This window comes from Leptinotarsa decemlineata, unplaced genomic scaffold (genome assembly GCF_025532065.1).
Source record: "Leptinotarsa decemlineata unplaced genomic scaffold, Ldec_3_MD MMD2_P_RNA_scaffold_14, whole genome shotgun sequence".
Classification (NCBI taxonomy): domain Eukaryota; kingdom Metazoa; phylum Arthropoda; class Insecta; order Coleoptera; family Chrysomelidae; genus Leptinotarsa; species Leptinotarsa decemlineata.
This window is the reverse complement of record NW_027412528.1, coordinates 9,395,273-9,467,361: the sequence shown is the minus strand read 5'-3', so window position 1 is coordinate 9,467,361 and position 72,089 is coordinate 9,395,273. Positions and strand designations below refer to the sequence as shown.

The following is a 72,089-nucleotide window of genomic DNA, read 5'->3' as shown; positions in this document are numbered from 1 at the left end:
TGTTAAAATTACATTATATTCTACCAAAAATATGAAAAACATTGAGTTTTCCTCAATTGTTCATTAACCACTATCACAATTATTTCTAAATTTGAGTTCTAAAATCATTTTCATCATTCGAGATAACGATCGTATGTGTTGCGCTAGCAAAAATGTATGTGATAATGGTCACTACATCATGTAGAGAAGAGATTTTTTTTTAGTTCTTCAGAAGCCTCCAGAGTTCTTTAGAAACCCTCATAATTCATCAGAAGTCTTCAAATTTCCTCAAAGGTCTGCAGATAGTTATAAATAATAGTATTTTTGCAGTCGGATTAGGTTTACATTGGTACCACAGTGGACTCTTCGAACTAAGAAGGCGGAATAGTATTCATCACACCGGACAGTAAAGTATCACTGTGTGTAGATTATGACTATGCTAATGTTCCGAAATGTGTTGACGGTAAGTGGATACTAGGAAGTGAGAATATCCGCTTCCATAATGAACATATGAACATAAGGACTTTTGGTCCTTTGGAATTACTATTTTCTAAAAGCCCCCCAAAAAAATTACACACCTATAGATCATTAGATGTACAAACATATATTGGAAAACACACAGCCGTACACCGTGACACTGTAGGTCATTTGAGAGGACAAACCAATAAGAAGAAATTCAATGAAATTATCAAAACCTTTTTTTTTAATAAGGCCAAGCGAAACGTAAAGATTCATCAAGGTGAGTCTAAAAACCTGTTCACCATCGCGTAAAAAGATATTGGAGAAACAGCCTGGAGTATTCAACATTTTGGGTGGGAGGATCCCCGAAAATTTTGGTTGGGTTGCGGTTTTTTTTCACCATCAAGTTAGTAATGTTTCATGTTGTTGGTTATATTGAGAAAACTCGTCAGTAAACAATCAGTTTTTGTGGAGTCAGCATTAATATTTCAACTGCAGAAAAGTGTTATGGCTAAATTATACAAGATGGTGGGAGAAGTCTATTAAAGACGGTATCCCGAGAATAAAAGTCTCACACCGTGAGATGATATTTGCAGACGTTATAGCTGAATAAAATGAATTTGGAAGTATAATCTTTCATTTATATTATGTATGTCTTCTCGGTTCAAATCGAAAAAATATCGATCCCACGAAAGAATGTTGGATAATTGTGACAATTCTGGTGGAATTGAAAAATATACGTGATAATTCTGTTATTTCGTCATCTACATTTTCTCAGGTTTGTATCGAAAAATATCGATCCTACGGAAAAGGTAATGGATATCAAAATAGTAGGAAATTATACAACTTTGTTCATAACAGCTTTTTTTTTCTTTTTCGTGAAGTCAAATATGAATGTGATAATACAATGATAAGATTTCACATCTTCCTCTCTCAAATATATCGATCCTACGAAAAATTTATGAAAAAACCAAAATTGTTGAGAATTCAATTTTATTCAACTTTTATTATAGCTATTTTTCGTGTAAAATCGAAAATAATGAGTATTCAGGTATGAGCGATCAGGGGTGTATATTGAAAAAATAAGATCCCAGTTATTTAGTAGCTAAATCTGTTTTCCGTAAACCCCCCATATGAACAACAGCTGTGAAAATCCGGTTTTTGAAATCCTATTAATACCTCCATAACAATCCTGTAAAGATTCATTGAAAAACTGTCTTTCATATGGAATACAGAAAGCTCCGAAAACAGCTATCCAATGTCATTTTGTGGTTTCCCATCTATTTTTGAATATTGATATAGTTTAGAAGGTATAGTGCACGAAAATCACTGTTTTCGCAGCTATTCGAGAACGTATACAGTATATGGAGTGAAATAATTGTGTTATTACGAGAGGAAACAGACTAACACATGCAAATTGTTTGAATAGGAATACATCAACTCGTCTGGTGAGTTTTTCAATTTTAAAATTTGTTGCCCATATCACTTCAAATATATACTATCAAGTGTATTGAATGTGATTAAGTATCATCTCAGAACCTGACTTCATTGAATGGTTTTTCTAGTGTTGGTGATGTGTGTCGTTGTGAAGAAACACTAATATATTTCCTGATTCACTGTTCCTATATATAAGATTAAAAGATAAATACTATTCTGATAATTCCTATATTGATTTCAATTTAAGAGCCACCAATTGGCGTAACACCCAAGTCAGCTTGGTTTCACTTATGTTTCGTTTGCGTTCATGCAGTTATTTTCATTAAATATTTTTTCTGGTTATTCACATTTCGTCCTGACGGTACTGACGATACTCAATAGGTTGAAGCAGCTGTGTACCGGTGGCTCTTATATATATATATATATATATATATATATATATATATATATATATATATATATATATATATATATGTGTGTATTTTTTCTTCTTTCAATAGTGAGAGAGAGAGAGAGAGAAAGTAAATTTTGTAAAAATAATAATAAGAACACTCATAGAAACATTTTATTTATTATTTAAAAATATAAAAATACACATACTTTATAATGATTATCGAACATTTGCCCTGGCATCCCAGTGGATTGTCTATAGTGCTGAGTTCCATTAATTGACTATACGATAAATGCTCAGGTTCATCGTCACTTTCGCTATCTACTACGAAAATGACCGGTGTTTGGTGCTCCATTTGTAGGGAGAGGAGGACTGTTCTGACTGACTCCCAAGGCTCAGGAATAATTTCTGCCTGTGAAACTAACTCAGACTCCACCCTATTTTAGAAATTATCCATATTGAGAATTATCGATGTTTCGAAACCGCTTGGGCTTACATCCTCAATAGGATAACCCGTTTGGAAGTGGGCCTGTAGTTCTTCCTTCATAGATTCCAGAGATCTATTCCTAACTCTCCCTACAGCAATCGCGACCCTACTTTCCGAACATGCCTCTACTCTCGCAGAACATTTTTCTCATAGAGAATGCTCGTTGATACACTGAAGGATTTTTCTAGAGTTTTTGAAAAACTCCTCACAGCATATCGTACATGTCAGGAAGCTCAACACAATGGACAACATGGACTTTTTGTTTTGTTGATCCCTGAAACAGATGATAAATTCAAAAATAATAGACAATATCGCTCAAATAATAATAATAGTAATACAAAGAACACCCTCTATGTGTACGATAGTTTCATTAGAGATTGAAGAAATCATAGACAGGTGAAAATGGTTATAAAAAATTATTTAAGTGAGAAAGTATAAATATCATATTCATTCTCTACCACATTTTGAAACTTCTCGAAATGGAACGAATTCTAAAAATACATCATAGTAATCGAAAAAGTAAAAAAAAATGTATCGTTTTTTTTCTTCGGGGTTGCATTGAAATTGACTGTTCAATGTGTCTGTATCAATTGAAACATTATGAGTGGTTTCTATAAAGATTTTAAAAAACATAAATTCATAATTTCTTTTAAGTAATGAATCGTTCGATTGATGAACTATTTATTTTGTACAAATTCATGTTGGATATAGAATAAAAAAATAACTTTGTCTAGTTTCTACTAAGTTTATTTATTTGTTACGACCGGTTTCGGTTATAACATGAGTCTTTAGAAGAGTATTAGTGCTTGTAATATTGGTAACGTGTGAATCCAGGTACCTATATCAGATACCTGTTCACACTATTTAAAGACTCATGTTGACACGAGTTTCAATCTTCCTCTCGAAGATGATCACTTGGTGATATATATATATATATATATATATATATATATATATATATATATATATATATATATATATATATCTTATATATATATTTAATATTGAAATATATATTATATATATATTTCAGTATTAAATTCTACAAAAAGGATTTGAAGCTTTATATTTTCTATTAATTATCAGCGAGCGCTTTCCACAGTTGGTAGTACTGTCATCATCTGGCACTCCTCAAACTGCAGTTTGAGGAGTACATATATATATATATATATATATATATATATATATATGTAGTTATTTGAAAATGGCCTTATAAGCTGAAACCAGTCGTAACAAATAAATAAACTCAGTAGAAACTAGACAAAAGTATTTTCTTTTATTCTATATTCTAAAGTAATGAATGATCAATAAAGGAAAAATAGTTTGAACAGCTAGATTGTTTTGAAATAACTAGTTTTAAGATTAAATGTACTACGAAAACAGAAATTATCGGAAAAAATGTAAATTATCCATTTAACAGGAAACTACATTATAATATTTGAAGAAAAACTTGAAACAAACTTAAAAAATTGTACTTACATTATTTTAAATATAGGATTATTTTTTTCGGGAGTGAGCGAGATCAGTGAGTTCTGTAATAAATGAAATAATATGAGTGATTTCTATCAAGTTTCAAAATCATAAATTCACAAATGAATGATCAATAACAAAAAAATACACCGTGATAATGTGGAAAAAAGCCAAATATAATAATGAATTATGCGGTACTTGCCAAGGTATGTAACCCTCCTTTCTTGAAAACTTAACACTAAATTTAGTATGGTTTTTTTTATTTATCTTTCAGCTGTTAATTACTGAAAAATGTTCCCACTTTCACTGATTAAAAAAAAATTTTACTGAAGACGCCTCTGGCCAGAGGCGAAACGTTTAATTGAAGTCTTTCTTTTCGTATATTTTAATTTAACATGCGCCCTATAACCCAAGAAAATTAATCAAAAATACAAACAAGGGCTCAATAAATTACACCTTAATATATATATTTATATATATATATATATTAAGTCGTGAAGACTATAATAATAAATTCAAAGACAATCCCTGCATTCGTAAAATTTTTATTAGGGGTTGAAATGATACGAGAGAGTAGGTAATCATCACTCCACCAGACACACACACACACAAATTACCTGTACCGCCGATTCTTATATTCACAGGTTGTCTTTTTTCCAAATATACGAGTAAGGAACAAAACAATTTTGTTTTCAAATAATATTCCTACTTTTGATGATAACTGTAGAAGTGATTTACTTATGTTATTATTGATATTGGTTCTCGGCAACTGACACCCCCGAAAACGCTTAATTCAAATAGTTTTATTGAAACAATTCCAGTAAACTGTAATAAAATCTAAATCTAATTGAACTGTCACTCGAAACGTCGTTTATGTGACTTCGATGAGTAACAAAGAATAATAAAAGCCATTGGGAAACCATTAGGAAAGTCATTGAGAGCGATAAAAAAAAGAAATTTCTACAAAAATATGGAATGCATGTATTTATATCTATACATTGTAATGTACCCGGCTAATAACCCTCTGTGGTCAATGCGGTTCTGCTTGGACGAAAAAAAAATTAATAAAACAAATGTATTGATATTTGATGCATGTGAATAAACTGATGCACTGAAGACTATACACAGTGCTAGGCATTTTCTTTTTCCAAATATTCATATTGTTTAGTGCTAAATGAGAGCTAAATGAGTTAGTAGTAGAATCAAGTAAGAGCTGCTATATCACAAAACTGACAACTATGTATCATCCACATAGATATGATATTTACATTTTATGGGGTGCATGAAAAGGGGAAGTACTAACGTAGATGGTGATTAGTAGCGCTTCCAGAATACTTTACCGAGAAACAACCTGACTATTCCAAAGCATTTGTTGAAAACCCTATAAAATTTTAGATACGGGTTATTACGGTATCATCAAGTGACTTCAAATATGTTATCAGAAATGGTATGAAATGCTCATAAACAAATTTAGACTGATATGTTCTTAGACTGATATATTGTGAATATATTTTCAATATCAATGTGCGTCCTTATGTATTGGGACAGGAGTTTTTCCAAAGAAAGTGATTTAAAAAACATAAATTCCAACAGTAAATAGTGTTCTTTACCAAAGAATATTCACATAATAGTTTCTGTTACATTTGGAAGTTAAAAATTACCGTTATTCTGTATCGGCCTAGAAGATGAAGTGCTAAAAAAACATCCATAGGTTTGAACTCAAGGCACGACGCACACTATTCGTCAGAGATTTTATAATATTACAGTCCAATTGATCTTTCATGAACTCATCAGAATTCCAACGGTCAAAAGTCATCACAATCAACATGAGGCACTTTATTTCCCTCTTGAAAGTATAGGTAAAAGTTTCTATGGCTTTGAGCAACACTTTGATGCACTGCCTACGTTTCGGATTATGTTTGAGAGGAAGATTCATAGTCACACAGAGACTCTCGACTTAAGTTTGACATTCACATGTTAATTCTGTAACAATAAAAATCGTTGAAGGAACAGCAATATATTCAGGCGGGGTTCTGCGAAATATTAATTTCGGGAAACCATTATCGATACATATAATAGAAATGGAACTGATCGCTATTTGCCTTTAGAAAACTTCAAATGAAAATTATGATTGGGTATCGATTTACGCAATGAACTTTAAGAAACGTTTGTTTTTCTGCGCGTTTGCGTGGGCTAACCTAAAAAACAGCTCCCCCATTTTTGGTGCAGTTCACACTATTGTATTGTAGAACAGCGCGATGACCGAATTTTGGAAAATAATAGGGTTCATAACCTGGAAATTGGCGAATATGAGTTTTTCAATATGTTTCATTGAATGAATATAATGGCGTTTTTCAAACAATTTTGGTTATACCGGGAGTTAGTATCAACTTTTTTATTTTAAATATAATACTCTGTATATTTTCACATTTTTGAATACCTGGCATAATTCCAATATGAGTAAATGCAATACATATTCATGCAATACATATTATTTATTCTCATTTTGATTTTTTTAATTTCTCAATAACACAATCCTGCAGTAATACATAGTTTTTGATATACGTATACAAGCTTTCTGTCTGTGTATCACGCCATGTTTACATGAAGCGTGATATTTTTCAAGTAAAATATTACCTTTTCAACATCTTCCTAATTGCACCGCCCTCCATAAAATTTTCAAAAACAACAAGAATTAAATAAATTGATGGATGTAGCCGTTACTACGTGGTAGGAAATAATAATGAAGAAAGGAGAAATGAAACTTTCTATGTTTTTACCACTTTTATAAAAGTGATAAAAAACATAGAAAGTTTCAATTCTCTTTTCTTCATCAACAAGAATGGATGTGATAACTCTTTTGAAAGAATTTTCATCCATCTATTTATTTTGTAAAAAACATTAGACGTATTTGAACGTTCAAAATGAAGCTATTTATCATTACGACAAAATTTTTTGAAAGCTTGTGCTATTTGACATTTCAACAAAATTTTTCATTTCCTTGGTAAATAACAATTGTCCCAGATTACGACAACCCTAACTTAATTGATAAAACCAGTTGATAGAGTGGTAGAACTAGACCAATTATGGTGAAGTTGGCAGAAAAATATCTTAAAACACCGTCCAGTTGATGGGTGAATATATGCGAATATCTGAAAAAATTCAAAACTGAAGTCCACCTGAGCGGTGTCTCTGATAATACTGTGTCTAACATAACATTTTTATCTATGTTCCTCCGCGAGAAGGACGAAGCCAATCAATCAGGCCAAAGAAATGCACTTAAAGAAAAAAATATTTTTGTTGAAGTACATTCCATCGAAAACAATCAAGGCATTTTCGTAAAAAATTAATATTCACTCATTGATTTCAGTTTCTTTGAATATCGCCTCTTTAAACTGGGTAATGATATCAAAATGTTCTTGTAATTCTCCTGAAACGTGAAGAATCAAATTATTCATTGAGTATGCTCATGAAACACAATTTTCTATATTCCAATTCATTTAAAAATAGGATTCTGAAATATTTACTCTCCAAATACTACCCTAATCAAATGAAATAAAATTTGAATAAATTCAAGTAGCCAATATGTTGAATGATGTATAAAAAAATCAATATCATAGAATGGAATGTCATATACCTTATGTATTACTATTAAAATTTTCTAATATACGTTTGTTTGAAAGAATTTTTTTTTTTTAATTTCAACATCTCCTGGAACGAAGGCAAATGCAAGCATTTCTACAAAAGATACCGTTAAACACAGTAGATGAATGTATCTTTTTTTTCAAATTATTCCTTTATGAAACACAATCGCAACAATGTTGTATGTCTTTCAATATAGAAAAACGCAGTCTATAATGCGGTGTAGCAAATAATTGCTATATTTATTTATTTATGAAGCAAAATTTGAGAGGAACACATGAGGTTCAGAGTCAAATTTTGAACAGTTATTATCAAAACAGCAAAAGAAATAACTACCCTTATTGAAGTGGCATATTGACTTATCATCTTTAAGTGATTCGTGAATTTATTTGATTGTGTCTGAGAATATTAATCATTTTCTTTTGTTTTCTATGTATTACCATACTCAAATAAAATTATATACAAATAAAACCTACAGCAATAATCAAAGCAAAGTGTAGAATAGAAATAAGACAAGAGATTTTTTCTGGGAATTTTACGTCTTATATATACCACGCTACAAGATATTTTTATTTGGCCAATTCTTTAAAGTGTCTGCAGACAGCAGCTTCTTTCTTTAGATAGTCGGGCTTGTCATTTTCTGACAAGATTGTAAGTGATTAACAAAAATCGAATCTTCCATTTAAGTATTTTTTTGTTTCTAGAAAACAATGTCGTTCGTGGGAGAATAATAATTTTTTTAGAAACGTCTGTGATAACTGCTAATCTTAATGTTCCATAAACTTCTGCAATAAAGTATCAAATTAGATTTCTTTCAAAATAAAATTGTTACTTTAAATAAAAATATTATCCCCGTAATGAATTATGCAATGCATGATCTTCACTAACCTCAACTAATGTCGGTTAAAAGAGGTACGGGTAAAGAATCAAGTTATGTTATGCTTCATTATTGAAAAAATCAATGACATTAAAAAAATGTATAGTTTTCTTTCAACAGCGCAATGCTTGTTTCGTAAAAATTTTCAATGGATAACACGCTAATGTATATGAAATATATCTAGAGCCAGATTGAGAATATAGTGATTTTTCTAATAATTAATAACTAGAAAACTACATCAACTCAAATTTTCGGCAATTTATCACTAGAATTCCAATACTTGATCGAAATTTGCTTCATAATTCAAAAAAGGTAAATTAAACGGGTACTTACATGATAATAATCGATGGCACAATTTTCTATGATGCTTAACGAAATGTAGATTCCATTATTCTGTTTTCTTTCCAACGCCTTCTATACGTATTTCAAGCAATTCATCACTTTAAACTCAAAAAGTTCGTACTAGGACCACATTATATGGCTTAGAATGGCCGTTATTAATTTGAAAAGGTTTGCATCATTATGTGTCCTTCTTATTGTATTGAGTATTGAGAAGAAGAAATCTTATGAGCTCCATTCTATTTAGACAATGTTTGAGCGTGTCATGTGAAACTACCTAGACTTCGTGCGAAACAAACTCGTATTCGACCTATTGTCTTCAAAGTTTTCAAATACTCAATTGAAAAATGTAAATGTAAGAAGAATATCAATTCGGGGTTATACCATTAGATACGGCTATGAAAAAAATTGAGAATGTAAATAATTCAATATAATACTGATTTTTTTGGCCGAACTAAACTTTCCTTGCCTCGAATATTATCGGAGTTTTTTCCCAACACCAAATCGTTATTTTTACACCTCGACACGTTTTATCTTCCTCTTGAAGATGATCACTTGGTGATCGAAACACGTGTCGAGGTGTAAAAATAACGATTTGGTGTTGGGAAAAAACTCCAGTAATATTCATCAATTCAGCAAAGGTTCCAAACAGTACATCATAAGTTTCTTTGCCTCCTCTGAAGAAAGGCAATCAATATAACCTCTCATTAGAGCATAGGCTATATTGATGGCCTTTCATTAGAAGATAGGGTATTGTTACCTTCTACTATCTGAAACATAAAAATTGCAATAGAGAACTTTGTGGAAAAGGTCAACTTTTCAGTTCACCTCAAGTTACTGCATAAATAATTTTTTTCTCACAAAAAACGCCTATTCATCAGTAACTTGTCGTATTCATCAATTGTGCCTATTGAAGAAAACTTAGAAATTATACAGATACTTATTTTACGTTTCGGCGGCCAAAATCTGCCTCCCTCGTCAGAATATGAAAAAATATAAGTATTTCGGCAGTTTTAAATAGATCGTACTTGGAAACCTTAAAAAAATTGGGTAGTTAAAATAACAGACTAATATCTGACAAAATGTTGTAGTAAATATGTCTGTCAAAAAGAATTTTTTGACAGACATAGCAATTCTAAATTGTCAACACTCAAAAAAATTGAACAATTAACCTGAACACCTTACCTTCATATGAGAAATCTTTTTCATTCATGGAAATATCAATATATATTTTATATATAAAGAGGCTATTCCAAATTGAAATATATTATATTTCGAAAACTATACGATATGATTACCTGCGATTCAGATTAGTCATAATTATGACATCATATCTCTATGTGATAAAAACTGAACTGGCTGATGTAGTTTGGTACAATACGATTGAAATAGATGGCGATTCAAAATATATCTTTCAAATAAGACATGAATATATTTTAGTAGCTTCTCTCTCGGTGCATGTCAAATGACTCTCTTTCATTTGCAAATAAGTAAAATACTTTTTAAAATCCTTTGAATACTTTTAGAGTTTACTCTCTATAGGTGAATTAACGTGTTCTCTTCGGAATATAAGGTGAGACAGATTAAATTTTTCTTCTTTATACGTATTTGAGCTGAATTCATGAACATAAATTTTTCAAATATATTTATTAGGGTGTCCCTTATAAGGGCTTTTTTTTTTGTTTTTCAGATATCGAAACGCATACCTCTTAGGTTTTTTTATTTTTCATAATCATACTTAACTTAAATATGAAATTTGAGCTTCCTAGGCGCATTTCAACCCGTGCCGACTACCCTCCAAAGTTTTTGAAAATAGTAAGTTTTTTATACGAATTACTATGTTACTCAATTATAATAAAGACGTATAAATAGTAACTAAATTCAAGTTAATTAAAAACCAGTATTTACAAATTGCAAATATATAATTAATAAAAAAACAGTCATTAATCAGCTAGGGAACTTTCTTTTCAAGGTTGCTTTCTTACAGTCCGCGTACATTTTCATGTGTTCTTGCACACAACGTAGCAAAAACTGCTTTTGTTCTTTATTCGCCTTTATTAAGCCGTGAAAGTCCTGCATAAGTTTCACAGGTCTTTCAGCAGTGTCGTTCACATCTTTAAGGTTGTAAATTTCATTTTAAGATGCCAGGAATACAGCATGTTCGTCCCAAGTGGACACATTTTCATTAAGGAAGCTGCTATCGATTTTTAATCGCATAAAAATATTCTTGCTCTTGCAGGACACGAAGCCGTGAAAGTCCTGCATAAGTTTCACAGGTCTTTCAGCAGTGTCGTTCACATCTTTATGGCTGTAAACTTCATTTTTAGATGCCAGGAACACAGCATTTTCATCCCAAGTCGAGACATTTTCATTAAGGAAGCTGCTATCGATTTTTAATCGCGTAAAAATATTCTTGCTCTTGCAGGACACGAAGTCTTTCAATGATTTTTCTGTAACAATAAAAAATTAATAAGTGATGCATGAAAATATAAGTTAGATAAAAATATAGGAATAGAAAAGAAAAACTCACTAAACAATGAAGTATCAATCTCATCCAGTATTGGGAACAGTCGAAAAACTCACTTCAATACCTACCGTTGTTTTTTATCTATGTACATGTTCATATTTGCACTATACTGAATTGTATTTAAAACATTTGTAGCTTTAAATGTATATTTCTTTTTAACTTTAGGCATGTTCTACACCTGTTTAGGTATTATTTATTGTACACATGAACGAATAAAGAATATCTTTCTATCTATTGTGTTGCACTTTATTATTGTCTACTGAACTGGACTTTTCCCGGTGATAATGAATAAATTCTGACTTAAAACTAATAATTTCATCTTCAAACTCATAACTTTATAAATCAAATCATATTTATTTCAAAACAAATCAAAAAGTTACCAGTTCATTTCAAAATAAATACATGAAATTGAAAATAAATAATTGTAATTGATCAAAGTATGTAAACTTTCATAGCCGGAGAGAACTGTCAAAGCTATTTTCCGGGATTTTTGGACGTGGTCTGCAGATTTTTATGCCTGACGGTTCGTCTACTAGTGTAGTAGACGACGATAAGGTAACAGTAAAATGTTGAATTTCTGGAATTATGTTCCAACTGAAATAATGTAAATCAATCAAAAAACTGTTTGGATTTTGATATAAATTTATAAAGTCTTAGAAAGTGTCTGAAAGATAGGCAGCTGTTCAATATATTTTTTCTTTTCTCCATCGGTCGGTCGGTAGCCAAGCGGTTCGGCGTGTGTGCTTTGTTGACTCACTCGAATTGACTGCCGTGTTGGTCGGTGGTTCAAGCCCTAGTCTGAACGATCGATCTTCACTTGTTACCGTCCAACCCGTGTTAGGAATCACACGTTAAAAGGTAAGACCTCATTAATCCTTAGCTCGCACAAGTTTCTACTTCTGAGGGTTGTCGTTCGTAGGGGTGCGACAGCTGGTTAACGGAAAAACAGATTTGAAACAAAATTTTTAAACAGATCATGTAATTATTTGGATATTAAAATTTTAAATAAATTGAGAGGGGTATATTTTTAGGAGAGATTCAGTTTTGGGAAAGAAAGGTTTTGGCTTTCTACTTCTCCATCTTTATACGAAAATATGTAAATCATCGAAAGAAAGGAAGCAATCAATTCAAAAAAAAAGTTCTATACAAAGATGTGTAGATCATGCAGAGAAGACACAACTGATTGAGAAGTAGAAAGCCAAAAACTTTCTTTCCCAAAATTTTATACTAATGATGAATTAAGTTACTACTATCACTACTATCATTGCAGTATGGAGTTGGAAAAATCATGTGAATCATCGTTGCAGTCAACTGCTACTGAATGAAAGAAATTATTGATGAAGCTGCAGGATTCTGGGCTTAAACTATGTTGAGAAAACTAGAAGCTGATGTCATTGAAGGTACTGTATTCGGATGATTCAAAAACTACACAGCTATTCTCTTTCTGTGGTGTTCCACAAGGTAGTGTTTTGAGACCATTATGGTTTGTGTTGCATATAAATGGCAAGCAACTCTTTCATTCCTGTGACTTTAGAAACCTGTTTGCAGACAATACATATAATGTAATCTATTTCGAATAGTAATTTGAATGGTTCTGTGCATAAAATGAACAACTCATTAGCAACCATTCGTTCATATCTTGATAACTATAAACCTTAACTCGAGATAAGTTCAACTAAAGCTATTATCCACATTTTATAAGATATAGATAATTGATGTAGCATAGATTTACTATATTGAAAGCTATTATTATGTTCGAAGTTTATTTGAAAGTTCCACTTGAAGCAGATGTGAATTGATAAACTGTATTTATTTGCTGGAATATAAACAGATACATACTTTCTTCTGGGACGAAACCAAGTAAAATTTTCGAAATTTGTCAACATAACTGATATTGCCAATGAATGATAACAAAAACACTAGTTATTTGACGATATCGTTTGAAACGTGCTTCTAAAGAAAGAATAATTTGGTGAAATAGAAGTTTTTTACATTTCACAAGGTTTCATCACCAGAAGTGAGTTTTTCAAACAGTCAGTTTTTTGACAGTTTCAACTTTTGTGTGGTTGTATCTCCGAAAGTAGATCCGACAAAAATAAGTATGAATTTTTCAAAAAATAGTGAAAGAAAGGAAATTTATCCAAAACTCACTCCAAATGAGTTTCAAAACAACTCAACATACTTACTAGCGCATTGAGATGTTTTGTTGATAATTTTCTTGTTCACAAGAGTCTGGTTCATAAATTTCTTGTTCCCAAATTTCTTTTTCATAAGTTTTTTTTTCTTTTTCACACATTTTTTTTCTCTTCATGTTTGCTTGAAATTAACAGAAGATGCAGTGGATTTTAATTTTAAATTGTTTTGTATCATGAAAATCCTACATTTTATACATTATCAAAGCGTATCAAACTGTCTTTTTAGAATGATCTGGTTCTTCCAAACTTTTTATGCCTTCAAACTATAGTCATATTTGAAATTGGTTGACAATGTTCCATGGTGAATTTCATTGGTTCAGACTCTTATTGTCTAATATGACTGTACTATGATTCGAAATCTATGAAAGGACAAATGAAATTAGAATGAATAGCTAAACTATCAATTATATTACGCAATAAAACGAGAAATGAAAATATAATAAAATGAATAATATATTTGATATTAGTTCGATAATTAGATAATGGAAGTCCAAACCAATGAAATTCCCCATGAAACATTGTCAACCAATTTAGAAGGAACAAGCAAAATTTAAACATAGACTACGACATAATACATGCAAAAAATAAAAGACAAAAATCAAATGTATCACACACACAATCAAATTTTTTTAAAAATAATTTAGCACTGATGAATGGTCATTAATGAACAATTGAAACAGTAGAGGTCCCAAATCAGAGCCTTGTGGGACTCCTGAAGTTATAGGGAACTTCAGAGATATATTTTTATTGTGTTTAACCATAAAAAATCTATTTCGTGGAGTCTTTGAAGACCACTAGATACTCGTTAGGACAACAAGAGGATTGAATACTCTTCATGAGCAAAACAATAGCAAAATCAGTACCCCTGATCGCTTTGGATTGAATGATTCCGTACAGCCCATCTCGTCTTGTGTTTGTAAATCTTTTGCTGGAAAAATCCTCACTTGTTTACTTTGTAGTAAATGTTCAAGAGGTAGCGAAAACTTATGTGAATTTCTGGAACATCATCTAGCGTTTCCTAATATGACTAATAACCGGTCCGTGCAAAGCTTATTGTTAAATCATCTCAAAATGGAATTTTTAACAGGTGGTGTTCGACTGTATTGCCAAACTAACTGATTGTTATAAGAAAACAAGTATAGCTGAGGCACCAGTCAATCTAATAATAACACTGATGATCTTCAAACAAGACTCAACCCTCTGACGGAAGCAAGAAACTCTTTCGAAGGTTCGAAATAGATGAACATTTCAATCTAGCAGACCACTATTATAATATTCATGCAGTCATTGTTCACTGTGGTTCTGGCGTTGAATTTGATCATTATTAGGCCTTGGTCAAAGACGAAACGGGTTGGTTAAAGTTTGACGATAGTCGTGTCATAAAGTGTTCTAAATATGTATTGAATCTACAGGAGCCTCTGGAGACACCCTACATTTTGTTTCATGACAGAGAGGACATTGGCAGATCAAAATATTCAGATGATGTGGTGCTGCAGGTTTTTCCGGGTTTTATTGTTGTTTATATTTTTATTGTTGTTTTATAATTTCATAATTATATTTTGTAGATAATTTGATAATAACTGTAATGTCCCTTCTATTATTCCATACTCCTATTTTTCCATATAAAAAAAAATATGAATAATTGAATGGGAAAACACGAGTAGAATAATCAATATTACTAGTAGTCTGGGCCACAAGATCCTTTTTTTGGAACTTCTCTCCAAGGACACAGAAAATTATGATCCAGGGCTCATTCGATTCGGAATGAACTCTAGCAACCTTTTGAAAAATTTCAAGAGGGCTCGGAAAAATTGTAAAAGCTATGAAATTTAGTAAAAAAAGGGGTAAATTTGAAAAAAGTTCCTTAAAGGGGAAGAAATTTCTAAAAAAAAGTACCACCTCTCGGAACTCTATTACCAATATTTATAATTTTGATTCATAGGCGAAAATGGCGCTAAAAGCAGGCGATGCGCGTCCTGCACGCGCTGAACGATACGGACCTTTGAACAATAAAAATTATTTCAACCCATTAAATATCATTATTAAGGAAAAAAATCAAATACCTTCTAGACACTTGAATAAACGAAAATCCATGAAAAAAATTCCCGTGATTATTTTATTAGATATACTTCAGTAGCCAGGCGGTTCGACGTGGGTGCTTTGTTCACTCACTCGAATTAACTGTCGTGTTGGTCGGTGGTTCAAGCCCTAGTCAGAACGATCGATTTTCACTTGCTATAATCCAACCCGTGTTAGGAATCACACGTTAAAGGGTAAAACCTCGTTAATCCTTAGGTCGCACAAGTTTCGACTTCTGAGGGTTGTCGTTCGCTGGTTAACGGAAAAACAGGTTTTGAACAGATTTTTTTAATCAACTAATTTTATAAATTTTAAATTTACATAAAAACCTTGATAATTTTCAAACTAAAAACCTCAAATTTTTTTCACTTCTTGGAGCTTTTCCTGAAAGTCTTCAAAAAAGATTTCCGTTAGAAAAATTGAAAAATTGTTATTTTCCACTTTGTTATTAAAAAGTGAAAAATTAAATTAAAGCAATGAATTTTTTTATTCAAATTTATCCGTATTCTTATTTTTTAAAGTTACATGAAAATGATTTTTAATAATTTTCAGCTCTATTTGTTTAAAACATTGTTTTAAACAAATTTAATGTTTTTAATATATTTGAAATTTTTCTGGAGGGATTTCTATGAGTGGTAAATATTATGATTTTCAAAAACAAAATCGTTTCTTAAAAAAAAGTTTTATTTCTTGAAAACGCATTAGATGATTAACAAATTTTTTTGTTACAAATATGAATATTGAGGAACGAAATCATAATTTCTATTTCTCTTTGCTATTCTGAAAAAAATAATTTTTCAATTTATATTTTCTTTATTTCTTTAATGAACAATTTGTTTTGAACAAATTAATGTTTACGATATATTTTTTTAAATACTACCAAAAAAACAAAAACAGCCATGTGTTACTTTTTGTTTAAAAATTTTTTCTCTACCTTGAAGGTATAAGTTTGATACCTTCAAGCTATAAGTTTGAAAATGTCCTCATAGGACGAAACTGCAGTAACGTTAATTACAAATAATAGTGATAAAAAACATAGAAAGCTTCAATTCATTTTTATTGATACACAAAAAGTGGCACACGGTTGTATTTATTTATTTTGTATTATTTAAAAAAATATATCGTAAAAATTATTTTGCTTAAAACAAATTGTTTATTAAAGAAATAAAGAAATATCAGAATAACAAAGCGAAATAGAAATTATGATTTAAATAAAAATCATTCCTTAATATTCATATTCAGTAGCAGAATAAATTGTTAATCAACAAATGCGTTTTTAAGCAATACATTTTTTTAAGAAACGATTTTGTTTTTGAAAATCATAATATTCATCACTGATAAAATTACAAAAAAAATTTCAAATATCTAATAAACAATACATTTGTTTGTAACAATATTTTAAATAAACAGTAAAAATTATGAAAAATCATTTTTATGTAACTTTAAATAATAAGACAACGAATAAATTTCAAGTTACCGAAACGATTGTGGATACTAATAATCGAAACGTCGTGAAATAACTTGGTTTGGAATCCTTTAATTTTTAATTTTCATGTCTTGTTGATAATTTTTTATTTTTATCTCCTGTTAATGGCTTAATTCTTTGATTTTTTGGTTGTTGCTTGTATTTTATTCCATTGTAATTCAATTTTTTTTGCTTAATATGACTGTTTTTTTCAGCTAACTTTTTGAATATTTTTACAGATTCTTTCAGGGATTTCAAATCAATTTATATTATATCAGACAATGGAAGTCCGAACTAATATAATGCACCACGAAACATTGTCAACCACCTTCAAACAAACAGTAAAAATATCCAAAAAAGGTCGATGAAAAACTCCTACACAAAAATGACTTTCGTTGAATAGTATCAAATGCTTTACATAAATAAATCTGAAGATAACATTATTTTCCCAATTTCAGTTTGAATTTTTGAAATGACACCTATCTGCTGCCTTTGTATTATCTCTAGACCTGCGAAAATCATACTGATCACTATATAAAGTATTATTATTTTCCAAATAATCAGTTATTCCTTTATGCATCAATCGTTCCAAAATTTTGTAAAAACTGTTACCGAGACTGGGCGTTAGTTGTATGGCCTAAATAACAGATGAGATTTTTGAATGTTTTTACGTCGCCTTAAAATATCTGGAATCCAATCACAAAAAATATTATCATTTATTATTATTATTGTACAATAATTTCTATAAAAAAAGTTTCTTACCATATGTCTATATTTTTAATGGTTGATAATCGGGATACAACTGAACCCTTGCAATTTATTTCGTAGGTACATGATTTAAACATATTAATGAATAGTTATATCAATTCCTTAAAAGTGTTATGTGTTATATATGTATTATGTAGACTGGTATCTATTGAAGTGTGATTCTAACACAAGTTTGTTGGTTCTCCATGGCCGATTAATAACTAGATTCCAACAAACAAATTTGTGTTTCTCTGACAAAATGATACAAAAATAAAACATTTCAAATTAGGTCAAATATGGCAACTAGGTACAAAATCTAATTTTCAATTGATGAAGATGAACTATAGGTACACATTTTGCTTGTTCATATAAGACATTATTTTTTATCAATGGAAACTAATTGTAGCACATATCATTACCTATACAATTCTTAGTACGTAATAATCCTATGATACTTTTGTGCTTGATTTGTTTGTTTAGTTTTCATTAAATTTATTGAAGAGAATACTCTTTCTGCATTCTCCGAGGAGTTTGGAAGAGATAATATGTTAAAAGCAAAACAATTCAAAATATCAACCATTAAAGATATGTCACCTAGTTTCAGTTTTTTACTTCTTGGCAAAATAATACGGCGTCGTCTGAGAATGATAGAATTTCGTTGGTATTTATCAATAACGCCATTCAGAGTCGAGTGTTTGTATTTCGGTAGCGTTTATTAAATAAGGAAATAAAAGAGTCACGTCAGAGATTACTGAACCATCTATCACAATGCTAGGATCAAAGAAATTAAATAATTTCATTATATTTTCTTTTAATAGAAATCTCTGAATGATTTGGCTATAGTCTTCTACATAAAAACCTAACCTTACTTGTGAGGCACTGTTTAGAACCTTCGATTCAGTAATGAAAATTACTGGAGTTTTTTCCCAACACCAAACCGTTATTTTTTTTCAACACCTCGATACGTGTTTTATATCACCAAGTGATCATCTTCAAGAGGAAAATTAAACTGAATATTTACGTGAACAAATTTTGGAAAAACTGAATATCTTTCATATTGTGAAATTAATTTTAAGACAATCATGACGCAGGTATTTAGCAGAGGTTTGGTATTGGGCTAGAACTCCAGTAATATTCTAAACACCTCAGTCTAAAAGATTTCATTTGTTCACTTGTTATGTTTAATTCTAATAAAGAATTTTGCACGGTGCATTTGCACCGTGATAGATTTCTTCAGTTGGTAAATAGTTACAATTTATACAGTTTCGGAGATTCTGATTGAATTTCTTTGTTCAGGTTATTAAAGAAAGCTAAAGCAAAATCCAAAAACTGTTAAAATAATTCAGTTGTAGGATGGTTTAATTTCGTTAAAAGATTTTCTGCAGCTAAAATATTGTCATTTGATACACAATCTGTGAAAAATAATTGTAGTGCTCTATATTGTTCTGAAATTCTACTAGCGTACCAGAAGTACGCTGCCAAAATCAGTGAGAAAATAGATTTTATTGAAATGAAGATATGGGAGATATAATTACTTAACTCGCCTGTTTGAAGAAAGAAGTTGAACTAAACATAAATGGCATGCAGCCAATAAGGAATTCAGTAGAGATAATTCAGACAAATTCCAAAGAAAACTCGTCGACTCCAGTAGGAGTTAAGGAGGAGAATCAGGGGAACCTTCTATCGACCCCCCCATGCCCCCTCCCGGGTTGAGTGCCCTCGAGTAGAAGCTTCCCCCCCAGCTATTTAGCGAGGAGAACCTACTACCCCACTCCATCCACCCCCGCTCTCCGAGCGGTCCTCAACTCACTGATGGGCACTTCAGCAAGAGTGACATCAGCCTTTAGGTGCTTTTACTTTCTTTTCGAATCGTTGTTTTATCTGACTATTCCTAACTGAATTTATGCATGGGGGCCCCCAAAAACTAACTGGCGTCTTAGTGTTAATGCATCAAGCGTTTCTCAGTGCATCCAAGAAAAATTTTTAGAGTCGCGATCGCGGTCAAAGTGTTCTTCGCTGAACCTACCTGGAAGAGAGTGTATCTGGTTAGTGTTATACTTACGTAACTCACCTGACGGCAACTAGCGGGGGCGGTCTGTTATTCTGTTTAGTCAGCCTGGGCCCTTTCTCGGAATCTGGGGTCATCCATATTTAACGCATCGTGTAGATCGCGGAACGCTGGATTTGAGTGCGATCTGATTCTATCGAACGTGCTTTCTGCATGTTCTCTCATATACACGTCCACATACTGCGTGTCCAGGTCTAAGTCTCTGTATATAAATCTATTGGGTATATAATAAGGTGCGTTTACAGCGGCCCTTACGCTCGCATTCATAAACGATTGGATCTTCTTCCTGTATGTCTGCGCACACTGGCCCCAGGCAGTGCATGCATACAGTATTATTGGCATTAGGATCATTCTGATCATTAGTAACTTGACTTTCAATGCCATGTTACTACTTCTTCATATGATCGGCGCCAGGCGTCGTCTGGCCATTCCTATTCTCTGCTGTACGTGGGCCTGGAATGTTAGTTTCCTGTCTAGGTATGTCGCTTTGTTTGTCCACGGAATCTCTTGTCCGTTGAAGGTGACGTTGCCTTCCGGCTGTACGAACCTGTGAGTGAACAGTATCGCCTGACTCTTGTCAGGGTTTATACTGATCTTCCTCAGGTTAGCCCACTCCTCCAATCTGTGTACCTGTTGTTGAAGGTATCTCGTAACGTGTGCTTGACTCGTAGATCTCGCCAGCAGGGCCGTGTCGTCCGCGTAGAGCGCCAACTTGTTAAAGTTGTTCTCTGGCTTGGGCACGTCTGCCGTGTATACGGAGTAGAGGTGTGGCGAAAGGACTGCACCTTGCGGGACTCCTGCCTCCAGTAGTCGAACTGTTGATAATTCGTCTCCTACTTTGCAGCGGCATCGCCTGTCAGCTGGAAAGGACTGAATTAATCTTACCATTGGTTTTGTCTACAGATAAATAGATACCCTAATTTCTTTATTGGTTTGGTTTTCATCGCACTCTAAATAATGGGTTTTCTGTCCTCGCACACACAACTGCAGTTGTTATATTTAAGTCTTCCAAATAAAGCTTTTATTAAATACTTTTATTTCACAAAATACCCAAGAAACAATATAAACTGGTCGACTTGAAACACTTGCTTGGCCAAATGAATGACGAGGCTCTTGTGTCTGCAAGGTCTGTAATAATGCTGAATTGCAGGAAGTCAAATTGGAACTGCGTAGTTCTTACGACGTAGTACTAGACAATGAGCCATTATTGTACTATTTCATATAACAACTCCCCTTTTTATGAAAAAGTTTATACAACATTGTGCTGCAAGTTTTCTGCTTTAGTTGCTTGGTGTTGGAGGTGGTGGTCCATTTTTTCGATGTCATGATACCAATTTTAACATGTTTCTTATTTCTACATTTGCAGAAAAAATATATTATGATCAAAAATAATATCAAAGCAATTGTGAGGTACGTAAACTATGAAACTTTGAAACGAAAGGTTCAAATTGATTTATATAGTTGTTCTGAATATTCATTAAACTTGAATTGGGATGTGTTTAAAACATCAACATTTATTTTATTTAACCCATTATGGCCCAGAACTATTTTTTTCCAAAATTAGTTATTCTGATATTTTTTTCAGTTCAAGGAACGTCAGAAATGACTTAGAAAAATACTTTAAAAAATGCTATCTTTTTGGTTTTTGAGTTTTGAGGTGGGTCGTTAATGACCTCTTGGGACTTAGGAGTGCAATCAATGTACACTTGAGATATAAAGTGGTTTATTAACTTTATATTATTTGAAATTAACTATGATACGTTTGAAAGCATTTATCATGTAGGGGAACTTCAAAAGCATCACAAGACTTGTTGGTCTTATTTTTGCATACCACACATCGGAGTCTTCTTTGTCCAGTTAAGATTATGTGTCGTCCGCTTGCAATTTTTGGGTACTGAATGCTTGCCCTCTTCGGTCCTGGACATGTGCTTCGTTTTCCGTATTTCAGTAAGAGTGCTTGTGTAACTGTACGAAGGAAAGTAAGATTATCTTCACTGTATCCATACTCACGCGCTAAAAGCCATGCATTTGTGACACATACATCGAACATCCAAAAAATTAGCGGAATGTACCACTTTTTGCCTCTAAATGCAATTCGGTGATTTGAGACGTGATTATCCAGCTGATCCACTTCCCCCATGAAAGTATTATACCTATTTACAACGTAAGGCTGTGATATGTTGACTCTAGGTCTTTCTTTTGCCGAATATCTTTTACCTTTGGCCACTGGTTCTAACTCATACTCATTAGACATTAAGTGTGACAATATTGTTATCCTTCCAGCGAACACCAACCAAATTATTATGGTTATCAAGTGCAGAACACATTGAGCCTCTATGAAGCTTCTTCATTGTGGCAGTTTCTATCAGTTTACATTTGCCAGTTCTGTTTTCTCTAGTGGTACCTGTTGCTCCTATACCTTTTTGACCCAACAATGTGATAAGTTTTGCAGAAGTGAAAAAATTGTCAAAATAAAGGGAGAATTTTTGATCATCGTAATGTTTTTTCAGTATTTCTGCAAAATGAAATACTACTGATTCTCCCAGTCCCATACCTTTGTCGATATCCATGTTCTTATGTATTGTTTACATCCATGCCTTCCATAGTAGGGAATCATGGATTCATCAATGGATATGTTGCTTTCAACAGGTGCATATCGCAAAAAGTTATTATTTAATGCATCAATAAGATACCTTACTTTGGCAAACTTATCGTTTTGGGGCAAGTTATCGTTATCTGCTGCATGCAAATTAGAAGATATTTCAAAAAAACGATTTCTGCGCATAGACTTGGCCACCAGAGGATTATGAACATCTTCGTTTGTTTCCCAATACATTGTTTTTCGTGGTAATGGAGCATATCCACTCAAAAGGAGAATTCCTATGTAGGTGTACATATCGCCAACATCCAACTGAAATCCTGCTTTATTTCTTTTCGCAGCAAACAAGCATGAGAATCTTACTACACATGTTCCTAGAAATGATATGATGGAAACATGTGGATTCGTTTTCCGATGGCATTTCAGGTTAGCTTCCCAAATTTCTGCTACCGCAGTTGTCGGTTGATTAGTCAAACCACCAACACTGACATAAAAATTTGGCAAGTTGAGTTGGGTGTCACACCAATAGGTGGTTCCACTTATGTTTCGCTTGCGTTTACGCAGCTATTTTTATCAAGTACTTTTTTGGTTTTTTCTCATTTTGTCTACAATCGAGTACCGCCTGCCCGGTACTGACGATGCCCAATAGGCTGAAACAGCTGTATGCCGGTGGCTCTTAAATTGAAATCAATATGGGAATGATCAAAAAGTACTAATCTATTTATCTTTTGATTTTCATGGAATTATTTTCCAGCAGCTTGACTGCATTAACATTTCTCGATTTCATATCATTTCTAGAAACATGTGGATTCGTTTTCCGATGACATTTCAGGTTAGCTTCCCAAATTTCTGCCACCACAGTTGTCGGTTGATTGGTCAAACCACCAACACTGACATAAAAACTTGGCAAGTTGAGTTGGGTGTCACACCAATAGGTGGTTCCACTTATGTTTCGCTTGCGTTTACGCAGCTATTTTTATCAAGTACTTTCTTGGTTTTGAGTATCCAAAATCGCTCATCTTGGCCAGAAGCCCGTCATGCCAAACTCTGTCACACGCCTTGGAGACGTCTAAGATGATAGCTCCGGTGTTGTATCCTTTGCCAAGGTTGAAGACCTTCTGTCGCCAAGTCCACTACCCTCAGGACTTGTAGCTGTATTGAGTGTTCTGATATAAAACCGAATTGTTCGTCGGGGAGGATCCCTAACTCTCTAGTTTGTTCTTCCAGTCTCTTCAGGATGACACACGCTTCGCCACTTTGCTTACGGATAGCAGTAAGCTAATTGCCCGGTGGTTCGCTGGAAATAGGTGGTTCTTCTTGGGCTTCGGTATGTGGATTACCGTAGCCTCTTTGAACAGGTACGGGAAGTGTTGCAATCTGAGTATAGCATTTATGATGTTGGTTATGGCTGCTATACCCTTTCGCGGCAGCACTTTAAGTGCTCGATATGTTATATTGTCTGGGCCTGATGCTTTCCGAGTGGCAAGACATCTCAGAATGTCCTTCAATTCCTCAGGCGATGTCGGGGCCAGGGGTTGCGTATTATCTATCCGTTGTCTAAGCCTCCGTACCGTTCTTTCCACCTGTCTCTCTATTTCGTCTACCTCGTCTGTGAACGGGATGTCATTCTCTCTGCACTGCCTTTCGAAGTTGCCCGCGAATGCTTCCGCCTTCTCCTGGTCAGAGTAGACAATTCCTTGCTTGCCGTGTATCGGTGGGCAGGGTCGTCGAGGTCCATTTCTGAGTTTTTTCTGCATTTGCCAAGCAGATCGATTTTCTGTGCTCAATTCCTATTTGCTCTCTGCATGCACCTTTTGTCCATAGGTGCACGTGTCCTTTGGTACTATCTTTTCAGGCGTCTTCTTATTCTGATTAGTTCCATCGTTTCTGGTGGAAGATGCTCTTGGAAGTTATAGCGCGTGGCTGGGACTTTCCGCGCGCTTTTTTCCGTTGTTTGTATGATCGCCTGCTGGAGCTGGTTAGTGGCATTCTCCAGATCTGTTTTTGTCTCGATGCGTGGTATCTCACCCAGCTCATCGTGTATGGCTCGCTGGAATCTTGTCCAGTGTATGACTCGCCTTGTTGGATTGTCTGTTTCCACTTCACCCCTTCCTATTGTGAATAGGATGGAGTTGTGGTCTGACGAACCTTCGTCTAGTACTTCCATCTCCATAGTATCGATGTTCTGTACTAGCGCGATGTCGAGAATGCTTGGGACTGCGTCTTCTCGCGGGTAGTGCGTTGGGCTGTTGGGTGCTAGTACCTCGATGTCCTCAAATTCTTCTAGTAATCTTACTATATATCTGCCTTTTGTGTTTGCAAATCTACAGTTCCAGTCTGGCGACTTTGCGTTGAAGTCGCCGATGGCCACTGTAGGGTGGTGATCTGGGAATAGTTCTGCCATGTCGGTTCTTTCTAGTCTTCTACCTCGCAGAGGTAGGTATACCGACGATATTCTCAGCTGTTCGTAGCGTCTCATGTTGACTCTGACCGCTACTACTTCTCCGAGTTGGACATCTGGTTTTCTTTCTTCGTTTTGCGGTAGATCTGTTTTTACTAGTAGCGCAACGCCCCCCGCGGCGTTGCGCCGCCCCGGCCGGTCTGTCCTGTATATATTATATCCTGGGATTCGATAGCTCTTTTCGCTTCTTATCCGTGTCTCCTGGAGTGCCATGACGTCTATTTCTAGACGCGACAGTAGCTCGTTTCTTTTGTCTGTGAAACCGTTTAGGTTCCACGATCCTATAACTAGTCTGCCAGGCACTCGTACTAGCATTACTGTTTAGCGGGTGCTTGTATTAGTGCGGCTAAGACCGCTTGCGCGATCTTTTGCTGATCGGCTGTCAAACTGCTAAGTATTTTCACTAGATAATTTTCGTTGTTGTTTGTTGGTGGTTGTCTTGTTGGGGCTTTTTTAGCCGATTGCTGTTGTGGCTTCGGCGTCGGTCTTTCCGCCTCTCTGGGTCTGTTTCACGCTGATGTTCTCTGCCTCGGGAACATCTTGCAGCCTCTGTAACTTACCGGATGTGCCTCCATACAGTTCGCGCATTTGGCCGGCGTGTCTATTGTTTTTTTACACTCCCTGGTGTCGTGGTTGTCTCCACACTTGACGCAGCGTGCCGTCGAATGACAACATCTCTGCGAATGGCCGAAGAACTGGCATCGATGACAGTCCCTTATTAATTCTTTGGGGCTCTGCCCGTACTATTAAGTTTAAGCAAGTTCTTAGCGCAAAAATATTTTCTTCGCTTTTTAGTACTTTCACCAAAAACAGTGGCAGTACCTTCCTGTATCTTCTTGAGGTCATCCTGTGACATTACAGTAAATCCTTGCTTTGTCAGATCGCTGGCGACGTCTGCGGGTTCTATATTTTCTGGTATGCCGCGGATAACCGCGTGCAATGGGATTTCCTTCTTTACTGTATATGTGTGGAAGTCCAGTTTTTCGCCTTCCAGGTATTTGGTGGCTTTACGCCACTTGTTTTCATCATTGGTGAATAGGTATATCCCATCCCTCGTGAGTTTGGTTTTATTGTATACTATCTTTCTTTATTCTAGGTCTTTTGATATCGCACTCCACTTTTTGGCATCGTGGATTACTATTGGTGGAGGCTTTCCTGCTTCCATCGGTGGTCCACTTGTCACTTTTGGGGATGATTTTCCTTCTACTGTGTTTTGCCCCTCTATGTTATTCATCTGAGGTGTGTTTTCAGTTTTCAAATTTTCGGTGGCCTGTTTTTTTGCCTCTTGTTTGGCGATTTTTGCGGCTTTTTCTTGGGCCTATCTTCTTCCAGTTTTTTGTTAGGTCTAGCCTTTTCGACAAGTACGAACCCGTCTTCCTCTGAATCAGAGTTCGACGGGCTGTCTGGGCCGCGTGGCCTCTTGATTTGGCGCGTTTCCTCTTTGTTTTCAGTCTGTTTCCCTTTCCGTGGTTTGGTCCTGTTGTTTTAAGTCGGTTTCTTCGGACTTGTTTGTGTGGGGCCTTGCTATAGGCTAATGCCTCTTCAGGGTACCTATCGAATGTACACGGACGGATATTTATAATGTCTACAGAGTAGGTAAGATGTTGACTGATGGCAAGAGTAAATTGGGCAGACGAATGGTTGGGTCCAAGAATGGAAAAATTTATGCGAGAGTTGGCAACGTTGTTAAGCAAATTAAAAACTGCGCAGTTTTATCTACACTCGTCTAGCAAAAAGTTTCTTGTTTTTTTTTGCTTTTTTATTATCACAATATTGAAGCCGAGTGCAAACTTAGGTACATGAAAATGTTAGTTCTAAAAATGAAGGAAAGGTCTCTCTCTCTCTATGTTATTGGATTTTGCTTCCATTCAGGCGCATTGAGCCATGAAGGAAAACTGTTAAATTATTCGCACTATTATTATATTTAATTTTTAAACAATTACTAGAGGAAAATTCCACTTTATTTAGTTTGATTTTGTTATTGTAGAGAGTTTACACCAAGGTGGATTCAGACTTCACATCGGGCCACTGACAATTCCTATTTCAGTTACTCTCAAGACATGAGCAATAAAAACCCAATATTGAGAAATAAAATTAAATTTTTGTTTATTAGGTAATATTACGAACAAACAGAGAGTATATTATGCTAAAATGCAGCAGCTTAATAAAGAAAGAAAATTGAACTTAAGTATATATCTTCTCAAATATAAATCTAGGGTACCTAAGTCGTTGTTACAATCAATGTGATTTCTGCCATTGTCTTTTAATAATTTATTTATGTTAGGCGACAAAACCGATGTTTATAGTAACAACAAGTCACAAACATGTTGCTCAGTTGAGGATGTGCGGTATTTATTTTTTACATAATTAAGGTCTGAAAATACCTTTTCACATACATATGTTGATCCAAAACTACTTACTTGAAAACTGTAACGCCAGGTCAGTTATTGCTGGAAATTCTGCTTTTGGTACCAAATTCCAGAAATCTGCAAAATCTTCTGAAGAATTTTGTGCTTTCGAAGACAATTTGTTGGCAAAAAGGTACACAAGGTACAGTTTTGGGACCAATTCTGTTCAATATCTATGTCAATGGAATTTTTTCGCTGGACAGTAAAGGTGAAATCTTAGGTTTAGCAGATGACACGTCCATTTTTTATGAAGCCAAAAACTGGTCAGAATTAAAGAATATGGTAGAGAAAGATATTCAATCGATAAAACACTGGCTACAATACAGGCTATTGACAATTAACCTGGAAAAACTCATTATTTGCCGTTTACTTGCAACATTCCAATAAGACAATCATTCTCGTACTTGGATGTGGGCCATCATACAATCAAACCTGAAACTAAAATATAATACTTAGGTGTCGTTATAGACTCACACCTCAGATGTGATTCTCATATAGATTATTTATGCAATAAGTTGCGCTTCATCCTTCATACATACAAATTTCTCAAAAATATTATAAAAACAACTCAACTCAAAACTCTCTATCATGCCCTGGTTGAAAGTCACTTACGCTATGAAATTGCCTGTTGGGAAGGAGTCTTTCACACCCATATTCGTCCGCTGGAAGTGTTGCAAAATAGATTCCTGAAATTGGTTTTATTTAAGCCTACGCGCTTCTCTACCCAAGCTTTATTCTCTGAGGCTCATATTTTCGATATTCGACAGCTCTTCTATTACAGCACTATAACTAGTTATGATAGAAACAGATGCTTCTGACTACCAACTCATTCCCACGATATCCGTAAAAAAACAACCATATTGTTCCACGGACGCATAAGTCGATTGTTCAGCGCTCTTATAATCATTCAGCGCCGAAATTATTCAATACAGTTCCGGAATTAATTCGTAACATAAATGTGATTCACTTATTCAAAAAGTCCTTGAAACGTTTCACTTTTGTCCAAACTAGACAAAAAATAGCTCATTTCATTGAAAATAAGGATATTTAGAACTTTAGTGATTCAACTGTGAAATGTTCAATATTTATTCCTTTTTTAAATTGAAAGAATTTTATTATAATGTTATATTTTAGTGTAATCATCAAAGATTTTTAAATTTTAGACTTTCAATTTGATTTGTTACTCAAAACAGTATTTTAATAATAATGTAAGTCACAAAAAAGATATAATTATATTTAGGGACCTATGTGTATATATTGTTTGTCAACATATTTATAAGTATAAAATGACACGTTCGATACCATGTAGTTGGTCCATGAATGAATGCATTTATTTTTTCCTTATAAACAACTAAATTATAAATGATAAAAGCTAAATTTTTTCAACCGTACCCAGTCTACCCTATTTGAATTGGAAATTTTAGCCATGAGCACAGAAAAAAGTATAGTAAATATATTAATGATGAAATGGTTGAAGCTCAAAGTAAAATAGTTTTAAGGCTACCACCATATCACTGCGAACTTTAGCCCATTGAGCCGAAATAAAAAAAATCTTCCATAATGCGATAGCTATCATCACTTTCTAACCCAAGAAGTTAAATGAAACCATAATGACCAACAAACACATTTACATGTATCCATGATAATAAACACTTTTCACAAACATTTTTAATTTTTTAATGTCATTCGCCAACACCGTAGCTTCCTTCCATTTCTACTGCAAAGAATTGAATACGTTCTATCCTCACAGAGACTCTTCGAAATCTCTAACAGCTGGTGCCTCAGGTATTAATAAACCCAGCTCCAGTTTAGGCAAATATTCCTTGATTAAATCGTGGATATCTCCCGATATTTCATCATTATACCCTAAACTGAACAATTCCTCGAACATATGCAATCTCAAACCATGATCAAATTTGTATGACAGAATGGAAAGATTTAGTCCCATGCACTCTGGAAAGATTTAGTCCCATCTCTCAAGACCACCTGTAGATGGAGCTCACCGTGTGTGGATTCATTTCAACGTTTTCAATCCACTCTATTAGACTGCTGCACAAATCCGTCAGTAGTAAACGATCTGAAAACAAAACGGCATCCAGCAAGGCCTCGAGACAATACTTCTTGAACATTGCTTGTTCAAGTAAATCCAACACACAGTGGAACTTTTCGAAATCTACGTCGTGAAGTTCTATCTCATCCCTGACGTTTTCCTTGAAGCATCCACTAAACAAGACAGAAAAGTACTTTGATTTCTCTGTCGATAAATTAAGGTCAGCTTTAACTAACGAGCCGTCGTCCAGTTTGAAAGTAACCATTTCTGATTTCCTTTTGACCTTTCTAACCAGTAGTCTTTGGATGTTGATTTCTGTCACATCCTCGGGCGTGTTTGCCTCACTACTCGAAATAATTAGTCTCCCCCTGGCTAGGAAACAAAGCGGTGAGATACATGCCTGTCTATACTCTCCGTCTCGCTCTACGAGTTCCAACATGATTTTTAGTCCTCTACATGTGACCAATAAATGATGAAGGAAATGGCCCTCTCTGAAAAATGATAGAATGAATTATAAAACGTATTCAAAAAATACTTCATCGTGAGATTTTCACTAAACAGTTTTACAAAAACGCAACAGGTGTTTTGTTATACAATGGCAATGTCAATGTCAATGTCTTCACTAGTGAAGACACGCCCGAAATTGCCGCGGTAACATGCATATTGATTTCAATTTAAGAGAATGATCAGAATAATACCCATTCATTTTTCTTTCAATTTTTATGGAATCATATGAGATTATTGTGGGTAATATTCTTCTATACGGAGGTAAGTATGTTCCTCCAGTATCAAAACGGAGCAAGTTCTATACGTATAAATATAAGATGGCGGGTAGTGCAGGTAGTCTGTCACTTGCTCCTAAAGAAAATGAAAATGTAATATGTAAGCATTGCTCCAAAAAAGTTGTGAATAAGGTAAAATGTGTGAAATGTAGTGAACACTTCCATCCAAAGTGCCTCAAACAGGCAAGTGACCAAAAAAAAGCTGAATGCAAACACGAACCGTATAATTGTTATTGCTGATATGTCATATTGAATATTTAGTAACGTCAAGATTGTCAGAATAAACCAGAATGTTTTAGTCGATCCTAGTCTCATTTAGAAGCTATTCCATCTCCATATTAGACGTTTTCACTCAGCAGTTAGGTATTTTTCGAAGACGAACATTTTGGCAACCGTGACAGGACTAAGTTTTTGCTGATTATGGAGATGGTGACGAAAATGCTAGAGGCTCAGAGAGCGTCCTTTACTCGAATTTATGATGCTGTGATTAAGCTGCTGAAGGATGGAAGTCCGAATGTTATTGAAGTTCGAGGAAAAGTACGGCTATTAGATCAAAAAGTTGAAACAATGAGTGATCTTGACAAGCAGTTATTTGATTTATTGTTGAAAGAAAATCCCGATTCTTCAAGTGAGGAGATTGGATTGGCTGATGAATATATGACCAGATATCATGAATTGAAGTGTACTATTGAGACTAATGTACTGAAACACTCTTTCGATGAAACTGACAGCATAACGTCCAACTGTTCTCACTCCAAACCTGAGTTGAAGCTACCAACTATTGAATTCAAGAAATTTGGAGGTGATGTGAAAGACTGACTTCCATTTTGGAGCCAATTCAAACGTATACACGATGATATAGATCTTGCGAAGGAAGACAAATTTCAATATCTTCTTCAAGCAACCATACCTGGGTCTCGTGCTCGTCAGTTGGTGGAAAGTTACCCACCCAGCGGAGATAACTATTCCAAGGTAATAGAAAGCCTTGAAGGTAGGTTTGGGAGAAAATATCTCTTAGTGGAGGTGTATGCACGAGAACTGCTAAAATTGGTTATTAATGGCATTAAGAATGAAACGAAACTCACTTTCCTGTATGATAAGTTAGAATCACAGTTGAGATCGTTAGAAACTTTGGACGTTAAATCAGATACGTGTGCAGCCATGTTGTATCCACTCGTGGAATCCTGCCTTAGTGAAGATCATATCAGAGTTTGGCAGAGAAGCAGTGCCTATGATGTTGATTCTACCTTGAAAGCTCGTTTAGATAACCTAATGACCTTTCTTAGGAAAGAAGTACAAAACGAGGAGCGAGTATCGTTGGCAGTCTCTGGTTTTGATATAAATGTAAAAACGAAAAAACACCTCGACTCTACTTCAAAATCGATGATTCCTACTGGTTCAGGATTATTGAACAGCGGAGACCAACAGAAATGTAAATTTTGTAACGACAGACATAAAACTGAAGACTGTTCGAAGGTGAAGAAGTGGACTCTATCAGAACGAAAGAAGAGATTGAGCGATCGCGGTTGTTGCTATTTATGTCTCAAATTTGGACATATTGCTAAGAAATCCAAAGTCAATTATATATGCTCGATATGCAATGACAGACATTGTTTCGTCTTCACCAGTTTTTTTATTTTATTTTTTATTTTCATATTTTCTCTTTGTGTATTTGTCTACTGATGATTTTCACTCAATTTACAAAATTTGTATTTAACGCGAAGTTCGGCTGTGTTTCCTATTCTGATTAAATATATGGAGCGCTCCTCGTATCAATATATTTAGTCGGTGGCTGAAACAGCAGCAGAACAAGAGAGATTCAATATATAGACTCGCTACAGAAAGCATCTTAGGTGATTCGACAACCTACTCAATTAATTAAGAAAGTTGCTGGCCAGCTAGTGTTGTGTGATCCAACGGGTTCTTACGATCATCCTCCTGGAACCAAAAATCTCTCTACAAGCCGCTACTAGAGCCGACATACACTCAGGTGAGAACCATAGCCACGTAATCTCTCTCACTCTTTTTTTGTGTCCTGAACAAAATTCTATTGGGAACTTCCTCAAATCATACAATCCTATGTTATACTACAATCCACTTATCTAATGAAGCTACATGGTTTTTGGTCCATCGACCACGGATATTCTTTTGTGATTTGAAGAAGTGCTCAAGGAATTTTGAAATATATTTTAAATATATTATAGACAAATACATAGTTTATCTCGTTTTATTATGATGGTTATTTCGTACTGAAATGTGACAACCCTCGCTATCTATATTTTCTATAAAATAATACGTAATATTGTTATTGCGTTATTGCTTCTCGTACCTCAAATCTCATATTTTTTGAGCAAAACTGAAGCACTTGTACCACTGTCTGAAGAAATGAATGTTGAAAATGTTTTGTCAAATAATACCTACTCTGAAGTATTTTTACAAACATTAAATGTGAAACTAAAAGGATCCAGTAAATCACGGGTGGCCCGAGTTATTATCGACACAGGTTCACAAAGATCATATATAACTCAATCTGCTGCTGTTGAGATGCTATATGAAGCTGTTAGACGTGAAGAAATTGTGCATGCTTTATTTGGTGGTGTAAATACAATAGCCGTCAATCACGTTTGTTACCGAGTTCGAGTGAGTAATCTCAATAATGAATATGCTTGTAACTTTGAGGCTTTCGATCAGGCGATAATCTGTAATATTGTTACTTCCGTTAGACAAGGATTCTGGATGGATGAACTTCAGTCGTTGGGAATCGAAATTACAGATTTAAAAGGAGGTTCCATTGATATTCTTATTGGTGCCGATATTGCTGGAAAGTTATTCGCTGGGAAGTTATTCACCGGAAAAAAGCATGAATTGAATTGTGGCGTAGTTGCCATGCAAACCTTGTTAGGTTGGACAGTTATGGGAAAAATGAACTCCACCACTAAAAACCAACCAAGTACTTCATCGACATTTATTGTTACGTCATTGTTAAACAAAAATTCCGCTATTGCCGATTTATAGAAACTCGATATTCTTGGAATTTCTGATCCTATTCAGAGAAAATCTAATGATGAAATTCAAGAATCTATAATGGAATATTTCCTAGAAACAACGATCAGAAAAGAAGATGGGCGGTATGAAGTACATCTGCCTTGGGCGGAAGGGCATCCACCTCTACCAGATAATTTAGGATTGGCACGAAAGAGACTTGACAATCTCACTCGAATGTTGAAGGCAGATGGTAACTATATGAAATACAATGCAGTATTTCAAGATTGGCTGGATGAAGGGATTATAGAAGAAATTCCATCATCAGAATTAATGAATCCATGTCATTATTTACCACATCGACACAGTGGTGCCGTTGCCGCCTTTTTGTGTTAGAGGTTGCATTGTATTATATTTATCTTTTTTCCTACGTCCTTGCCCATGAGGCAGTTGTTGAAATTAAAGGTACTTTTAGAGGTCCATCTGCTCCCCCGCTAGGGGAGAGGCGACCTCGCTGTTTTTGGGTGCCTCCTCCGTTGGGTCACCGACTGTCAACTGTTCAGATGCTTCGATTTCCTTTTTGGGACCCATGGTGGCCTTGGGGTCAATATCAACTTTAGGTGGCTCGACTTCCAAGGATCTAGGGTCTCCAGAGGTACCTTCTGCTTCTTTCCGTGTTACCCTTATAGTCAATGAGGTAAACTCGTAGCTCATCCTCATCGACCTCTTCTTTAGGACAGTCATAACATCGTCTCCGATTCCAAAGACGAAGTGATGTCCTTGTGAGTTCACCTTCACCTCACGGTGGAAAGTGCACCATCTTGCTACTGTCAGGTCAGGGTTCTGCCCCTTTAGCTGACCCATTACCCTCCCTTATTCACCGGATGTTTCTTGTGGACGTCCTCCGGGATCCAGAGCGAGGCTTTGGTAAGCTTTGGGAGCGTATCCACACTGATGACCGCAAGTGATGCCTCCTCGCACGCCTTAATATTCATTGTTGCTTTATTCAGCCACTCTAGCGTCACGTCGTCATCGCAGACCACTCTGATAATTTCACCGGAGTATGTCCACGACTTGAACGTGGGCAGTTTGCTGTTGCTGCTGGTGACGGAGAAAATCATCTTGTCCAGCTCCTCCAGCAGTTGTTTTCTGATGAGACTCTCCCGTTCTGCGGTAACCTAACCGTTCGGGTTAGTCTCATCTATGATGGCAACCTTGAGGTGTCTCAAGGCGGCCTCCACGAAGGTTTTGAAAGGCGCAGCGTCATTACTGTCGCTGCGCGGCTTCTTCACCCTTCTTGAGGTTCCCTCCGTAGAGGTGCTCACGTGAGGGCGCTTTCCTGCAGGGGGCAGCCGGTTCCTTGCCTTTTTTCAAGGCGGGGCTCTTGACGTTCTCCGCAGGAAGTGCCCTTGCTGTTGGAGGTGGAGTGGAAGAGAAGGAGGAAGCAGTTATAGTTGCTGACATTCCTGCCTTTTTCGCTCTCTTTCTCCTTTTGGCCTCGGCGCTGCAAATGCGCTTACGCCTTGGCCTTTGTGTTGCGTCACGAGGTGATCTGTGGTGGACATTTCTGTTCATCTCCAGAGCATTTCTGTCCAGCCTCGGTATTGGTTTTTTTTATTGGGTCCATGTGTGTTCCTACGAGTAGCAACAGAAGAGTGGGCCACCTCCGGCAGATCCCCACCAGAGGTTACAATGAGGTTTCGCCCGGTTCCCCAAGGGGATCATTCGTAATCGCTTATGACCCTACGGCCATTCAGCTGCCATCACGATTCCTTACACCTTAGCTTTTGTAGGCTGATCCACGGTTGCATGTTTCGCAGTGGCTTTTGAGTAGTTTTAGTTCCCCTCACCCCACTTATTTCTATCACTGACCAGTAGTCCGGCGATCCCGTCCGTAAGGCCACATTGGCTTTCCGGACAGGGCCCCCAGTCCCCTAACGGTTCCCCTATACGCCACCTGGGGACGCGTCCGATAGATTACCCAACCCACGGGAGAATTTAATATTATAGTAGATCTTCAGATTCTAGAGTTTCAGTTGAGATTGTGGTTGAGTTTGGCTGAGTCACCACAATCAAGTCTTTCTTCGTCAATGACACTTTCTGAAATTTCTTCATCATCGTCAAATTCAGCATACTCGTGTTCAACATTATCGGTTGTGAAAGCTTGAAGTTATTGATTAATAATGTTTCTTAACAACTTATGCAAAAAACATGTCTACAAATGAAATATATTTGTCATAAAATAAATATATTATTTTAGGTTTTTTTTAGATCATCATACCCCCAACCACCACTGAATTGTGATGATGCATTCAATATGGTTCATTTCAACATACAGGGACTTTCAGGAACATGTGATGACCTTAACGTACTACTGACAACACACAATGTGAAAATCGCTTGTATCGATGAACACTGGCTCACAGAAGATGAACTGAAGACAACTGTGATTAAAAACTACAAACTCATTTCATATTTTGCTAGGACACAACATCGAAGAGGGGGAGTATGTATATTTGCTAATGAAGAAGTAAACCGTGAACCAATAACTTAGGTAGTGTAGAGAAGAGCTTTGAAATGTGTTTTAACACGTTTCAAATTTCTAAACAGAAATAATTTCATATATATTATTAGCATATACATTCATTCATCATACCTTCATTACCAAGATAGAACAATTACTCTATGAAATATATAACAAAGAGGATACTTTTATTATCTGTGGTGACATAAATATTAACTTTCTCGAATACAGTGTGAATAAAATGTTATCGTTGAACCTGCTACAAAAGTATAACATAAAATATTACATCAATGAGCCTACACGGATAACTAGCCATTCTGCATTGAAAATATCTTCTCGAATACAGAAATAAGTCATGTACGGGTGTTACACTCTTTTTTATCCGATCATACATATCAGTTTTGTACTCTTAATATTGCTGTGAATGAGGAAATCAAAACAGAGTCTATCTATAAAAGAATATTCAATGACTCTAATATTAGCACATTTCAATAACATATATCCACTGAAGACTGAACTGAAATATACTCAGCTAACACTTTTCAAGATAAGTTTTCCATATTCTATAAAACATTAATTTACTACTATAACATTTCATTTCCCGTAACTGAAACTAAATTGAAAAATAACACAAAAAAATGGTATTCCCCTGAAATCAAGGAAATGCATGCTCAACTTTGTGAAATGGAAAGGGTAAAAAAAACAAACAAAAGACAAGAACTACATTGCAGCATATAAACAGTTTAAAAAAGAGTATATAAAAGAACAGACAATTACTAATCCAATGATAAAAAGTAACTTCATCAATGACTTTTTCATAGACTCTTCTCACAATTTCAACAAACCCAATAATGGTGATAAAAAAATCAACAGATTCCACAAAAGCTTTTTTCTAACACCAATGGCACCCATAGAAGTAGCATCCATTATAAATAAGTCTAAACAGTCTGCTGGCATAGATGACATAAATGGGAAAAATCTCAAATCTGTCTGTACTCTTGTAGCAGATATCATATCATATTTATTAAATGAATATTTCACATCTGGAACATTTCCAGATGTTAAGGAATCAAAATGTATACCTGTATTTAAAAATGAGGGTTCTGCTTGTGACATACATAACTATAGGGCTATATGCATACAAAGTCAAATCGAAAACTATTCAAAGCATCCTATTGTGATAGATTGACCAAGTACTTGGAATATTTTAAGCTCATCTCAGCAAATCAGAATGGTTTCCGTAAGCACAAATCTACCAGCTCGGCAATTTCTGATTGCCTAGAGTTTATCTACAGTGCACTGAATGATAGAAATAATGTTCTAGGACTGTTCTATGACTTCAGTCGGGCTTTCGATACCATTGATTATCATTTGTTAATCATGAAATTGGAAGGGTTAGGAGTTAGGAGTTTTCCGCTTCAATGGGTATCATCATACTTAACAAACAGAACCCAGACGACAGTGGTGAATGGAGTGAAGTCAGATTCAAGAGTAATACATTCAGGGGTTCCACAGGGTTCAATCCTGGGACCACTATGGTTTGTAGCTTTTCTGAGTGACATTAAAGACACTTGTAAATTCGCAAATCGAATGATATTATATGCCGATGACACTAATATTCTGATGTCACACAATAACATTGATCAATTAACAAATTTAAGTAACAAGGCATCTGATGAAATAGAAAGGTATAGCTTTGAGAATGGCCTCAGCCTGAATAGAAAAAAAAAACAATTATGTCCGGTTCTTGCCAAAAAACATGAATCCAAATTATGACCTATACTTAACTTTATCTGGTAAATCTATACAATCCATGGAAACCATCAGGTTCTTAGGTGTTACTTTGGATAGTAAGCTAACATGGGAAGCACACTTAAATACTGTATGTTCGAAACTAAGCACTACATGCTATATAATAAAAAATTTGCGAGATACTGTATCAGCAGACATCTTGAGACTATTATATTTTGGGGTGGTACAGTCTACTCTACAATATGGCGTGATCTTCTGGGGGTCGTCTTGTCACTTTGAAAGGGCATTTGTATATCAAAGGATAAGGAAAGGATAATAAGAACGATTTGTCATGCTCATCCAACCACAACATGTACACCTTTATTCAAGAATCTCCAAATACTAACCCTTCCATGTTTATATATTCTTGAACTGATTATGTACATAAAACGTAACCAAAAAGAACTAATGAGGAATGAAGACACTCTTATGTATAATACTAGGAATGAAGAAAAACTTCGTCAACCCTATTCAAGGTTATCAGTCTGTGAAAATTCACCAAAGCGTATTGGTATCAAGTGTTTCAATAAAATAAGAGATTTGATAGATGTGAATCTGAAGGACATTCTATTCGAAAATAAATTGAAAAACTTTCTTCTTGAAAAAGTATTTTATAGTGTTGAAGAATTTTATAATTCGTGATATCTCATAATTGTAAAACTGACTATTGTATGTACAATTTTTCTGGTTTGTTTGCGATTAACAATTTATTTGTAGATTACCTTCTTTTCTTTCTTGACTAGTCTGATAAGTGTTATGTATGTGTATGTATAATGCCTTGTATAACCTTTGAAAGATGAATAAATTCTATTATTATTATTATTATATAATGATAATGGACATTGTCTATTATGATTGTGAAGTAAGCGTGATTGTGAAGTAAAAATGTTTTGGATTGATTTATATAATAAGTTTCGACTTGAAAATGATTCAGTTTCAGTCGAAAAAACTTTTATTATGTCTGTAATCTGCTGATTCATTGCTGCTGTATCATTGTTTATTTATTAAGTTAGAATATGTTATTGATAGGTAGAAAAAAATGTATGAATAGCTGTTGAATATGAATTGAAATAAATTTACTTGTTTTCGCACAAGCAGCATCGGCTTTAGAAACAATACCTTCGTTAGATTTGAATCAAATGAGGTGATTTCTCTTTATTGTCATTTTTGAGCTTCCTATGTTATATTTGAAAAAACAATTTCAAAAGTTACGTCGAAATATTCTTAACGTCCACTTAACCCACCTCTTCAAATGAGTCGTTGTGAGCTTGCCGTGAGGGAAAGTAATGACGTCATGAGTGACGTTTTCGCCGCGACCACAACGAACACGACCAAATGACCATGATGTTTGTTGTGAGCGTTTAGTGGAACGCACGGTAAGCAATGTTCTGTCACAGAACACCCTAACTACATTCTGTGCTACGGTGGTGCCACGCCACGTATACAATACGGTTGGATTGCAGGCATTTGGTATTTTGGTTCACGTCAAAGTGTATTATGACTTAACTTTGAGTGAAGTGAAGTGAAAGTGTATTATGACTTCCAAAGAAATTTTCATGTTTAAGATTCTCCTTTTTTGATTTTTTTTGATAAGTGGAAATAGAATATATGGACTGGGATAGCTACTTCTTCTGAAAGATCAGAAGTTCTTTTGTGAAATTTCACAGCAACTTAACAATGGAATTTTACCTGACGTAAGATGGGGTATCTTTTTTAGTAACTAGAGATTGTATTTGATTTTAATAAAGGCGGCATTTTTTTTTGTTTTAGCTATGCATTTTACAAAAACGTAATACAAAGCTTTCTTGAAATTTTCAATATTATCAAAACTATGTTCCTGTATCAAGAGGCAAACATTTGAAGTGTTCATTTCTCATTTACTTTTAAACAAACGGTCCAAAATTTATTTTTGCACAATCATACCAATAAGGATATTTATGGATTGTTTATTCTCTCTAAGTATGGGGTTGGAGATGGATACACAAAATCCCATTTTCAAAAATAGATTTTTACCAAAGATGCAGAGCATTTGAAAAGATTAGCTGTTGAATACTTTAATCCTCTTCAATATCAACTTTTTGTTTTCAAGAGAAATATCTGATGTTTTATATTACTTTGGTTTTTCAAAAGATTTAATTTCTTTTTAACTCAGTAGCTTTTAAGTTATAGCTCATCTAATACAAGCACATTGCTCCAAGATTATAAAAGTATACATTTGTACATAAGATAATATTAACAATAGTTCGAGGAACAAATGGACTAAAGTAAAAATCACTCGTCAAGTCGGTCACTTGTGAATAAAAGCTTCGACATTGATCGCTGAACAGGATTAGTCATGTCTTTCATTGTAAGGTAACTAGTTGAAACCTGAATGAAAAAAAAAGCATTTATGAATGGAAAGGAAGATGAAATCGCCTATACTTATTTAGATTTGTCTTTCAAGGAGAGTCGAGTCAAGAAATGCATTAATGTTTTACTCTCGACACAACTGATGATATCTATGCAGGTCAAATCAGCAACGTCTGGCGTTAGATTATAAATGCTTTGTTTTTGAACTCTGGTTTCAAACATTTGCCTCCAGGTGAACAAGGAAGAATCTTGTTCTGCAGTTGAATGTTGAAGCTCGGTTTTGCAACATGACTGCCTTGAGTGGCAGTGTATTAGTGGATTCAGTCTTCTGTCTATCCGACAGAAGGCTTCTTCATTAGGGGATATGTTATCTTGCTTACTTATTCAGTGTGTGGGATTTTCCCAGATTTTTCAACACCTAAATGTTATCATTTGCCAACTTCAATTAGTGAAAAAATCATTTTTATAAATTGTAAGTAGTGCTTCAGCCCAACCCATTGTAGTATATTTTCAATAAATGTTTTGGGTTTATGTAAATTGACATAACTTTTTTATTCACTTGCCAATTGAAATAAATCAAACACTAAATATGAACTGAGGTTTTCCACAATATTTTATTGAATGTCACACTTAATTGCTTGAGCTGTTTCTGAAAGAAGGAAACGAGAGAGAGGGAAATATTCTTTATTGTTTGAAGAACAAAAATTCCAATCGACAAAGCATATTTTATGTCAGTGGTTTAAAAAATAGACACAACAAAACACATATCAGTCGTAAAAGATGACCCTAGGAATTTTGTATGATAATATGAACTCATTTATTCAAGGACTCTTATAGTCCGAACTGTGCCACATTATGACACAGACAAAAAGAACCCCGCACGTCTGTTGTGTAAAGTGGTGACCAGTCAAATTACCTGAAAGTTTGGTATGTTTTTGTACTGCGCTTAGTAACCAAAAGTGTCAATGCGCCCAATCCAATCCTACGGGGTGTTGAATTTGAAAATTGACCAGTTTTCAAGATTAATTTTTTTAAAAAAGTTGAATTGGATTCCTGTTGCATACAGACATTCACTACATGTCCTCTTAACAAATTAGTGGCTACATAAGATTTGAAATATTTATATTTACAAGGTGATTCACAAATGTATGATTTTAATTTTTTTAATTTTTAATTTTTCTACTGTGACGTCAGAGAAGCATATTTTTGATAGGTTCTCCTCGATATAGTATTATGACGAGAAAATGTTGCACAGTACACATTTTTGCATAGAGAGGAACAGTAGACAAAATCATTTTTTTAGGATTAATTCAAATCCCTGTATTTATTGAATCATTTATTGAATGTAACTATTTTTTCACTATATATTGATTTTTATAACATCTGATACTATGACCAGTTTTTGAGATACAGGACATTAAAATGGAGAATTACAGAAATAATAACGATTGTTGTCATTCATTGAATCAAATTGATGAGTTTCTTCTTCAAATTGAAAAGCTGGATTGATTTTAAGTTGCACCCATGAGTTCAAATGTAAGTTTTGTTCAGATGTACAAGCAAACGTTCAGCTGAAAGGCGAATGTTACGAATATCATGATATCACATATCATTAGAGCCATCTAACTGTCGTTTATAAAAACTTTAAAGGCAATTCTTGTAATACTTGAGACTTAAAGAGTTCCGTAGGATAGAATATACTTAAATAGTCCAGCTGCTTGAAATATTTTGACCATCCATCTGGATGGATTTACCTCATTGCATGATCAGTGATAGTTTAACAGATGAATATCTCCCAAGAAATGCCTTGACCTACTTTGTAATTCCTCTGTATTCACAGTTGTTTTTGTATTACTTATACAAAGATATAATAATGATGGTAATGTCTTTATCATTTCCATTTATTAGATACTAATTTTTGGGAAAGAAAGTTTTCTGGCTTTCTACTATTCCATCTTGATACAGAAATAAATATTGAATTACACAGTGTCTCATGTAAGTGAAATTTCACCATTCATTTAGTATATTGTGTAGAAACCCTGTGAATGATATCTGACATAATTCCATAACGAACGTTTGTCATACAAACTGAGTAGAGTAGTGTTTTCTGTATAATTCAGTGTTCATATAAGAGTATTTGTTTCGAAAGAATTTTTTTTCATGTAATTTAATGTTTATATGAAAGTAGCTGTTTTAGGAAGGCTTTTTCTTCCAGTTTTGTGTCTGAAAGTTACTTCTTTGCATAATCTACATATCTGTGTATAAAGTTACTTTTTTTTAAATTGATTACTTCCTTCTTTTCTTTGGAAGATTCTCACATTTTTCTGTATCAAGATGGAGTAGTAGAAAGCCAAAAACTTTTTTTCCAAAAATTGGTCACTCCTTAAAATATAATCCTTTCAAATTAAACAAGATTCCTTTTGGCCGGGATTTAATCAAATAGGTGAATGAATGTCATTACGATGTCATCGATGCCATAATTAGATCAAACTTGTTCCGTGACATAAAAATCGTATCCATGAATGAAATGTGTTTTCTACTTTTTGTAGTAACAGGTCTCTAAAATAAATTGTTCTTCCACTCAACCTTCATAAATTATCAGTAATGATTTTAAATCTAGGCACTGTCTTTCATTTTCATAATAAAAAGTAAAAAAACAAAATAAAGTTTACTGAGGTTGCTGTTGTTTGAATGTTGCTATATTGAGTAGAGTAGATCTGTAAAGTTAAAATCTAATTCATCACTATCATTGATTTATGATAAGTTGAGTAGAGTAGATCTGTATAGTTAAAATCTAATTCATCAATATCGTAGACCCGTTTTCAAAAGAGAACGCTTGTTGACTGCCCCCGCAATTTATATAATGAAATGTGTCATTTTTGTGCACTGGAACCTTGACTTGTATATAACGAACTTGAGCATTCACGGTCGTGATACTCGATATGCTACTGCTCTGAGACTCCCTTCACATAAGAGTGATCATTTCAAAAAATCTCCATTATATAATGCCATACATTTTTATAACAGACTGCCACTTTCTATAAAGAGGTTGAATTCTTCAACTTTGTTCAGTAAGAAAGGTAAAAACTCATTACTGGACAAATGTTACTACAGTAATAAGGAATATTTGGAGGATTCTTTCACAGAAGGATAATAAGATATATAATCGTTCTAAATTTTCACTTGCTGTTTTGAGTTTCAGTGTTCTGACTGGCGATTTTATCGTTTTTTTTTAAATATGTGTGTACATGTTTGTAAATATATGTATATATGTAAATATATACATATGTATATTTATTTGACTACGGCAAGCAAAATTGCCACATTTTTTTATTCATTTTTTTAATTAGCATTTTATATATCTATATGTACCTATACCTTTGTATATGCAAATATTAATTTTTATTCAAGCTTTGATCCCATAATTTTATTCATAACTGACGTACTGTTTTTTGTAAATAATCATTGACCTACCATATATACGCTATGCATCACAAATGGTGAATAAATATTATTATTATTATTTATGATAAGTTCGTTTATATAAGTGATACGATGTAGAAAGAAAAAAAAAAGAAAGAATGACTTGGGACTCACTACCTGATTACTGTTAATTTGGGAGTAAATATAACTTTAGGTGATTTTTGGAATGTGAGAAGCATTCGTGTTTCATCTTCTGGGAGATTTCATTATATATTCTGGTGATGTGAAATGAAAATGATTAATTAAAGGTTTCTGATCCAAAGGCTGGAGGAGTTGAAAGTACCTTTGAACCTCAACATGTAAATTATGTCAGAACGAAAAGTATTTTTTTATGTAGATAATATGGGGATTTATTTGTAATAATCCTATGAATGAGATTTGCACTAATAAGATGTCCCCTATTAGCTATATTCAACCATCCGATGTGTAATTTATGTCATATCCTCTGATGTCTATAAATTTAAAAAATACTTTATATATTTTAATCAACTCAGGCCTAGAATTGTTGGGTTTTTGTTTTAAAAGAGCCAATTCCATCAATCTACTTCGTCATTTTATAACAGTCTTATTGATTTATATGTTTACGTCCAATATTTTTTTTTCAGGTAACTGGCTTCACAAATTTGAAGATCGAGCTGTGCATTGCTTACAATGTTGGTTGAATGGATAGCTTCATATCGCAGTTACTTGTAATTGGATAGCCGTCAATTAGACCATCAATTAAATCGTATAATTTTCAATTGCACAAGGTAACTATGTAATAATTTGCCAAGTCATGTAAGCTATTTTCCTGAATTGAATTTGAATCTGTTTGTTTTACTGAGGTATGGGCTAGGTTATAAATGTAAAGAGGAAAATTTGACAAAAACATTCCAAACTGATTGAAAATGATTATTATACATTATACATTTCTTTATTGTCCTCCCTTCCCTTTCATTTTTTGAACGGGTCAACTGAAAACATTGAAATTTGGGATAATGAAATTAATGCATGAATACTTTACTTTGAAGTGAAATTGACAGATGAAACATTCAAGATGGCGACTGGGTGCCATCTTGGGAAAAAATTAAATGGAAAGGGGAGTCTTGTGACAAATCATTTTGAAACTCCTGACGAATACTTCATAACCCTAGAATATGAAGTCAATATCATGATAATACATTGACATTTAACTACATAATATGAGGTAATAAGCTTGAGGTCAGTTCAGAAGATGCTCGAAATGTTTGCTTTGAACTTCTTGACATATGAACAGCCTATCCGATGAATTTCACTAGTTCGGACTTCCATTGTCTACTATATAAAATGATTTGAAATCCCTGAAACAAGTAAAAGAGAATAATTAAAAAAGAATAGTTGAAAATAACAATTATATTAAGTAACAATAAACCTGAAATGAAATGATAGTGAAATAACCTACAAGTAAAAATATAATAATTGAATAAATAAATATTAAAGGAATGAAAAAAGAAAATAATAAAAAAATAAAAAGTGTAGAGATTCCAAGTCACGTTAGTTCACGACGTTTCGATTGTAGATACCAACAATCGAAACGTCGTGAACTAACGTGACTTGGAATCTCTACACTTTTTATTTTTTTATTATTTTTTCTTTTCATTCCTTTAATATTTATTTATTCAATTATTATATTTTTACTTGTAGGTTATTTCACTATCATTTCATTTCAGGTTTATTGTTGCTTAATATAATTGTTATTTTCAACTATTCTTTTTTAATTATTCTCTTTTACTTGTTTCAGGGATTTCAAATCATTTTATATAGTAGACAATGGAAGTCCGAACTAGTGAAATTCATCACGAAACATTGTCAATCACCTTCAAACAGCCTATCCGATATTCCATGCCAAACATTTTCGAACACAGTAACGTCAATATCTCTACAAATTTTTATTATTCTCTGCCGTATATCCAATATTGAAGCAGTTTCATTTTCGTACACCCTTTGCTTCAAATAGCTACATAAAAAAAAGTCCAAAGGTGTCAAATCTGGCGAGCGGGCTGGTCATTTTGTAGGACCTCGACGGCCAATCCAACGACCAGGAAAAGTAGTATCCAAATAGTTTCTTGTCCGAAGTAATGTGGTGGTGCTCCATCTTGTTGGAATACAATATCCATATCGAATTCATTAGGATTCACTTCGACGATTTCAGTGATGAGAGGGTCAACAGTAGTTTCCAGCATATTCGAATAAAGTTCCCCTGTTAAATTTTGATCAATAAATAGAGGTTCTACAATATGGTTTCTCAATATTCCTGCCCAAACGTTAATTTTTTCTGCATATTGGGAAAACCGAAAAATAAATGAGAATATTCTAACTGAATAATGATGTTTATTGTCGTATTGACATTTTTTTGTCATTTTAATAAACAAAAAATAATGTAACAAACCTTATCGGGTTGTTGGAATTGCCATATTTGGCAGATAAAAAGGAAAATTGATGGGTTTTTCTTCAGGAAATTATTAAATGTTCCCTCATTTTGTAGTAGGTGAAGATATTGATTTCATTTTCTAGGGTTGTGAAGTATTCATCCCCCCTTTCTATTTATTTTTTTTCCCAGATGGTGCCCAGTTGCCACCTTGAAAGTTTCATCTGTCAATTTCACTTCAAAATAAAGTATTCATGCATTAATTTCATTATCCCAAATTTAAATTTTTTGAGTTGACCCGTTTAAAAAATAAAAGGGGGGAACATTAAAGAAATACACTGTATATTTTATATATTGACTCCACAAGTATATTACTTTCACAGCCTCAAGTGCTGAGTTCAATTATTCAGTCTCACTTGAATCAGGAAGAAAAATGTTTGAGGAACGAGGGACAATTTTCAAATGGAGAATAGAATAGAAATTTATTCATCTTTGAAAATTCTACAATCATACTAGTCAAACAGATATAAAAATGTAAGGAGAAATATACCGTTAAATTGCCACTTTAAGTTCTAATTCAGAAATTTGAAAATTCTGCAAATAATTTGGATTTTACAAAGACACACATTTGAATTGGTGTTTTCCTTGAATAAAAAAAGCTGGTTAATTTCAATTTCAACAGATTTCTTATCTTGGCCAGATTAAATTGTTCCTAGGAATATACACCGTTGAACATTAAGGTCTTGAAATCAATAATAAGTAGTTCAGACAACTCTTGTATTCCGATAAAAAAAGAAAAATTGGAAAAATCTACAGTTCTATTCATTTTCGAGTTGGTGTATGGGGGATTCCTGAACGGTAACACAGTAGATGAAAATTCTAGTTTTTGCTGCATCTCCTTCATTTGCGTCAATGCTGTAAAACTCTTGACACTTTTCTATGGCAACTTGTATTAGACTTCCACAATTAAATTTAAAATGTAGACCTGTATTTTTTGTACCAAATTTTTGATCAGTTATGTTCATATACTGTTGTGAAATTGAACCTTTTTTCAATAATTCTGAGTCTTAGTAGTTTGATTATCATAAAATAAACTTTTTTTTCTTACGGCTGTGATAGTCGCTCGAATGAAAACAATTTTTACTCTATACCGTTGGTTAATTTTCAAAAACCCCAAATATCTGAAATCTGTTGATATCACAATCTTTTCATTTTTCCAGTGAGGATTTTCTGTCGTTTAATATGCAGAAATTTAACAATAATTTCAACTTCTTCATCCATCTTCCATTTCGATTCTCAAGATATCAGTCTCCAAATAGAAAATACAATTTATTGTTAGAGAAAAATAAGCTAGTACTAACCTCAAATTGTTTGTAACGGGATCTCATAGAAGGGGAAAAATGTCGGAATTTTATTTGTCTGGAACACACAAAACAATTCCCCTTTCCAGATATTGAAATACTCAAAATTTGAGCTCGATTAAACGACGTTTACCCGTGTCACTCGTCACTCAAAGTTCGAAAAAAAAATACAAATTTTTGTCATACATAACTTCAAAAAATTTAGATAACCAAAGCACACTTAATATCTCAAAAGAAAGCTAATGTTGTTCTTTAAAATTTATATTCTATACATAACTGTTGTCATTTTAAGTTGAACCGAGTTACAACAGCCTTTAGCTCAAAAAACGTGATCTGGTACCACAGGAGCATACTTCGTATATTTTGTTATTAAGTGGTAAATTATGAAAATTTCAAACTTTGAAGCAGAAATATAATGAAAAAAACAAGTAATACTGATGAATCTAATGACATTTTTTATTTTGAAATATAAAAATCAAGTATATAATACATACAAAACAGACACAGAAAAAAAACAGACATAGTACCTATATGAGTCGATAGTTTTACAGAGTTAACTAATCTATTCTAGAGCTTTTGTTCAAATAGTTTTTTAAACGTCAGGATATAATGCTCGGCATTTGCGTACAACTTGTAGGACATATTGCTTTTGGTCTTTATCTTTTGTCAGAAGGTTGTCGAAGCCGGCTACTAATTTAACACCAGCCATATCATAAACTACTTTTAATGTTTTGACAATATTATTTTGCGACCAGGTGTTTGGATGTTGTGTATTGAGGAAATCTGTTTTTATATTAAATTGGTTGAATAATGTAAAAATTTCTTTGGTAAGTAAATTAACCAATCCTCCATCAAGTACTCCATTTAAAATTTTTTGCTAACTTTTGTATTTACAACCCTAGCATGCTCTGAGGGTTCATCTTTGCCACTGAGCAATTTATTAGCCATTAACAATTTTTCATTGTCTGTAATGGTGGTATCAAAAAAAATAATCCCACCAACTCTCTGCATTCAAATACCACAAATGGTTCGAAAATTTGGTCAGGGCTATTTCTGCAATGTCGTCACACTCTTTACCTCATCCAGAAATTTTTAAGAGATTCTCCCTGCGTGTCTCAAGATAGACAATGGAAAATACGACACAGGTATCAGTGACAATCTAATACAAAAGCAGCAAATTAACTGAGAGCCACCTCAGAGATGACTACAAGGAGCTATTGCAGTTGATTCTCCTATTTGGTGGATCACTAGACGACAATGTTGTAGGTTTTAGAACTCCAGGAGCCATTTATCACGCTAGGTGGATGGCAAAGGCTATTTGGATACTGTTATGCAAAAATCGTCTAACCTGCAGTAAACAATTTCTGGGATAATCGAGTTAACACGTAGAGTGCCATGGTGGGTCAACGATGTCCACCAGCTGAGGGGAAAAAATAAATCTACACTGGCCGCGGTGGGTCGATATTATCCACCATGCACTTTGTAACTTCTGGCCTCGGTGGGCTTGCGTCGTCCACCAGAGCCATGCTAAATATGCAGGGATCGAACTAAGATGCTTTTAGCAAGATTTCGTCGTATTTGGTTTTTATGCTGGTGGTCAACATTGTCCACCAGAGTCAAAATATCAGTACCAAATAATTTAAAAATTTGAAGTAACTGTAACTAGTTTTTGAGCGTCAATAATCAAATTGCTCTTACAACAAATATCATAAAAACAAAAAGCTAACTAAAAATGTTCATTTATTTTAATTTCGAACTGTGTATTTCGAAAAAACATTCTAAGCAAACATGTTTGTTGCACGCTTCACAACGATATTTTGTCTTTTTTGTTTTATTCTTTGCTGAATTTCTTCCCATTTCCGTGACGTTTTTTTGATAACAGTGAGAACACAATTGTCTTTTATCGGCTTCAAATGACTTGTGATCAGTATCAGAATCGGGCAAATTATCGGGCAATATGGCACGTTTTAGGAGACCTGCAAATTTGTGATACATATCATTATAAATGTAGATAAATCACTAAGAGGGAAATATCTCCTAACCTTTTATAACCTCCTCTCGGAATTTAGTTATAGACATTTTATTGTTTGTGACCCGCTGATGAAGCCAATGAGAATTGACAATTGCTGCACCACCTACTAACTCTGTGGCAAGTTTCCGGTACCATTTGACCCCACGCCTAAGCGATGAGTTATAGGCCTTCATTTGGTCTGAAAATTTCAATAGTTACAAAACGAAATATAATTTATAAATATGATTTACCCGAAATATCAATGTAGCTTTTATGTTTATTGTACTCAATGACAAACTTAGGCTTCATAATGTCTCCTCGTCGTTTATGTACAGTCACCATTTCCGGTACATACTTTGTAGTCAACATCAGGACATCTCGTTTATCTTTCCACTTTTCAACAAAAATTCCGTTGTTACTTTCCTTTGAAATAGCTTCACCGTTTTTAAGTTTTTTATTGATAACATCTTTCGGATTGTTCTTTCTATTGCTGTGTAGTGTACCTAATATGTAAGTTTTATTTATCAACAATTCTTGAGCTTGTTCCACAGATGTATAGTAGTTATCAACACAAACTGTACGTCCTTTACCAAGTAATTCCTTGGTCAAATCAGTAACGACTTTTGTTGGAACAGTTTGATTTTCGACTTCATTTCTTTCCTGTCCACAGTAGACTTTCAAATCATATAAATATCCGCCCTCTAGACATAATTTGAATAATTTTATGCCGAATTTGTACCTTTTATTGCTAATGTATTGTTTAAATTTTATTCGCCCCTTGAAGGGAACCAGCGTTTCATCGATGCACATAATACCAGAACTCTCCTGGTATTATCGGCATTTGAAAATTTTTTTCTAAGTTTCGATAAAAGTGGACTTATTTTATGCAGCCTGTCGTCGTTCTCTAAAACAGCTTCGTTGTTAGCAAAATGCCAGGTTTTTAGAAGTAATTGGAAACGGTTTCTTGGCATTACCTGTGAAAGTCCATTTGTATAAATGAAGTTTTTTGTCTTTTATGGTGTTACTTTCGATTCGAATCAATTTGCAACGTTTTTTGTAATACCTCTTTGCAGACCTGTACATCTTTTATGAAGTATACCCTGGTCTTTGATCTTGACTTTTCCTTTTTGGTGTATGTCATTTTTTTATCTATTTCCTTAACACACCTATTCAGCAAAATACACCTTTCTTCAACTTCCTATGCTCCAAAACTGTTTGAACAACTTTCATCTTGCTCTAACGTCAACCATTTCAGTACATTTTTTTGAGCATTTACATGAAAGTTCAGCATTGAACACTCTTGGTTCCACTACTTCATTTTTCACTGTCAAATATCTCTGATTTGTGTTACATAATTTTTCTCTGTATTTATTTTCTTGATTGGCCTTCATATTTACTTTGTCTTCGGCTTTTTTTTTCTTCCTTTAGATTCAGAGGCATTATCATGTGTTTTTTTACTCATAAGTATAATTTCTTCCTCTGAGCTAGTTTCGTCTGAATGGATACTCGAGACATGACATTCCTCATCCTGAAAAGATAAATAATATTTCTACAAATACATTATAATACATTAAAATATTAATATAGTCAACATAACCTTACTATTCTACAATTTTTACTGCACCAATAAATTTATAACCGAAATGACCAGTAAAATATTTGTCTATAATAGAATGAAAACAAAACATCTTACCACAAAATAAACTCACTGAAGATTCAACAGTACAGAACATAATCCATTTCAAAGTTCAATTTAAATTGTAATCAGCTGAAGGGCAACACTGATACTGATCGACTTTACTCATTCTCTATAGGTTATGGGTAACTTTTCAAAAATAGTCTATCCCATACCAGTGGGTCAGATCATTTTTGCTTACTTCGTATACCAACACTGTTTATAATTTGTGGATTAGGATATTGTTTCATAGATGGCCCTAGAATCGCATATCGGGTTAACATTAGATCCCACAGAATTTTTCTCAAATATAAATCAATTTTCACAAAATCACTTTGAAAACTTTATTTCCATTAGCCTGTCAGTAACAGAATACCAATAAATACTTTCATTGATGATTCGGTTGATTGGTTACTGTGGTCTACATCGGTTACTGTCGGCAGCGGCATTTCAGTCCGGCTTGTTGCTAAGGCACTAACAAAAATAACGGCCAAGTTTAAAAAGAGAGCGTCAACGTTCTGTCTCGTTTACATAAGTGACATACTGCTTAGTAGTATATATATATATATATATATATATATATATATATATATATATATTGTGTATATATATATGTGTATATATTGTGTATATATATATATATATATATATATCCAACTATCAATAGAGCTTCCGTACATTTACAATTTTCTATCAATCGGGCGTCCGGTTTCAATGAGGCGTCCATATATGGACGCCGAATTGTTTCACCATGCCAGGCAGTTCAGAGGTTCCCTATCTTCCATCTGACAAAATTTCAGATGGGCGCCTATTTATCAATTTCATTGTCAAAATTATATGTATTGGCGTATATTCTAGTTGAGTCTTTTTTATTTTGGTGGCGCTCGGGAGGTACGCGTATACTTGTGCCGTATATTTTTCATACATGTGAGCGATTATGAGGCGTCCATATAACTGACAACAATGCAATAGTTTTTGCGAGAGGGAAGTCTCAATGATTTGTTAGAAATATCGTTGATTTGGTATGTTTGTAGGTCGGCGCCGGTTTCATACACAGGGTGACAATTTGAAAACTTACAAGGTCTATCTCTGAGCAACCAAATAAAATATAAGAAATCGCTGAAAACAACTTTCATAATACAAAGGGAGAAACAAATGATGTGATGACTAACTTGTTTTTTCTCTCACACCCTTGCCCCCAGCCACCACAACTTCATATTTTTGAAAGGCAACCACCTACTTGTGATACATTATCTGAAAGCTCTTAAGATATGCTCTTCAATGGTACTCTTCAAAGCTACATTCGATGCAGTAAGTTTTGGTTCATCAAATAAAAGAATTCATTCAGAATAAATTTTATTTTCTATTATTAATTTAGTAAATTTTCAAAAACATGATTTTTACCATCGTAGCATTAATATTAAGACTTGAATATTTTACGCCTCTTCTATTTTTTTTTATTCGTCTCGATAATAGATAGGGATAGATAGGGAAGGAGAGTGGCACCTTGTTTTAGAGGTCTTTCGAATACCTTTACTACTCTGTCAACAGAAAATTTTTGTGACGATTAGTTTTCGAGATAATTTGAAGTTTTAAAGGTATTTGCATTGAGTTCAACTCTTTTTAAAATAAATCAAATTGTTTTTAAGGTGCAAGTTACGTTCAGAACTCTCATAAAAAAAATAAATTTTTGCTTTTTATGACAACCTGCTAATACGTGTCCATTTGATGTCGAATTATTTGTTTATTACGAGGAGATTTCTCCGGGGGATGGGGTTGGTTACCACCATTACATTTTAGGTAAATTGAGTGGCACCTACTTATGAAGGTTGAATTGCCTCTTCAAGAAGTTGTTAATAAGAATCACCGGTTGAATTTCCATCAATGAAAAATGAACCTATAATATGATTGCCTAATATTCCGGCCCAGATATTCAACTTTTGGGGATGTTGGGTATGTATTTCTGCGTATTGTCTTGGGTTTTCATCCGACCAATAACGGCAATTGTAACGGTTCACGCAACCATTTGAATAAAATGAGCTTTCGTCCGAATAACAGATGTTATAAAGCAGTTCGGGATTTTGCATTAATATTTCACTCATGCCCTCACAAAACTCCTGTCTTCGGTCAAAATCATCCTCATTGAGTTCACGAACAAGTTTAATTTTGTAAGGATGGTATTTGTGGTTTTTAAGGATTCTCCATGCGATCATATGGCTTATTCCTGCCATTGCGGATAAACCTCTGGTACTTAACCTGGGATTGGCGATGACTTGACCAAACACTACAATCGCATTATCGTCATTCACTACCCTTCTCTGAACATCACTTTTTTCATTTAAAACCGAACCTGTCTCCCTGAATTTTGTGACCAAATCCAGAACGTGATTTCTGCTTAGGTGTTTACCAGGTTTTTGCTCGTTAAATAAAATTGATGTTTTATTAGCATTTTGGTCGTTGCCAAAAAATGAAGCAATAACTGAAACCCTTTCGGCAGTAGTGAAAGAAATGTTTAAACAAATAACAATACACGACCCGTTTCAACAAAACAATCGAACGTTGTTATTTAACAAAAAATTGATAAGAAGAACTGCTTAAAATTTTTTTTATTTAGGCATACAAGTTACCGAGTGGTCTGTCTAATGTATTATCAACATGGCAATTTTAACTTCAAATTATCTCGAAAACTAATCGTTACAAAAATTTTCTTTTAACAGAGTTGTGAAGGTATTCGAAAGACCTTTAAAACAAGGTGCCACTCGACCTACTTTCCCCATCTAAATAAAGGTCGTCGGACGCACCTCTCTGAGGGGGTGCGTACTACAAAAAATCTGATTAGTCTGAAAGGTGTCCCCCTTCAATTAGAAATCGACGTGTCCGAGCTTTTTTGAAAATCTTACTTTTTATATTCAAAAACGGCTCTGTTAGGTTTTCGTTGTTACACACTGTATATAGAAGAAAATGTAAATGGCGAAATGTATGATCACATGCTAGAAAGATCTATCGAACCTCGGATAGTTCATGAATTAGAGAATCACAGAGACATACACGGCAATTTATCTTTGAAAGAAAATGTATTACATTTTCAACAGAATGGGGAACCTTATTATTTTGTAGTTCCAGTTATTCAATGGTTAGATAATAATTATGCTGATCAATGTATTGGAAGAAGAGATTCTACTGAATGGCCTCTCACATCCCTGGACCTATCTCCTCTAGATTTTTTCCTCTGGGCCACTTACTTAAAATAGGTTGTTTTAAAGACGACGCAATCTGATTCAATAAAGCCACTGAAGGAAAGAATAATCCAAGAATGCTGAGCTATTTTCAGAGAAACATTTGCCAATGTTTCGGAATGACTTTCGGAAATGAAAATTGCGAAAGTTATAAACAATTTAGTGAAAAATAAAAAATGGGTCCAGTTTTTTGGAAATATCTCAAAAACTAATTGGAATTTTCAATCTCGAAAAAAAAAATTCGAAAAGAGGAAGAAATTTCCTATCGAAAAGACCTGACTACCGGAACTGTAGGACCAATATTTATAATTTTCCCGGAGCTCTGAAATAGAGCTCTAAATCGGGTGTTTAGCCGCGTGTAGGCCGTGCGTGTTTAGGTTAATTTTACAAAAAAAAATTTATAGCATATAAAATATATAAATTGAGGAATGAAAAAATTCAGTCATATACTCAAAAGATAAATTAACAGTAATCTGTCGGTAAAAAATTTTTAATGCAATTATTAGATTTATTATGCTATTGTTAATTAACAATTTTTTATCACTCGATTATCATTATTGCAAGTGTGATATTTTTCAAACTAAAAGTGTGGAATTTTTTTCCTTCCATAGAGTTATGATTATAACGGTTAGGAATTGATTTACTTCCAAAATATTGAAAAATTATTATTTTTCAGTTATTTATTAACCATTTACTGCATTTTTGAATTAAAAAGTTTATTAAATAATCGAAGAACAATTTTTTTTTGATTATTATTATTAGTATATTTTTTTTTCAAATCAGAAGCTACATAAACATATTTTTTTCATCACCTATTGTTTAAAAATTTGTTATAAACAAATGCGTTTATAACATATTTGAATTTATTTTGGATCCTAATCTTTAATAAAAATTATGATTAAAAAAAAATAGCGTTTCTTGAAAAATTGTGTGCAATGCAAAAAACCGCATTTGTTAATTTACAATTTTTTTACCACTAATTGTCAATATTTCAAAAAAAAATTTGTAAAAAATTAGAATAATTCGAATGAATAATTTTATAAAAAAAATCAAACTTCAGCTGAATATATTCTTTTATTAATGGAGAAAAAATGAGTCTAGCGATTTTTCATTGTATCTCCATTAGTTTAATGAATATAATAATTTAAATGATGAAAAAATAGATTGATTATAGAGCGCCAAAATTTATAAAATTCGATAAAAAATTAAAAAAATTAAAAAAAAATACAGGGTTGTTTTTCATTCATTAATTGCAACAAGAACAAAAATGAAATGAAAAAATTCATTTGTTTATTACAAATTGTTTATTTATAAAACAATGAAAAATTTTAAAAATTTTAATTTTTTTTTGTTCCAAATAATTGAAAACATTTAAAAAAAAATTGTCAACTAGTGGTGAAAATAAAAATATTAACAGTAGCGTAATAAATCGAATAATTGCAATAAACATTTTCACCGACAGATTATTGTTAATTTAGCATTTGAGTATCTGCCTGAATTCTTTCATTCCTTGATTTATAAATTTTATATGCCAAATTTTTTTTTTGTAAAAACGGCCCAAACAGGCACGGTTCACGGCGGCCAAACATCCGATTACGATCTCATTTTCAGGGCTTCGGAAAAATTATAAATATTGGTCATACAGTTCCGGGAGTTAAGACTTTATTATAGAAAATTTCTTCCTATTTTCGAATTTGAAAATCTCAATTAGTTTTGAAATAACTAAACCCGTTTTTTATTTTTCACTAAATTGTTTATAACTTTTGCTATTTTCATTTCCGAAAGTTGTCCGTTCCCAAAAACTTTCTAGACGCTATTCCGAATCGAATGACACCTCAACCATAATTTTCGGAGACTGCTGAAGAAAGTTCGGAAAAAAGCACTTCTTGATCAGATTAGTCAAGTTCAAACATAGCTTAACAATCTTTCAACAGCTACAGATTGGGGATGAGAAAAAACAGAGACTCTGTTTTTGCCCATGAAAACACCATAATCATTGGCAGGTTTAGAATTACTGAAACTAGTTCATTGTAGTTGCATAGTAGGTATCTAACTGCAGTAAAACTTAAAGCAGTAGAAAAACAGTGATGAGTGCATCCGATGTTGTTGGGATGATGACAATTTCAACTTCGAGTACGGCATGATTGTTGATCAACAAAATACTAACCATCCAGTATATCGAAAACTGATTCAGGCATTCTACGTATCAAACTCAGATACTAACTCTGACGGTTAAGAATGCGTTAATAATAAATTGTTTTGGTAATAAATGATAAAATTAATTATGAAAAATGTTTCTGTCAATTTGTAGAGAAATGTCAATTATGATTTTCAAAATAGAAAACATTCTCCGAATAATCATTTGAACATTCGAGATATATAAAAAAACGTTCATAAACAATTAAAAATCGTATTTTTTTCTGAATATCATATTATGAAGATAAAAATTTTTTGAATTCCCATACGGTCATACACAATTTATAAACAAATTGCGCTAAAACAGTTTGTTCAACTTACCGAATGTCTTTATTTGATACAGAAACAGGATATAATGATAAATATATAGAAAAATTAAAACAATATGTTATGTTACTAAAAAAAATCATAATGAACAAAATATAATGTTTTTGAACTTTTATAATGTGATCTTGTGGAGCACATTGATAAAAAGAGATTCACGTTCATTACAAGACCAAACACGACTATGATACGATATTTCATCATGGAATCCTAGTGCCTATCTTCCGGCTCCATCATCAGATCAGCTCCAGAGTACCTACCATATTGTCATCAAAATCACATAAAACTGCCAATTTTCATAACGCTACGATCTTTAAAAGATGGTTAAATTAGTTTTCTTAAATTTGACTACATAGTTACATACATACATACAGGTCGACCTAATAAAAGCGTATTAAAAACGAAAAACTCTAGAAAAAATTAAAAAATATTTAGGTCAGTCCTTAAAGAAATATTGAAAAATGCATGACTCGAAAAATCGTATACCATACACGGAAATGAATCTTGACAGGTCTTGATGCCTTCTAGATGGCTATCCTGTGTAGTGTGTATCAGCCAAATGGAATAAATATGACACTGAGTAAATATGACTGTGCTCAACAAAACACTCAGGCACGTCCAATTTTCAACAACCAAATTTTTCAATGCTCAATAACTCAGTTAACGGGAACAACAACTCGACCACGAACTCGGGCTTTGCAACCGTTACCACATCGCCTCTGATAATGTATACCGCAGTAGTAGACGAAACGTCAGGCATAAAAACCTGCAAACCACGCAAACGCTGAAAACAGATTTTACACTGTCATCTACGGCCGTGAATATTTACATTCTTTGGTAATTCATATTATTTATCCTATCGTCTGTCATTTTGGCGTCTTCAACTAGTTTGAATACTTTGAATTCTTGCTGTTTTCTAATGGAAATATACAATGAACTTTTTGTAATTAAAGTTGAACTTTCAATAATCACACCATGCATGTGTCGGTTTCACTTCTCCTATCATTATATTCGGCTCGCTTAAATATCATACAGTGTTAAAATGGAAATATGCCAACCAAGACAAAAATTATCGAATGATATTGAAAATTTCGTTATGGAATAAACTTTTCATGATCAGTCAATATCACTTGGTACCTATGTAAAAATGAAATACATACCGGCTACCTGAAATCCATACGCAATTTGTCGTTGGCACAACGCTTGTTGAAAAACAGATGTGAAGAAATTAAAACCCACTTGCTGCCTACATTTAATGCGGTAAATATTGGCAACGTTGTAAGGATTCCCAATAATCTATTTCATGTATGAAAATATACTTATTGGACTCCCTATTATCAATCAGATGTCTGATGATGGTGTATACTGAGGAGTTCTTATGAATGTTTGACGGACGGACGCTCTACTATCGAATCAATAGTGAACTCAATTTTTTTATGGTGGTAAAAATGTCATGCCAGCCTACAGAAATCAGTTTTCTAGTACTTACCATGAAATATATTCGGTAAATTCTTCAAATTATGATGGACGCCCTATCAGCGCATTCAATGTATGGATGCCATATTGATATCGGGATGTATATATATATATATATATAACGTATATATATATATATATATATATATATATATATACGTTTAATGTCATAAGAAATACATCTTGTAATCATAGATGGAACCACAATGACATGAGTTATATTATTTAATACACCAGTGACATCTCTCTCTTTAGCCACCTACAAAAAAGGAGGGTTCAAATCGTCCCGTATATATGTAATGTAACATTTTCAGAGCAAGTGTGTAAAATTTATGAAGTGTTTATATTATTGTATGTTTGTCCTCGCATATCTCAACTACTGGATCGATTACTATGATTTTTTTTTACTTTGCGAATGGTTTATCTTAGAAGTCTCAAGTTTCATCAAAATCAGTTAAGAAGTTTCTGAAAGACAGACCCATTAAATGTTTATGCACTGGCGTTTTTATTTTTGTTTAATTACGGCTTGTTTCTTATTTAATTATTTTTAACACTCTCTTGATACCAATATATTATTACAGAACAAAACCAAAATTTGAAACACGGGAACATCGCTGGTATCAAATGATTTGAATTTCGATACTAATACTACCTACGAATTTGAAATAAAAATAGCTGGCTAGCGTTAAAGACGGGCCTGGGCGTGCCGCTTCTCAGCGCGGTAGTCGCCGCCTTCCAGCATTGTAACTCTTAAACTACTTTCGGGCCCCATTATGAAACTATTTGTGAAGAAAAAATCAAAAGGGTCCAACTTTGAAAAAGAATCAATTTGAAAAATAAAGAACAAATGAAAAAAATAACTTCGGTCAGTCGGTAGCCAAGCGGTTCGGCGTGGGTGCTTTGTTCACTCACTCGAATTGACTGCCGTGTTGGGTCGGTGGTTCAAGCCCTAGTCTTAACGATCGATCTCCACTTGCTACCGTCCAACCCGTGTTAGGAATCACACGTTAAAAGGTAAGACCTCGTTAATCCTTAGCTCGCACAAGTTTCGACTTCTGAGGGTTGTCGTTCGTAGGGGTGCGACAGCTGGTTAACGGAAAAACAGATTTTTTTTTAATAAAAAAAAGTGCTTTTGAGAAGCTCATTGAGTCGACTATAGATTTCATTTATTAGTTTATCTATTATTAACTTTTATTAACTGGTACTTGTGTTTGAAACAATGCATATCTATAATTATATAATATAATCTATAATATTAATTATAGATTATATTTCAAAAATATTGTATACCTGGGTTGAGACCACATATACTACTTATAACATTGAAAAATTACTAAAATCGGAAATATCAAATAATTTTACTTGCCCGCTTCACGTTTAATGCCTCCTGTGCCAAAACAAACATTTCTATTCAAAGTTAGTATTACCCCCCGATAAACGTTTAATCTGCAATTTTCATTTTGGGGAAAGGGGGAGTGAAAACCCTAAAATGTCCATAGGACTTATTTTTAGTTGAGTAAATTGAATTATAATTTGTTTTTTTTTTTAGAATTTCTGAACAAGAACTGATGAGATTGTGGGCCTATAAGACGGAAACATCAACGTGGAGATACACTTCTGGATGCTGTGATGTAATTTCTGTTTTCAATGATGTGAATATTTTATCTTGATCTTAGTGCGTTTTCCATGTAAATGATTGAAATAAAAGTACATGAATTTGTTTGGAAGTTGGTACATCCTACAAAGAAGGATATTGGTAAATTATTGGATCTGAATTATCACAGCTAATACATTCCTTATATATTCAATTGTGGGAATTGTTGAAGGGATTTCTTATGTGTGCAATTCGATTCTGTAGTAAGAAAGAAATTATTGATGAAGGATAATTTATTATTGTTTCAACTGGTGTAACTGAAAATGAAGCATACCTGTTTGTACAGCTCATGTTATTTTTCCAAAATTTTGAAATGCAAAATTCATCCATTACGCTCATGTGCCTCCATAAGTTTTTGAAGCCAGAAGTTTCATTTACATCATTTTCAAAATGGCTTTGGATATATGTAATTCAATATTATTGAAAAAATTACATCAGTATATGAAAATGAACTAACCGTTACTTTTTACTATGAATCTTCTTTTTGATTCTCACTCTTTTTTTTCTTCCCTTCCTAAGAATTCCATCTGATATTCTGTTCAAATCGCAAGATACAGGATTTTCGTTTAGAAAAACAGATGTGAAGTGTTGTATCATTACCATTTTATATTTGTTACGAAATATAACCCGCGATCTTATAAATGAAGTATGTGGGTCACACAGACACAATTTATTGGATGTTTTTTCAAGTCGTCAGATATATGCTTTTTTTAAAGGAAAGCAAATGTGAAGTGTTGTATTGTTACTATTTTATATTATGTTTGTTATAAAATATAACCAGCAATCTTATAAATGGAGTATGTGGATCATACTGACACAATTTGTTGGATGTTTTTTCAAATCATAAGATACAAAATTTTCTTTCAGAAGAACATGCCAACTTCTATATTGCTACTATTTTATATTTGATATGATATATAACCCTCGATTTTATAAATGGAATATGGGGGGGTCATCCTGACAAAATTTGTTGGATATTTCTGCAAGTCGTAAGATACATGATTTTCTTTCAGGAAAATAGATGTGAAGTATTTCATTGCCACTATTTTATATCTGTTATGAAATATAACCCTCGATTTTATAAATGGAATGTGTGGGTCATCCTGACAAAATTTGTTGGCTGTTTCTTCAAGTCGTAAAATACATGATTTTCTTTCAGGAAAATAGATGTGAAGTGTTTCATTGCCACTATTTTATATTTGTTATGAAATATAACCCTCGATTTTATAAATGGAATGTGTGGGTCATCCTGACAAAATTTGTTGGATGTTTCTGCAAGTCGTAAGATACATGATTTTCTTTCAGGAAAATAGATGTGAAGTGTTTCATTGCCACTATTTTATATCTGTTATGAAATATAACCTTCGAATTTATAAATAGAATATATGGTTCATACTGACACAATTTGTTGGCTGTTTCTTCAAGTCGTAAAATACATGATTTTCTTTCAGGAAAATAGATGTGAAGTGTTTCATTGCTACTATTTTATATTTGTTATGAAATATAACCCTCGATTTCATAAATGGAATGTATGGGGGTCATCCTGACAAAATTTGTTGGATGTTTCTTCAAGTCGTAAAATACATATTTTCTTTCAGGAAAATAGATGTGAAGTGTTTCATTGCCACTATTTTATATTTGTTATGAAATATAACCCTCGATTTTATGAATGGAATATGTGGGTCATCCTGACAAAATTTATTGGATGTTTCTTCAAGTCGTAAAATACATATTTTCTTTCAGGAAAATAGATGTGAAGTGTTTCATTGCCACTATTTTATATTTGTTATGAAATATAACCCTCGATTTTATAAATGGAATGTGTGGGTCATCCTGACAAAATTTGTTGGATGTTTCTGCAAGTCGTAAGATACATGATTTTCTTTCAGGAAAATAGATGTGAAGTGTTTCATTGCTACTATTTTATATTTGTTATTATATATAACCCTCGATTTTATAAATGGAATGTGTGGGGGTCATCCTGACAAAATTTGTTGGATGTTTCTTCAAGTCGTAAAATACATATTTTCTTTCAGGAAAATAGATGTGAAGTGTTTCATTGCCACTATTTTATTTTGTTATGAAATATAACCCTCGATTTTATAAATGGAATGTGTGGGGGTCATCCTGACAAAATTCGTTGGATGTTTCTACAAGTCGTAAAATACATGATTTTCTTTCAGAAAAATAGATGTGAAGTGTTTCATTCCCACTATTTTATATTTGTTATGAAATATAACCCTCGATTTTATGAATGGAATATGTGGGTCATCCTGACAAAAGTTGTTGGATGTTTCTGCAAGTCGTAAGATACATGATTTTCTTTCAGGAAAATAGATGTGAAGTGTTTCATTGCCACTATTTTATATATGTTATGAAATATAACCCTAGAATTTATAAATAGAATATATGGTTCATACTGACACAATTTGTTGGCTGTTTCTTCAAGTCGTAAAATACATGATTTTCTTTCAGGAAAATAGATGTGAAGTGTTTCATTGCCACTATTTTATATTTGTTATGAAATATAAACCCTCGATTTTATTAATGGAATATGTGGGTTATCCTGACAAAATTTGTTGGATGTTTCTCCAAGTCGTAAGATACATTATTTTCTTTCAGGAAAATAGATGTGAAGTGTTTCATTGCCACTATTTTATATCTGTTATGAAATATAACCCTCGAATTTATAAATAGAATATATGGTTCATACTGATGTGGTGGGCCCCTATGGTTTAATGTTTTGGGACACTTTCCATAGGTGAAGAATGAACCACATCGCCAACCTGATTTTATACCGTGGCCCAAACCGGCCGACTTTCATACTCAGAGATCGTTCAAATTCACCCTCTCAACGACAAGGGAGCTGTGTTGCCAGAGAAAGATGTTTTGGGAAAATTCAAAAACGACTTGAGTATGCCACAATAATAACTTCCTGTTTGGAATCGAGCGGCTGTTCCCAAACAGGTAGGAGGTTGCTTTGGTTAACTAGATGTTTGTTATAAACCTACTGAATGACAAACCAACGTACATTTTAAACATTTATTGAATAAGAATTAAACTGATATTATAATAGTACACACAAAAACAAAGAACATCAGGTGCATGCAATTACCTAAACACATAAACCTTGATTGATATTAATTAGAATAAAAAACGAAAACTCTAACCTCATTTTAGATACTATTTACTGTGAATAACAGGTACGCCGTCTTACTCTATTTCGATAACTCAGGGCAGAAACGATAATGATATATAATCATTGTTTTTCATAATACTGTACGCACAAAAAATAAAGTGACATGTTTACCAATCATTTACAAGGGGGTCATTAAACTTTTCTGAAACTTTAAAAATATCCAAATAGACAACAGGGAACATAATACCAAAAAATCATCAATAATCAAGTAGAACAGTAATAATAAACGAATACACAATTTCAACACAATAAAAGTCATGACAAGTAGTACACGCATAACATATAGGACTTCATTATTATATTCAATACCTTGTTCACCTGTAATTTATCAGCAATTATACATAATCAAAACATAGAAATAACTCATAATTCAAATATTTCAAAAAGGTAACTAAATAATAAACGTTTCGTATCCATAAAAATGCAAGATTTAACATCTATAGATAACAAGGTGTCAATATTATTCACATATCAAAGTACCTATTACATATACATCAACGACAAATCAAACACCATTGTATAAACATTTTCAATGAACATGGGGAAATATACGACATACGACAAACATGGATTCAGTAACTCTTCAAGTCATAATAAATAACCCACAGGTATTTACGCAAAATTTACTTCAGATGGAGGCTGTGATTATACCACAGTAAATGCGGAGTCCCTTTTCGAATGATACTCACGTAAAAATGAGAAGTAATACTTCATTTTTGTTAGTAATAAATACTCGTCCTTGGATCGGTTTATTCTAAGCTCGAAGAATTATTCGGACTTTGTTTATTTCGGGATTAACATGACACTTCGTTTCCAACTGATTAAACTTTCGATACGCATAAATTTACTGCTAGAGATTATTTCCACATTTAAACCGATTGATTAACGTTTGACGTGAACTTTTACTGACGGAGAGCACTTCAATTTCGACGATTCAAAACTAGATTGGGTTACATTTTAATAATTAACCTTGCTGGCGGAGACACATACACTTATTTAACACTTCGGATTTACTTCGCGAAAACTTTTCACTGACGGAGATGGTTTCATCTTGGCTGGTCAATCTAGACTGATTTAATGCAAATTTTGCTTCGAATTTATACTCGGAATAATAGGCGATAACAGAACACGTGCAATTTGCAGCTGTTAGATTCCCTTTGTTTTAGTGACCACCTGGCCTCATTAATTTTCTATGATAAATTACTGATGACAGTTTTATGATTATTAGAGGGATGCCGCCAACTCTTTATCTTTCGCGATGGACTGAACGCATCGGGATTTTCGCTTAATTGATATTAATTGTTCTCGCGAGTCGTCTGGCGTTAATTGATCAATTTAACAGTTCTTCGTGTCTACGTATTTTTAATTACCGACGCACGGTCATTCGGTTCGTCACACTGACACAATTTGTTGGCTGTTTCTTCAAGTCGTAAAATACATGATTTTCTTTCAGGAAAATAGATGTGAAGTGTTTCATTGTCACTATTTTATATTTGTTATGAAATATAACCCTCGATTTTATGAATGGAATATGTGGGTCATACTGACACAATTTGTTGGATGTTTCTTCAAATTGTAAAATACATGATTTCCATTCAAGAAAGTAGATGTGATATGTTTTATTGCTACTATTTAATATTTGTTATGAAATATAACTCTCTATTTTATAAATGGAATATGTGGGGCATACTGAAAATTTTTTGGATGTTTTTCCAAGGGGTAAGATACACGAGATTTTTTTTTCAGAAAAGCAGATGTGAAGTATTGTATTACTACTATATTATATTTGATATGAAATATAACACTCGATTTTTTATATAGAATATATGGGTCATACTGACACAATTTGTTGGCTGTTTCTTTTACTCGCAAGGCACATGATTTGTTTTCAGAAAAACAGATGTGAAGTATTCTCAGTATTCTGTTACTATTTTATATTTGTTATGAATATAACCCTCGATTTCATAAATGGAATATGTGGCTCATACTATCACAATTTATTGGATATTTCTTCAAGTCGTAAGATAAATTATTTTTTTTCAGAAAAACAGATGTGAAGTGTTTAAGTGGTACTATTTTATAGTTGTTATGAAATATAACACTCGATTTTATGATGGAATATTTGGGTCATACTGACACTATTTGTTGGATGTTTCTTGAAGTCGTAACATATATTTTTTTTTTTCAAAAAAACATGTGAAATGTTTTACTGCTACTATTCTATATTTGTTATGAAATGTAACCCTCCATCTTATAAATAGAGTATGTTGGTCATACTGACACAATTTGTTGGATGTTTCTTCGAGTAACATGATACATGAATCTCTTTCAGAAAAACATGTGAATTGTTGTACTACTATATTATATTTGATATGAAATATAACCCTCTATTTTATAAATAGAATATATGGGTCATACTGACACAATTTGTTGGCTGTTTCTTCTACTCGCAAGACACATGATTTTTTTTCAGAAAAACATGTGAAGTATTCTCAGTATTCTGTTACTATTTTATATTTGTTATGAATATAACCCTCGATTTTGTAAATGGAATATGTGGGTCATACTGACACAATTCATTGAAAAAGCATTCGGTCGGTGATAATTTGTCAATGTTCATTTTATACAACTATCTGTAAGCTGCTAGTAGTAAGTTAGCACTATTCTTGCAAATGTGTACCTCAATTGCAGTACTCAAGGCAATTTGAACAGTTTTATATCGATATTTTGTATTTGAATTGATAAATATGAGTATTCCATCATTTCTATACAGTGTCCCTTTATTGTGAATTATATCATATCCTGGTAATCATGTAAATTTTTCATCAAGAATATTAAACGTTTCCGTAAGTACTATAATTTCAAATCGCCTTGAGAATTGGTTCAAGAAGATAAGGAATTCATTATAGTTTTTACTAACACTACGAATGTTCAGATGTAGGATCTTAAGTTTAAATTCATTATTTTCTGTACTGATATGGTTAAAAAATGTATGGTATCAACTAGTTCACCTGGTATAACATAGTTTTCATAATTTTTTATATATGAATCCATTTTTGTTATTTTTTCCCTCAATATGTATTCATTCTTGATTTTGCGATCTAAGAGATTGCTTCCCATCTCTAAATTGTTGTAGAATTGACGAATTTTTGTCTTTATTTCTATTGTTTCCTGTTTCCTCTTCTCTCTTCTTTAGCTGACCTTAAGGGTCAATATGTATGATTGAACATGAATATTGTGAAAAAGGAAATACGTAATTTACTGATGTTCATTAATTAGTAGGTATTCACAATGTATGGGTTATTTTCAAACACTTTTTTTTTAGATGATATTAAATATACATAACAAATTTCTGGTAAAGCTAAATATTTTTTAAGATTGATATTTGCATATTCATAAAAGTCTTCTACAGTTGTCCACCAGAAACCTCTGTAAGTTATGGATGGTTTATGGAATTGTTCAATGCTTTGATGTCCGCACATTAATCGGCTTTGGAATGGAACAATGGGATGAAAGTTTTCGTGTGATCCGATAACGTGTCCGCACCTATACTTCTTTCCTTTGTCCTTACATGTTACCGTAGAATCTGAAAAAATGAAAGAATGATTACAAAAATGTTTGAGGAATATTGTTCGTTTATCTTACATAACGGTATTGATTTTTCAGAGTAGAAAGCTGGATATTCATTCAAAATAATCGTATCTGGATGTAATTCGATTAATAAAAAGCTACCATTTTCCAACCTGTATGGTGTATTGATATAAATAACTTTTGAAGTCAGGATGTTGCAAATTTGTGAAAGTAGAAGAATAATGTAAAACAAATACATATTTTTATCGTTGTGTGTGTGTGTGTGTGTTTCTTTGAAAGCAACTCGATTACTACTACACATAACAGTTGTATTAGGGATGTTTTATACCATATACGTCACGTGAAATCTGTTCAACTATACATTCTAAACATAATATATTCGGATAATTTGTTTCTCCTCCACATTTAGTACACTTAAGGTGGGTACTGACCGGCGTTACGAGGTGTAATGTAACATTCGCATCGAGCGGGTACGCATCGAGCATGGTACGCTGGGTTTTGAAAATCGGCGTAACATCCTCGTCAAAACTCTGTGCTCCGCTTCGTCGGTAGTTCACTCAAGATGGCCGACAGCGAGGACGCGTTGGTATCTTTGATTCTAATTAATTATTGTTACATCCAAATTAAGAAGAAGAAAAAACGTTACTGGACATCAAACTTATTTAAAAACAGAGGCGAATGTGGTGATTTGTCATTGCTAGCAATTTTAAAAAACCAAATGATTACTGAACAGTTTTTATACTGTACGCATGTCTCCGATCGATTTTGAAGAACTCGTGACGTTAATTGGACCAAGTGTACATAAAAAGGATACCAATTATAGAAAAGCAATCAGTGTCACGGAACGATTAGCACTAACACTTCGTTTTTATGCAACAGGAGATTCCTATACTAGTATGCAATATATTTTCAAGATATCAAAGCAACGAATAGGATTTATAGTAAAAGAGGTCAGCGAAGCCCTTATTGGAGCATTAAAAGGATATGTAAAGGTATGTACTGTTTTAATTAAATCAGAAAAAGTAGTCAGTACATATCAAATTATTTAATTAATTAAATCACCAAATTCTGATAGAAATTGTTCACTCATATCTGGGGACCCACAGTCATTTTGATGGGACGTATTTGATGCAGGTGTTTCAGGGTTTTGCTGTGACATCGGTGAGGCCCTTGAAATTGATTGTGTAGAGTATCCTTGTGAATAATAATTGTTAGTATTCATGCCAACATAGTCATATTCTCCGCGATCAGCACTAAACAATATATTTGATATGTAATGTTGCACATGTATTTTTGTTGTCTTTGAATAAGATGTTAATTTATTTGCCAAAAAAATACCATAGCCTTCACATTCGTCAAGTTTGTGCGAAGGTGACTCCGTTTGCTCGGTTTTCTTTTTTAAAATATTGAAAGTAGATGCCATTATCTCTTCCGGGCTTGGGGCGACTACATTCTTCCTGTTTTTTGAAGGCGGAGGGCAATCATTGTCGCTGATATTGGCAGGCGGAGGGCATTCATTGTCACTTTTATTGGCAGGCGGAGGGCAATCAGCAGGCGGTTGTTCTGAACGTAGCTGAAAATAAATATAAATCATTATTTCAGATGCCAGAAACATCGGAGCAATGGCTGATTGTAGCAAATGACTATGATACTTTGTGGAATTTTCCACATTGCTTAGGCGCAATCGACGGTAAACATATTTTACTGCAGTCACCGATCAACAGTGGAAGAGAATTTTATAACTACAAGGGTCTCTTCAGCATCGTATTACTGGCAGTTGTTGACGCGAAATATAAGTTTTTGTATGTAAACATTGGATGCCAAGGAAGAATATCGGATGGAGGAGTTTTTAACAACTGTGAATTAAACGAAAAACTAAAAAATTATACACTAAACTTCCCTCAACCCACTGCGTTGCCAGCAAGAACAGAAGAAATTCCGTTTTACTTTGTTGGCGTTGAAGCTTTTGCTCTTTCCGAAAATATGATGAAAGTATATGCAGGATATCATGAACTTGATTCAAAGGAAAGAATATATAATTACCGACTTTGCAGAGCTCGTAGAGTGGTGGAAACTGTGTTCGGCATATTGTCTGCAGTGTTTAGAGTTTTGCGGAAACCTATGTTGTTAGAACCGAACACCGCGACATCTGTCGTAACAGCAATAACATGCCTTCACAATTTTTCAAGAAAAGGTAATAATTCTCAGGTATATACCCCTGAAGGTAGCTTTGACGAAGAATCGAACGGCCAGGTCAAATTAGGACACTGGAGAGACGGTAACAATGACATGACTAGTATGTTACCCTTGCAAATGAGACCGCGAAGGGCTACAAGATCTGCTCACCATATTCGTAATGAAGTTGCTGAATACTGCATTCAGCAGGGGTCTGTAAGCTGGCAGGACAATTATGCTTAAAATGGACTTACCGTATCTGTTGAAGCACGAGGTGTATTTCTATCCAGTAGAAATATCATAGCTTTGTATGCAAACCAAGTACACTATGGTATACTTCATCTACACCTGAAATTGAAGTTGAAATTAACAAACGTCGACCCAAAGTAGTATATTTCGTGAATATCGTAATCTATGGTAGAAAAATAATTGTAAAAAAAATAAATAAAAACCAAATTGTATCTGTTACTTGTGGGCCTATGTACTTAAGAACTTAATAAATAATTAAGTACCTTTTCCTGTACTAGTTGATTGTTTAGTTTGTTTTTCCCTCCTCAATGATGCCAGTAAACTTGTCATTTTCTTTTTACATGTTTCTCTGTCGCTGTCGAATAACGAAGCCAATCTATTCCAAGCGTCTTCTTTCTTGTGTTTGTTATAATGCTCTGGATGAGCTGGGTTCCACAACACTTCCTCTTCTTTGTATTTTTCTATAAAATACAGAGTTTTTTCTTTTTGCCACTCCATGTTTTAAGAAATAAATACGAGAACGACGTGTGATTACTTGCGACGCGCGTGCGCTCGGGACGACTTGCAAGAGCGTACTGACCGAACCGCAACACTCAAAGGATTCGCCAAAAACCGACAGCCGGGTGGAGCACTCAAAGCGAGCAACGAGCGGCTCGTTGCTCGCTGGTTTCCCCGTGACACGACGTACTGACTGCACGAATGCTCGCGGTGTAACACGTTACATTACGCCCCGTAACGCCGGTCAGTACCCACCTTTATATTTCACTGGTACAGGCATAATGATGCTATTGGTTACTTACGAATGACTCCATGGTTGTCTGTATAACGTTTATCAATTCTCAGATGCTTCGGTGATTATAATTCAAAAACGGTTTTCTTTTTGCAATGTTTACAATACTGTCTTGTACTTCTTTTTGATACTTCCTTATTGTCTTTTGGAGTATTAAACATTTTGCAAAATAATACGTTTTTTATGGATTCTTTCGTTTTTAGGTTTATATGTTTTTCTTTTTTCTCTTTACAGAGTTGTAGTAAAGTTTTTTCCATATCTTCACATGCTTTTAATAAACTGTCCTCGAATAAATCGCTAAAATCCATCTTTTGTTTACACTGAAACAGAAAGTGTGCAATGTTGGAGGTCGAAAAATTAAATTCCTCATGTGGTTGTTGAATGAATAATGAACTCAAACAGTTGAAGCGGTTATGATGGTGATGCTGTCAGTTGTTGCCTCCTCAACTGACTTCTCAAATCCCTCTCGTTCCTTAATCTTTGTCTATTGGACCCAGAATCTCGACGTTGATGACAGGGTGGGCAAAAGTTATATTCTGATGAAAAACTTTCATAAACTTTCAAACATCTCCTGTCATTACACCGATACTTTGAAGGACCATTGACTTGAGGAAGTTCGTTTCCATTAGTGCTACTAATAATATTTTCTTGAATTGCTTTGTTCATATTGCTCTGTAAAATCACAAATCAATCGGAAAAAGAACTCAAGACAAACGTTTTTTCCATTGTGTTAAAATATAAATTGTAAGTTAATTAATTGTAAAAATGAATATTACAAATGTGGATTAAATTTTGAAACCCCAAGGCAATGTATCACTTGATAAATAATTTACAATTTGTTTGTCATCGAAAGGAGTTAATGAAACTTTTTTTGATTTATTGTATATACCTCATGTTTTTTTACTACGAATCAGATTTTCCGTTACTTCAAAATGTTCATTTCCGAATAGGCAATCGTAGTAATTTTGGAAATGTATTTTTTTGAGAGAGGCTCTGGTAACACCTTTATCTTTTTTAATTATCAAATTTTCCCCTTCATTCTCTCCATGTTCTACTTTTATCGTATACATTTTTGACTTTAAGCCAATGAACTCTTTCATAATTCTTCCATTGTTTTCGTCTTTCATTAAACCTAAAACTTTATTTACCAATGGAATTCCGAATTGGTTATCTACAGCAGTGGATCTCAACCTTTTCACCACTGAGGACCACTTGTACCTTTCAGAATTCTTGGCGGACCACTTAGATATTATTATTAATATTTCCCAATAATAGGTAAAATGAGATGAACACTGAAGTTTTACTAATGAATTTATTATTTACATTTTACAAAATATAAAAAGAAAATACATAGTGAAGGACAAAAGAAATATAAAAAACAAAATACAATGTCATAGATAGCGCCAAATTAAGACGTTAATGACTCCCTTGGTCTTGCTTCTCACTTGAAATTTTCTCAATATTTGGCTCGAAAGAAGTTAACGCCAGTCTCATAGGAGCATTCAAATTTAGCAACCTATTTCTGTGTTTATTCTTGATGATACATAATGTTGAGAATGCTGCTTCACAGAGATAAGTGGAATGAAAAGGAAGAAGAAGTTTCAAAGCTTTTTCACTTAGCAGTGGACTTTCATCAAGTAATCCTATCCAAAAATCTGAGATTTTATCACTTTCAAATGATCATCGCATGAAATTTCAATAAGCTGTTCATTTTCCTGAATAGACAGATTATTATCATGGGTAGCTAAAAAGGGATCAATCACCCACATATTATTTTTCCTCACATCTGTATCAGCAGGGAAGTACTTCTCAAAGTAATCTTGAAGTGATTTAATGTAGGACTTAACCAGTGAATGTAAAACCTCCTCATTTAAGCCTTCATTTTCAGAGGTAAAATCTGAAAACAAGTTGAACATTTCAAACGATCCTTTTCCAGCTTCGGACTCCCATAGCAACAATTTTTTCTTAAATGAATCAATTTTTTTCCAAAGGTCAAATGCGGTTTTAGATGGTCCCTGCAGGCCTAGATTCAATATGTTGAGCTGTTCAAAAATATTCGCCAAAAAAGCTAACTGGGCCATAAATTCTCCGTCACGCAGTGTTTCCGCCAAATCAGGTTTTTTTTCATCAAGATACATACATACTTCTTCTCGAAGTTCATAAAATCTGCCTAAA

At 33.7% G+C, this 72,089-nt stretch overlaps 1 long non-coding RNA gene across 1 annotated transcript; it reads left to right on the top strand.

Moving 5' to 3' along the window:
• Positions 1-39,177: 39,177 nt before the first annotated feature.
• LOC141483567 (uncharacterized) lies at positions 39,178-59,976 on the top strand. The gene is made up of 3 exons (XR_012466155.1): positions 39,178-39,453; positions 44,197-44,340; positions 59,806-59,976. It is a non-coding gene; the product is annotated as an uncharacterized lncRNA (long non-coding RNA).
• Positions 59,977-72,089: the final 12,113 nt, after the last annotated feature.